This window comes from Saccoglossus kowalevskii, unplaced genomic scaffold, assembly GCF_978046115.1.
Source record: "Saccoglossus kowalevskii unplaced genomic scaffold, keSacKowa6.1 SCAFFOLD_87, whole genome shotgun sequence".
Taxonomy (NCBI): Eukaryota; Metazoa; Hemichordata; class Enteropneusta; family Harrimaniidae; genus Saccoglossus; species Saccoglossus kowalevskii.
The window spans coordinates 82,356-154,444 of NW_028188632.1; the positions used below are offsets into that span (position 1 = coordinate 82,356).

At 34.8% G+C, this 72,089-nt stretch overlaps 1 protein-coding gene across 1 annotated transcript; it reads right to left on the reverse strand.

Annotated features, from left to right (window-relative positions):
* Nucleotides 1–17,611: 17,611 nt before the first annotated feature.
* On the reverse strand, nt 17,612–30,506 carry LOC146726070 (uncharacterized). The gene is made up of 3 exons (XM_085496292.1): nt 30,467–30,506; nt 26,272–26,297; nt 17,612–25,396 (listed from the first exon to the last, which is right to left on the reverse strand). Exons 1-3 carry the CDS (start codon nt 30,504–30,506, stop codon nt 17,612–17,614), a joined length of 7,851 nt encoding a protein of 2,616 aa, XP_085352418.1.
* Between the last annotated feature and the right edge of the window lie 41,583 nt (nt 30,507–72,089).

The window sequence follows — 72,089 nt, forward strand, 5'->3', positions numbered from 1 at the left end:
ATTATTATTATTATTATTATTCCGCCAGATTTTTTGCTAAGCGCCATTCGAACACCGTTGCACATATCTTGAAAATGTTTGCACATGTTTGTAAAGTCTGATGAGATCTAGTGCATATCCTAAGATGACGCATATTGGTCACGTGGTACGGCGGCCATTTTGAATTTTAGGCAAAAAATGGCATGCTCATTTAAACACCTTTCTGGGGGTCTAGGAGTCTCAAACTTTCGCTTAAAAGAACCATTGGCCCTAGAGCTACGTATTTCATGAAAAAAAAGTTGAACGGTCATGTGACTTTTTTTTCTAGAATTTTCTAAAATATTGTTTTGCATCTCATTTGCATAATTTTGATCGTATCAAAATTCCACGCCATGATTTTGAAGAACATCATACATACTACAAATTAATCAAAGAATCATGCAAGTGCGACCAGTAGTTTTGGAGCAGTTGATTTATGAATATTTTTCACATTTTATATAAAATAGTCAGCAATGTTGCATTATGGGAAAGGGGGGAGGGCCCATATACGATACACATTGAATTGACATATATTGAGAACTATTGTATATACAAACATGGAACTAACACTATATTGAAGACATTGGACAAAAGAATTGACCAACATATTCGATGACCATATATGGTCATAGAACTCATTAAATATGCATATCCATAATATCTCGAGCACTTTTAAAGATATAGTCATGTACCCAAACCTATATTGAAGACATTGTACAAGAGAATTGACCAACACATTCGATGACCATATATGGTCATAGAACTCATTAAATATGCATGTCTCTAATATCTCAGGCACTATTGCAATCACAAACATGGAACCAATGTTATATTGAAGACATTGAACAAAAGGATTGACCAACACATTCGATGACCATATATGGTCATAGAACTCATTAAATATGCATATCCATAATATCTCGAGCACTTTTAAAGATAGAGACATGTACCCAAACCTATACTGAAGGCATTGGACAAAAGAATTGACCAACATTTTAAATGACCATATATGGTCATAGAACTCATTAAATATGCAAGTCTCTAATATCTTAGGCACTGTTGCAAGTAGGAACATTGAACCAATGCTATATTGAAGACATTGGACAAGAGAATTGACAAACATACTCGATGACTATATTTGGTCATAGAACTCATTAAATATGGATGGCTATAATTTCTCGGACACTATCACATATTCAAACATGGAACCAACGTTAATTTTCAGGGCTATTGCAAACAGTCATACATGGCCATGCATTGCATGTGACTTGGCCATGTGCCATGGTCTTGAAAACCGGTGATTGCTGCTATGCAGCTATATTTAGGCTTTCAAGTCCCTTCAGGCTTGAAAGCCTATTGTTTTTGTTATGTTTATTATTAGGCTTTCAAGTCCCTTCAGGCTTGAAAGCCTATTGTTTTTGTTATGTTTATTATTATTATTATTATTATTATTCCGCCAACTTCAAACGACATCTTCTCTGAAACGGCTGCACCATTTTGCCTGAAAATTTGTATATGCATTCTACATGTCGTGCCATTAAAAGTGACTGAAACAGATTTTCGATTAGTCACGTGGTTCGGCCGCCATCTTGAAACTCATTAAATATGCATGTCTCTTGTATCTCAAAAACTATTGCATGTACAAACATGGAACTAACGGTATATTGAAGGCAATGGACAAGAGAATTGGCCAAAATATTCGTTGACCATATATGGTCATAGAACTCATTAAATATGCATGTCTCTTATATCTCAAGCACTATTGCATGTACAAACGTGAAACTGACGCTATATTGAAGGAAATGGTCAAGAGAATGAGCCAACATATTCGTTGACCATATAAGGTCATATACCTCATTAAATATGCATACCTATAATATCTCAGGCACTATTGCACATACAGACATGGAACCATTGCTATATTGAAGGCTTTGGACAAGAGAAATTGTCAACGTGTTTCATGACCATATATGGTCATATAACTAATTAAATATGCATGTCTCCAATATCTCAAGCACTATTGCATGTACAAACATGGAACTAACAGTATAACGAAGACAATGGACAAGAAAATTGACCGACATATTCGTTGACCATATATGGTCATAGAACTCATTAAATATGCATGTCTCCAGTGTCTCAAGCACCATTGCAAGTATAAACATGGTACCAATGATATATTGAAGGCAATGGACAAGAAAATTGGCCAACATATCCGTTGACCATATATGGTCATAGAACTCATTAAATATGCATGTCTCGAATATCTCAAGCGCTATTCCATGTTATAAATGGCTACCACGCCGCTGAGGATCACTGATAACTACGAACAGCTCTCTTAGATTTGTTCATTTTGTGATGATATCTTTAATTCTCTAATTTAAGTGAATATTTTTGTCATTTCACGTTTGTACATGCAATAGTGCTTGAGATATAAGAGACATGCATATTTAATGAGTTCTATGACCATATATGGTCAACGAATATTTTGGTCAATTCTCTTGTCCGTTGCCTTCAATATACCGTTAGTTCCATGTTTGTGCATGCAATAGTTTTTGACTCAGGCACTATTGCACATACAGACATGGAACCATTGCTATATTGAAGGCTTTGGACAAGAGAAATTGTCAACATCTTCAATGACCATATATGGTCATATAACTCATTAAATATGCATGTCTCCAATATCTCAAGCACTATTGCATGTACAAAAAACGGAACTAACGGTATACCGAAGGCAATGGACAAGAAAATTGACCAACATATTCGTTGACCATATATGGTCATAGAAGTCATTAAATATGCATGTCTCCAATATCTCATGCACCATTGCAAGTATAAACATAGAACTAACGGTATACCGAAGGCAATGGACAAGAAAATTGACCAAGATATTCGTTGACCATATATGGTCATAGAACTCATTAAATATACATGTCTCCAATATCTCAAGCACCATTGCAAGTATAAACATGGTACCAATGATATATTGAAGGCAATGGACAAAAAAATTGGCCAACATATCCGTTGACTATATATGGTCATAGAACTCATTTAATATGCATGTCTCTAATATCTCAAGTGCTATTCCATGTACAAACATGGAACAAACACTATATTGAAGGCAATAGAAAAGAGAATTGGCCAACACATCCGTTGACCATATATGGTCATATAACTCATTAAATATGCATGTCTCTAATATTTCAAGCAGTATTGCATGTACAGACAGGGTACCAACGCTATATTGAAGGCAATGGAAAAGAGAATTGGCCAAAATATCTGTTGACCATATATGGTCATAGAACTCATTAAATATGCATATATAATATCTCGAGCACTATTGAAGTTAGAGACATGGAAATAGCGTTATAATGAAGACATTGGGCCAGAACGTCGTGTAACCTATACGTATATACATTGCACAAATCAAATCTTCAAACTTTTTTTTTCAAATTTAATGGTGTTATGGCCCTTCAGGCTTGAAAGCCGTTAATAGCTGCTCTGCAGCTATATTTATTATTATTATTCTTCCGCCAACTTCAAACGACTTCTTCTCTGAAACGGCTGGACCGTTTTGCCTGAAAATTCGTATATACCTTCTACATGTCATGCCATTAAAAGTGACTGAAGCAGATTTTCGATTAGTCACGTGGTTCGGCCGCCATGTTGGAACTCATTAAATATGCATGTCTCTTGTAACTCAAAAACTATAGCATGTACAAACATGGAACTAACGGTATATTGAAGGCAACGGACAAGAGAATTGGCCAAAATATTCGTTGACCATATATGGTCATAGAACTCATTAAATATGCATGTCTCTTATATCTCAAGCACTATTGCATGTACAAACGTGAAACTAACGGTATATTAAAGGCAACGGACAAGAGAATTGGCCAAAATATTCGTTGACCATATATGGTTATAGAACTCATTAAATATGCATGTCTCTTATATCTCAAGCACTATTGCATGTACAAACGTGAAACTTACGCTATATTGAAGGTAATGGTCAAGAGAATGAGGCACCATATTCGTTGACCATATAAGGTCATATACCTCATTAAATATGCATATCTATAATATCTCAGGCTCTATTGCACATACAGGCATGGAACCATTGCTATATTGAAGGCTTTGGACAAGAGAAATTGTCAACATGTTCAATGACTATATATGGTCATATAACTCATTAAATATGCATGTCTCCAATATCTCATGTACTATTGCATGTACAAACATGGAACTAACGGTATACTGAAGGCTTTGGACACGAGAAATTGTCAACATATTCGTTGACCATATATGGTTATAGAACTCATTAAATATGCATGTCTCCAATATTTCAAGCACCATTGCAAGTATAAACATGGTACCAATGCTATATTGAAGGCACTGGGAAAGGAAAAATGGCGAACATATCCGTTGAAAATATATGGTCATAGAACTCATTTAATATGCATGTCTCTAATATCTCAAGCGCTATTCCATGTACAAACATGGAACAAACACTATATTGAAGGCAATAGAAAAGGGAATTGGCCAACATATCAGTTGACCATATATGGTCATAGAACTCATTAAATATGCATGTCTCTAATATTTCAAGCAGTATTGCATGTACAGACAGGGTACCAACGCTGTATTGAAGGCAATGGAAAAAAGAATTGGCCAACATATCCATTGACTATATATGGTCATAGAGCTCATTAAATATGCATATAATATCTCGAGCTCTATTGAAGTTAGAGACATGGAAATATCGCTACAATGAAGGCATTGGGCCAGAACGTCGTGTAACCTACAAGTATAAACATTGCACAAATCAAATCTTCAAACTTGTTTTCCCCAAATTTAATGGTGTTATGGCTCCTTTTTCTTGAAAGCCGTTAATAGCTGCTCTGCAGCTATATTTAGGTTTTCAAGACACATGTCTTGGAAACCTTTTGTAATTGTTATGTTTTTTATTATTATTATTATTATTCCGCCAGATTTTTCGCTAAGCGCCATTCGAACACCGTTGCACATATCTTGAAAATGTTTGCACATGTTTGTAAAGTCTGATGAGATCTAGTGCATATCCTAAGATGACGCATATTGGTCACGTGGTACGGCGGCCATTTTGAATTTTAGGCTAAAAATGGCATGCTCATTTAAACACCTTTCTGAGGGTCTAGGAGTCTCAAACTTTCGCTTAAAAGAAGTATTGGCCCTAGAGCTACGTATTTCATGAAAAAAAAGTTGAACGGTCATGTGACTTTTTTTTCTAGAATTTTCTAAAATATTGTTTTGCATCTCATTTGCATAATTTTGATCGTATCAAAATTCCACGCCATAATTTTGAAGAACATCATACATACTACAGATTAATCAAAGATTCATGCAAGTGCGACCAGTAGTTTTGGAGCAGTTGATATATGAATATTTTTCACATTTTATATAAAATAGTCAGCAATGTTGCATTATGGGAAAGGGGGGAGGGCCCATATACGATACACATTGAATTGACATATATTGAGAACTATTGCACATACAAACATGGAACTAACGCTACATTGAAGACATTGGACAAGAGAATTGATCAAAATATAGGATGACCATATATGGTCATGCAACTCATTAAATATGCATGTCTCTAATATCTCAGGCACTATTGCAAGTACAAACATGGAACCAACGCCGTATTGAAGACATTGGACAAGAGAATTGACCAAAACATTGGATGACTATATATGGTCATACAACTCATTAAATATGCATGTCTTTAATATCTCAGGCACTATTGCAAGTACAAACATGGAACCAATGCTATATTGAAGACATTGAACAAAAGAATTGATCAACATAGTGAATGACCATATATGGTCATTGAACTCATTAAATATGCGTGTCTCTAATATCTCAGTCATTATTGCAAGTACAAACATCGAACCAACGCTATATTGAAGACATAGGACGAGAGATTTGACCAACATATTCAATGACCATTAATGGTCATAGAACTAATTAAATATGCATATCCATATATCTCGAGCACTTTTAAAGATAGAGACATGTACCCAAACCTATATTGAAGGTATTGGACAAGAGAATTGACCAACACATTCGATGACCATATAAGGTCATAGTACTCATTAAATATGTATGTCTCTAATATCTCAGGCACTATTGCAAGCACAAACATGAAACCAATGTTATATTGAAGACATTGGACAAAAGAATTGACCAACACAGTCGATGACCTTATATGGTCATACAACTCATTAAATATGCATGTCTCTAATATCTCGAGCACTATTGCAAGCACAAACATGGAACCAATGCTATATTGAAGACATTGAACAAAAGGATTGACCAACATATTCGATTACCATATATGGTCATAGAACTCATTAAATATGCATATCCATAATATTTCGAGCACTTTCAAAGATAGGGACATGTACGCAAACCTATACTGAAGACATTGGACGATAAAATTGTCCAACATATGAGATGACCATATATGGTAATACAACTCATTAAATATGCATGTCTATAATATCTCGAGCACTATTGCAAGCACAAACATGGAACCAATGCTATATTGAAGACATTGAACAAAAGGATTGACCAACATATTCGATTACCATATATGGTCATAGAACTCATTAAATAGGCATATCCATAATATTTCGAGCACTTTTAAAGATAGAGAGAGACATATACCCAAACCTATACTGAAGGCATTGGACAAAAGAATTGACCAACATTTTAAATGACCATATATGGTCATAGAACTCATTAAATGTGCAAGTCTCTAATATCTTAAGCACTGTTGCAAGTAGGAACATTGAACCAATGCTATATTGAAGACATTGGACAAGAGAATTGACAAACATACCCGATGACTATATATGGTCATGCAACTCATTTAATATGCATGGCTATAATATCTCGGACACTGTCACATATACAAACGTGGAACCAACGTTAATTTTCAGGGCTATTGCAAACAGTCATTCATGGCCATGCATTGCATGTGACTTCGCCATGTGCCATGGTCTTGAAAACCGGTGATTGCTGCTATGCAGCTATATTTAGGTTTTCAAGACACATGTCTTGGAAACCTTTTGTAATTGTTATGTTTATTATTATTATTAGGTTTTCAAGACACATGTCTTGGAAACCTTTTGTAATTGTTATGTTTTTTATTATTATTATTAGGTTTTCAAGACACATGTCTTGGAAACCTTTTGTAATTGTTATGTTTTTTATTATTATTATTATTATTAGGTTTTCAAGACACATGTCTTGGAAACCTTTTGTAATTGTTATGTTTATTATTATTATTATTATTATTATTATTATTCCGCCAGATTTTTCGCTAAGCGCCATTTGAACACCGTTGCACATATCTTGAAAATTTTTTCATATATTTGTAAAGTTTGATGAGATCTAATGCATATCCTAAGATGACGCATATTGGTCACGTGGTACGGCGACCATTTTGAATTTAAGGCGAAAAATGGCATGCTCATTTAAACACCTTTCTGAGGGCCTAGGAGTCTCAAACTTTCGCCTAAAAGAAGCATTGGCCCTAGAGCTACGTATATCAGAAAAAAATAGTTGAACGGTCATGTGACTTTTTTTTCTAGAATTTTCTAAAATATTGTTTTGCATCTCATTTGCATAATTTTGATCGTATCAAAATTCCACGCCATAATTTTGAAGAACATCATACGTACTACAGATTAATCAAAGAATCATGCAAGTGCGACCAGTAGTTTTGGAGTAGTTGATTTATGAATATTTTTAACATTTTATATAAAATAGTCAGCAATGTTGCATTATGGGAAAGGGGGGAGGGCCCATATACGATACACATTGAATTGACATATATTGAGAACTATTGCATATACAAACATAGAACTAACGCTATATTGAAGACATTGGACAAGAGAATTGACCAAAATATTGGATGACCATATATGGTCATGTAACTCATTAAATATGCATGTCTTTAATATCTCAGGCACTATTGCAAGTATAAACATCGAACCAATGCTATATTGAAGACATTGAACAAAAGAATTGATCAACATAGAGTATGACCATATATGGTCGTATAACTCATTAAATATGCGTGTCTCTAATATCTCAGGCATTATTGCAAGTTCAAACAAGGAATCAACGCTATATTGAAGACATAGGACGAGAGAATTGACCAACATATTCGATGACCATATATGGTCATAGTACTGATTAAATATGCATATCCATAGATCTCGAACACTTTTAAAGATAGAAACATGTACCCAAACCTATATTGAAGACATTGGACAAGATAATTGACCAACACAGTCGATGACCATATATGGTCATACAACTCATTAAATATGCATGTCTCTAATATCTCGAGTACTATTGTAAGCACAAACATGGAACCAATACTATATTGAAGACATTGGACAAAAGGATTGACCAACATATTCGATTACCATATATGGTCATAGAACTCATTAAGTATGCATATCCATAATATCTCGAGCACTTTTAAAGATAGGGACATGTACCCAAACCTATACTGAAGACATTGGACAAGAGAATTGTCCAACATATGAGATGACCATATATGGTCATAGAACTCATTAAATATGCATGCCTCTAATATCTTAGGCACTGTTGCAGGTAGGAACATGGAACCATTGCTATATTGAAGTCATTGGACAAGAGAATTGACAAACATACCTGATGACTATATACGGTCATATAACTCATTACATATGCATGGCAATAATATCTTGGACACTATCACATATACAAACATGGGACCAACGTTAATTTTGGGGGCTATTGCAAACAGTCATACCTGGCCATGCATTGCATGTGACTTGGCCATGTGCCATGGTCTTGAAAACCGGTCATTGCTGCTATGCAGCTATATTTATTATTATTATTATTCCGCCAGATTTTTCGCTAAGCGCCATTCGAACACCGTTGCACATATCTTGAAAATGTTTGCACATGTGTGTAAAGTCTGATGAGATCTAGTGCATATCCTAAGATGACGCATATTGGTCACGTGGTACGGCGGCCATTTTGAATTTAAGGCAAGAAATGGCATGCTCATTTACACACCTTTCTGAGGGTCTAGGAGTCTCAAACTTTTGCTTAAATGAAGCATTGGTTCTAGAGCTACGTATTTCATGAAAAAAAAGTTGAACGGTCATGTGACTTTTTTTTCTAGAATTTTCTAAAATATTGTTTTGCATCTCATTTGCATAATTTTGATAGTATCAAAATTCCATGCCATGATTTTGAAGAACATCATACATACTACAGATTAATCAAAGAATCGTGCAAGTGCGACCAGTAGTTTTCAAGCAGTTGATTTATGAATATTTTTCACATTTTATATAAAATAGTCAGCAATGTTGCATTATGGGAAAGGGGGGAGGGCCCATATACGATACACATTGAATTGACATATATTGAGAACTATTGCACATACAAACATGGAACTAACGCTATATATTTTGAATTTAAGGCAAGAAACGGCATGCTCATTTACACACCTTTCTGAGGGTCTAGGAGTCTCAAACTTTTGCTTAAATGAAGCATTGGTTCTAGAGCTACGTATTTCATGAAAAAAAAGTTGAACGGTCATGTGACTTTTTTTTCTAGAATTTTCTAAAATATTGTTTTGCATCTCATTTGCATAATTTTGATAGTATCAAAATTCCATGCCATGATTTTGAAGAACATCATACATACTACAGATTAATCAAAGAATCGTGCAAGTGCGACCAGTAGTTTTCAAGCAGTTGATTTATGAATATTTTTCACATTTTATATAAAATAGTCAGCAATGTTGCATTATGGGAAAGGGGGGAGGGCCCATATACGATACACATTGAATTGACATATATTGAGAACTATTGCACATACAAACATGGAACTAACGCTATATTGAAGACATTGGACAAGAGAATTGACCAAAATATTGGATGACCATATATGGTCATGCAACTCATTAAATATGCATGTCTCTAATATCTCAGGCACTATTGCAAGTACAAACATGGAACTAATGCTGTATTGAAGACATTGGACAAGAAAATTGACCAACATATTCGATGACCATATACGGTCATAGAACTCATTAAATATGCATATTCGTAATATCTCGATCACTTTTAAAGATATAGACATGTACCCAAACCTGTATTGAAGGCATTGGACAAAAAATTGACCAACATATAACATGACTATATATGGTCATAGAACTCATTAAATATGCATGTCTCTAATATCTCAGGCATTATTGCAAGTACAAACATGGAACCAATGCTATATTGAAGACATTGGACAAAATAATTGACCAACATAGTTGATGACCATATATGGTCATAGAACTCATTAAATATGCATATCCATAATATCTCGAGCACTTTTAAAGATATAGACATGTACCCAAACGTGTATTGAAGGCATTGGACAAACAAATTGAACAACATATAAAATGACCATATATGGTCGTATAACTCATTAAATATGCATGTCTCTAATATCTCAGGTACTATTGCAAGTACAAACATGGAACCAATGCTATATTGAAGACATTGGACAAAAGAATAGACCAACATAGTTGATGACCATATATGGTCATAGAACTCATTAAATATGCATATCCATAATATCTCGAGCACTTTTAAAGATAGAGACATGTACCCAAACCTATACTGAAGGCATTGGACAAAAGAATTGACCAATATTTTAAATGACCATATATGGTCATAGAACTCATTAAATATGCAAGTCTCTAATATCTTAGGCACTGTTGCAAGTAGGAACATTGAACCAATGCTATATTGAAGACATTGGACAAGAGAACTGACAAACATACCCGGTGACTATATATGGTCATGGAACTCATTAAATATGCATGGCTATAATATCTCGGACACTATCACATATACAAACATGGAACCAACGTTAATTTTCAGGGCTATTGCAAACAGTCATACATGGCCATGCATTGCATGTGACTTGGCAATGTGCCATGGTCTTGAAAACCGGTGATTGCTGCTATGCAGCTATATTTAGGGTTTCGAGCCCATTTGGTCGAAACCCTATTGAAATTGTTCCGTTTATTATTATTATTATTATGATTCCGCCTAAATTTTTGGTCACGCTTTATGTCAACGCCGTTGGATCGATCAGTTCCATACTTGCCACAATGGTAAAGCTGTATGAGATCTGGTGCATATCCTAAGTTCAGACACATAGGTCACATGACCAGGCCGCCATCTTGGATTAAAGGCGAAATTTTCAATGCCGAATTGCGCACCTTTCTGAGGGTCTGAGTGCTCCAATTTTTTTATGATAGTAGCAGTGGGATAAGGGATACAAATTTCATCAAAAAAAACTTTAGCGGTCACGTGACTTTTTTTTTTAGAATTTTTTTAAATTTTGTTTTGCATCTCATTTGCATAATTTTCGACGAAACAACTAACCCTGCATAACTTTGAAAGATCATATGACATAGTATTTAATTCCAAAATATGAAGTCCAGGCGATAAGCCGTTTTTTAGAAGAAGATTTTAGAATGTTTTTTCATATTTTTTTGTTCTTTTATATGGTCACTTGACCTCATTTTATAGACATAATTGCAATATCTCAAGCACTGTTACAGATAAGGACATGTAACCAGTGCAATATTAAAGTGATGGTACAAGAAATGTTACTAACAAACAAGATGACCATATATGGTTATGTGACCTCATTAAATATGCATAAATGTAATATATCAAGCACTGTTACAGAAAGGGACATGCAACCTGTGCAATATCGAAGGTATGAGACACGAGATGTGATAACTGATGTGATGACCATATATGGTCATGTGACTTCATCAAATATGCATAAATGTAATAACTCAAGCACTCTTACAGACGGGAATATGCAACCAGTGCAATATCGAAGCTATGAGACAAGAGATGTGACTAACTAATGTGATGACCATATATGGTCATTTGACCTCATCAAATATGAATAAATTATATATCTCTAGCACTGTTACAGATAGGAACATGCAACTAGTGCAATATTGAAGTTATTGCACAACAGAGGTGACTAACATATCCGATGACCATATATGGTCATGTGACCTCATCAAATATGCATAAATGTAATAACTCAAGCACTGTTACAGACCGGAACATGTAACTAGTGCAGTATTGAAGGTTTTGCACAAAAGAGGTGACTAACATCCGATGACCATATATGATCACGTGACATTAAATATGCATTAATGTAGTAACTCAAGCACTGTTACAGATAGGAACATGCAACTGCTGCAATATTGAAGCTTTTGGAAGGAGATGATTGATTTTTGCAAAATGCACTATGCTAATTCTCGGCCAAGTATTAATTCTTTCGAGGTAAGTCCTTGGTAGAAATAGACCCAAGCATTTTGGACTTTCAGTTTTATCAGTATCTAAACAAGTGCAGGTTTGGGGTTTGTAAGGACGATACAGCTGACTGAAGCATTCCCTTTTCACTAATTTATAATGTTGATGGAAACACCCCCTAATTAATAGGCACATATTAATTTTGGCATTATCAAATAGCAGAATTTATACAAGTGAACAGATGCAAAGTATTTAATTCAAGGTATTTTGATACATTAATTTAAAAAAACTATTGTATTTCCTTTCATAGTCATAGTCATGTAATACATTAGACAGGGTGATGAGCTGATTCAATTTTGCTCATAAATTCTCATGTGCATATTTAATTTAAACTAAAAATAGTGAACACAAATTGAATATTGTGTGTATAGATGAATTTATTTTATACAATTTTAGGTAATTAAAAATTTACAAGACTGTCAAAAAGATACTACATAATAGAATGATATAAATAATAAAAATGTAGTTGATTATATATATGATCATTTTTTACATTGGTATGAGAAGAAATGGTTTACAAAAGTTTGAGGGAAATGAAATAAAGTATATGAAGTTTTATTAATACATTTGTATAAAAAGATCAATCAAATATGACTGTTAATACAAGATAAAGTTAACAGGATAGAATACTTGAATTCCTTGAAATGTGAAATAAAATAAAATAAAATAAAGCTTTTAAATAAAATATTTACATAGTGTATAATGTACGTTTAAGTTAAATCCAATTTAGACTTAGAAGCAAATATTTTTTTTTATAAACTTTGTGTTTGAATACAAGATCTAACACAAAGTTACCGAACACAAACAAAAAGAAAAAAAAAGAAAAACAAGCAGCCTGTTGGCTAAGAGCTTCACAAAGTTGCATTAAATGTGATCAATAATTCTTACAAAAAATTAGTAGAATGTCTAAAAGTAAACTATTATGCATGTATATGAACTCAAAATTAAATGTCTTAGAGTATCTGTGTAATAAGTTTCATGAATGTTATCAATAATTGAGATATGGTTGGAAAAGGTAAAAAATAGACTAATCAGTATGCACATTAGGCGAATATTTATGCCTGGTTTTGTGTATAATCCTTGAGCATCTATGTACTAAGTTTTATGGAAATATGATTGGTACTTGAAATATCAGCAGAAAAGCTGAAAATTTGTGAAATTTGCAATTTGGGAAATTAATATACATAAATTTTTACTGAAAACTAATCATGTCTGCACATTGCCCAAGATCACCTATGCACCCCCGAACACACTAACAGCAAAGACTGTCATTGTGTGCTTCACATACAGGAGTTAAAAATAAACCAATTAAATGAGCTTTTTTCAAGATGAAGTTACAAATATCACTTCATACTATAAATGGCAAAACATTTTTTCAAAATTAAAGAATTACACTTATCACAAAATGAACCAATCTAAGAAAGGTCTACTCAAGGTACATACCCTTATGAAAATGGAAGCTGTACGACATAGTAACAGTATGGATGTCAGTGCACTTTCGTGCGGCTGCACTGGTACAGCACAGATGAATTTTGTGTGTGTGCAGCAAAAACTGTGGCTGCAGTAGCACTATGGCATAGATGCCACAACACTGTGCGGCAAGCCTGAAATTTTTATAAGGGTATACACCAAATATAAAAGCAATGAGACTTGCGTTTTCTTGAAAGTGTACAAAGTTGATCAAAATAGACAAAGAAGCCAAAGAGTCCTTAAATTAGGAACATGTGCCTTTTAAACCCACTGTAATGTGAAAGCTTGATAATGATAAGACCAACATCAGCAGTGTAATTAAGAATAAATAAATAAACAAACAAACAAACAAACAAACAAACAAACAAACAAATAAATAAATGTGAAAATGTAAAAACATTTTCTAAATCTTAGGCAACTAGGAAACTTTGAATGTTTCTGTCCATTTAATATTGTGGCCATAGAGTTGTGGCCATAGAGCAAATAGCACTCAATGTCATATACACAACTAAAAATAACAGCATACATTAAATGACAAAAATAATCATCCTATTGTTTGAAACAACTTTTGTAACCAAAAATACAACATGTCATAAAGTAGAAGAGAGCTGGAGGTAATACATTTAGGTGAAAAATGGAAATTTAATTTGAAGGATATTAAACAAGCAGCCTTTTGGCTGAGATAGCTCTGCTGTCAGTAATGCATGTTTCAATTAAAGAACTGAAGAAATCATTAGAAAATGAACAAATCTGAGAAAGGTCTATCTGAAGTACCTCGATATTTAATGTTGAAGCAATCAGTGTTGTGGCGTTCATGACAAACAATGACAGATGCCAACAGACAATCACTCATATGAGCGAGTCGACAACAGAGCTAAAAATGACCAAAATGTGTAAAAGTTGATTAATGTAATACTAACATAAATCACTGAATGTTCTCTTAAATTAAAACTGACTTAGTGATTTTGTTTGTTTCATTTGATTTCATTTTCAATTTTGGTCCTAACCCTGAATTGTTTTTTTTTCAACACATGATGATCAGTCCCGTCTCTCACCATGTTACAAAATGTGTAACATGAACGCCACTTATTTTCAAGTGGACTTTGACAAGGTCATAATAAATACACATACTAAGTACAATACAATTAGTTATTGTTACAACAGTTTATAAGATAGAACAGTAAAAACAGAAAAAGTATGATACTCTTCTAAATAGCAAGCACTATTGAAGTGAATATATAGTATAACAAGCATACAGACACCAACGTCCAGGTTAAAATTATCTTTCCCTTTGGCTCAACTGCTAACCCAGTACAATCTAAAAGAAAACAACCATTAAAAAAATTAACACATTCTGAAAATTTGTGAACCATATAATTATTTTTAACACCATTGTCATTTATTTCAAAACAATAGCAAAAGTAATGAACATTACCTATATTTCATATGAATGGTGAAGCTCCATTGTTGTTAACAAGTGGTGAACTGAGCCCTTCACAATTGAATCTCTGAAATCAGATACAAACAGAAAAAATAATCAAAATTTATGATTACTTTATTGAAATTATATTCATTTGGTGTGATGGTATTTATTACGAGTCATCATGCACATAAATGGCAAAGAATAAATTGAAGAAGTTATTTTTTACTTTGATGTAGCACTACAAGAGGTACCCAGTTGCAGCAGCACATAAATATGCACCACATTGTTCTGCATTCATTTCCATTATTACTACAGCATCTGACCATATCTAGCTGCACTACCTTCAATGCCATGTAATACAAACATGAATCACTGTATGTTGTCTTAAATTAATACCAACGTAGTGATTTGATTTGATTTCATTTTGAGTTTTGGTACTGCCCTCTATTGTAATTGGTCTCATCTCTCAACATGTGACAAAATGTGTAACATGAACGCCACTTATTTGAAGTGGACTTTGACAAGGTCATAAAAAATACACAAACCAAGTACGTACCAATCAGTTATTTGTTGCAACACTTCATATAATAGAAGAGAAAAAGTATGATAATCTTCTAAATAGCAAACACTATTCAAGTGGATATATAGTATAACAAGCATACAGACACCAACGTCCAGGTTAAAATTATCTTTCCCTTTGGCTCAACTGCTAACCCAGTACAATCTAAAAGAAAACAACCATAAAAAAATGACACATGCTGAAAATTTGTGAACCATATAATTATTTTCAACACCATTGTCATTTATTACATTTCAAAACAATAGCAAAAGTAATGAGCATTACCTATATTTCATATGAATGGTGAAGCTCCATTGTTGTTAATAAGGGGTGAAGTGAGCCTTTCACAGTTGAATCTCTGAAATCAATGTAAAAAGGGCAAATAATCAAAATTTATTGATAAATATGTACCAGGGGTATTACATTTGCAATGTGAATAAGCCTTACACTATATAGGGTATAACTAGAAATAAAAGTAGAAATTGTAAAACTTTTTCATGTAGTTAAATTAAATGTTAGTTGCCATACTTCATTACACATCATTTAACCAATGAGCAAAAAAGTCAATACACAGCCTTACCTTTTTCATGCTATTCCATTACAAAAGCCTCTTGGTACTTGATATCAAGACTTCACAGCACAGTAAAATAGTTAGATATTTACTTAGAGAGCAACATCAATTGCATTGTTGAATCTAATGTGAGCAAGGTGCGACAGACAGACAGACAGAGACAGACAGACAGAGACAGACAGACAGAGACAGAGAGACAGAGACAGAGACAGAGACAGAGACAGAGACAGAGACAGAGACAGACAGACAGACAGACAGACAGACAGACAGACAGACAGACAGACAGACAGACGCTGATTTAAATTGTTTTCACCAATGCCATCTGGTTAGTTGACATTAAGAAAATATGTTCAAACATAATCAAAATATGCTCAACTTTATAACATCTCATGTGGAGTAGAATCTGAAAATAAATCTAGCAAATTTAGTGCAAATGATGACAATTAAATTTAATGTAATGCAGGCTAATCACATAAAAGAACTCTGTTAATAAATGCACCTGTACAAGCATCTAACAATTTCAGAAGGTTGAAAAGTACCAAAATAATCTGTACAATTTGCTACATTTGTATTCACAAGTGTTTGTGAATGAGTACAAAATACTTTCATTGAGTGACAAATTTCATCCTTGATGATAAAAAACTTGTCATCTGATGAACTTGGAACAATTACACAGGTGTTTGAAATAGTTGAGCTATTACATGTGCACCTTATGGTCTGAATTGACAGTGACAAATAATTAACTTTTCTCTGTCACAATTTATATCTGTATGCATACGTTGGATGAGCAGTCACACTTCTTCCTGTTATTCTTCCAGAAATAGTGGCCTTAACTTTTTGACATGCTTGTACAGGTGAATTACAGAGTAGATGTCATATACAAAATGCAGCAAATATGTTAAAATGACACAAAAATATACAAATGACAAAAATTGTTCGCATAACCAAACATTTTCCAACTTAAATCAATTTTAACAATTTTTATTTGAACGCCATTCCAAATAGTCAATCATGTGACATGTCAACAGATATGATACGCATATTTCAACTCAATGTTAAAAATCCCAATTGCCCCCACACCACCTATAACCTTCATTCAGCAATTTGGTTGCTCATAACTTAACACAAACTGCCTCATGAAAACCATAATATGTCTGCATAACTTCAACACTAATAATTTCTTTCCACTTTGCATAAACATGGTCCAATAGTGTCCCACTTTCTGTAGTTGTCTGTGTTACATATTGTGTGTATCCTCTTCCTTCCATGATCTTCCTCACACCAGAACACAGAAAGAGATTTTCATTAAAATCACCAAGAATGATGTTACCACCAGGGATTTTTTCCAGTTCTGTTACCAAACACAATAGACTTTTCCTAAATGTATCAGCTTTGTATGATGAAGGTCTGTACACAACAGCAATAGCAAGTCTAGCATCAGTCACATAAAAGGCCAGATATTCTAAATTGGTGACCGGCAGATGCAGGAATTCAACAGTGTTTTCTGTTCTGGAATAAACACATACTCCACCATGAGCTTGTTGTGCCAAGTCAGCTGTATTCTCATTGAAATTATTATAAGATAGTGATCTGGGCTTGTGCTGAAAGTTGTAATCATGTAGTTGCAACATATCAAGTGTATCAGTATTTGACAACCATGTTTCTGTCAAACAAATGAAGTCTGCATTCAAGAATTTGTTATCATGTTTCAAATCTTCAATGTGTGCATATATGCCCTCTATGTTGTGAAGCATGATGGTATAGGACGAATCTATATTTGATTTTTTTTCTGACAAGGTAATAAACTTGGGCATGGTTGAAACAGCATCTTTGATCTTGTCATTGCAATATATCACAGATTCCTTGAATCCTCTGATAATTAGTCCATCTATTGTCTTCACGCGGCTCAATGCCACATAAGCTTGTCCTCCTGCAAACATTTTGTCCAATGTAACTACAGCTTTCTCCACAGTTATTCCTTGCACCTTGTGTACTGTGCATGCATAGGCAAGTTTTAAAGGAAATTGACGTCGAATACCGCCTCCATTGTTCACTCTATCTTCCTGGGGTTTTATCAATGTACTGTTCTTTGGTAATAAAGAGAATTCTTCTGAATGTTTTCGTACATTGTTTCCAATTTTCTCGTTGTCGAACACAACATATATACCAGAAGGAAAGCTTTCACCAGGAGTTAAGCATATATGGGCTACTGTGCCAAATACACCATTTACCAGACCATCTGATACATCAACGTTTTTAATTAACATCACACGAGCACCTATAGCCAAAGTGATTGACTTCGGTAAATTTGTATTATAGACTTTAGCAAACTGCACATCCTGTTTCTCCAGTTTTTGGGTTTTAGGATTTCTACCAAAGTCTTCTGCCTGAATACATACAGGGTCACTACATGTAAAGTGCAGCTTTGTGACATTGCATTCATCAACCTCTTTATTAGTGGCAAAAATATGAATTCCATCACTATCTTCACCAGTTTCACATTCCTGAAGCATTTTAACAGATTCTGGTTCTAATTCCTCTACTCTTCTTCTTGTTCTAATGTTATTTAATGTTGCTACAAATTCCAAATTCTGTTGCCTTACCACATCAGTTAATTCAGCAATGGAGAAATAATCATTCCAAAGATCAACACCTTCACTGTTAACATACAAAGCTTTACCTTTCACAGGTGCTAACTGGTAAAAGTCACCAACAGCAATCACAGAAACACCACCAAATGGTGAATAGTCGCGAGTTTGTTTTATCTGCCTCAATCTTCCATGCACATATCCAAAAAGCTTCTTATCAACCATTGAAATTTCATCAATAATGAGAATCTTAAGACTAGCCATTTTTGAACGCAGTGTGTTCATTTTCTCTTCTCCAAGTGGTTGATATGGTAATTTTGCATCAATCGCTATCGAAAAGGTACTATGTATTGTGCTTGCATTTATATTGAATGCGGCAACACCTGTTGGTGCTGTCAATAGAACAGATGTGTCATCTGGATTTGGTAGAACACGAGCAAGAATTCGTGAAGCTTCATAGTATATAGCCTTGACTAAATGAGATTTACCAGTACCTGCTCCACCAGTTAGAAACATGTAAAAAGGGTCTATGTTTTCACCATTAACAGTATTCAGGCACCATTCTCGAACCGTGTAAAATATGTCTAACTGCTGGTAATTTAAGGACCTCATCAATATGTTTGCATCATCTCTAGATATTCCACAATGCAGATATACATCAGTGGAACTACCATTTTCAGATTTTGGAAGCAAATCAGGAATTGAATCATCAATATCGCCATTCTCAGATAAAGAATCTGGTGGTGCATTTTCTTTACATTCTAATCTTTGCAACTCAGATTCTGAGTGAATTTGAGCCCATGCATCTTCCAAGGAAGGATGTTTTTCCATTACTTTTTCTGCTTCCTCAATTGCATCAGCTTCTTTCTCAAACAATTCCCTGTTTCTGTTCACAATAGCTTTCACAGTTTCAACTTTATTGACCCCGATTTTCACAGCACCATTTTCATAGAACTCTTCAAATGACTCAAAAGTTCTTGGTTTCAACTGAAAGTCAGCTCGATAAGGCAGGAAAAGTTGAAGAATACTTTGATAATGTTTTTCTGGATGTTTTGAGACAGAAAATCGAGGATACCTCACTACTGCCGGTTCTGTTCGAGATCTTTTCATCACGTAGCCAAGACCATTTTCTAAAGGAACAGCATTTTTTCCTTTTTTTGAAGCCTCTGATGTAGACAAAACACGATATTCAGAAACAAAACTTGCAAGACACAGGATATCAAAATAAAGATCTTTTGGTCTGTTTTTGTAACGATCAACCATACTTGTCATCCAAATATCATCTTTACTCAAGTTCCCACCTTTACATTTCTTTTGAAGAACTTCTAAAGGTAAACTCATTTTGATTGGATTTTCTCCAGTGGGAATAAAATGAACTTTTCTTGATCCTTCTTTTAACTTCAAATTGCACACCCTATATACAGCTTCCTGAGCACCAAGCTCTCTGTTGTGAAGATATACACCTCCCAACTTTTTCATTGCTAGTTGTGCATCCACATTTCCTTCATTTGAAGCTTCTCTCTGTGCATGATCCAATAATAATCCCATTTCTCTTTCAGCTTTTGAGATGTAACTGATAATGTACACAATACAACTGTAAGCATCTACTATGAATTGTATGTCAATGTTTGCATTCCAGCATCGCAGAAGATCTTTATTATACTGGTTCACCCAAACAGCATTGGGTTGTCTTTGCAAAACTACACTGGTTTTCTTTGTCAATTTACTATAAGCCCTTTCAAAAACATCTTGAGATATTCCAATGTTGTTGAACAAGTCGTCTACTGTATAAAACTCAATTTCAGAATGTAAAAGTGCATTCCAAATCTTGGTCAAAATTGACTTTGCTTCAGCATTAGTCATTTCCTTTGGCAAAGGTGCTGCATCATGTTCATCACTTTCTATATCAATATCATCTACGTCCTCAGATTCAATATTAACCCTGTCATTATCCTCGCTACCATTAAGACCATTAGCTCGAGAGATGAATGTTTCTTTGGAAGGTGGACGTGGAAAATTGAACCGACATTCAGTACCTTGTTTTCTACAACTTTTAGAATGCCTTGTACTGTGTTTCTGAACACTATTCACAATTTCATATAGCTCTTCATCATGTTCCTCAGAGGGTATTTCACAGGTTACATATTTATCTACAAACTCCGTCACCTGTTCATCAGGGTCTTTATCAATAGTAGGTGCATCTTCAACCCAAAATAGACAGTGAGTATGAGGTGAGCCACGCTGTTGAAACTCAACTCTATGAAAATAATCTTTAATCTTTCCAATAGGCTCTGCAGGTGATAAAATAACCTTTTTCAAAAAACAATGAAATCTGCGGTCAAACATTCGGGCAGCTGTTACAGGATTCTTCTTCAATAGCGCACACTTTTCAGACCAATCAAGATCTTCAGCAAAACGACTATCACCTTCCTCTCGGAGAATACTTTCAATCATTTCAGGCCATCTCATGTCAGCTGATGAAAATGAACAGAACCACGTAGGTATACCTAGTTGTCTTATCATTGCAAATAGATCCTTCTGTGCACTCTGCCAAAAAGGTGGAGTACCTCGGATGGGTTTCATAAATTTATAACCTTCATCATATTCCAGAAGTTTTTTCAGTGACTGTGTATCTATCAAAGTCGATGCAGTGACACTTTTGTCACAAGCTTTACTCAAACCTTTTCGTAGTGCAATCGACACATTAGAAATAACCTGCTGTACCTCTGATAAATACTGCGCATAAAATATAAAATCACTGTTTCTAGCAAATCTACAATCTGCATTCATTAAACGACTATGTAGATATCGTGCAAGTGTAATCCTTTCCTCACGCTTATCATGAAACGTTGGTGACCCTGAAGGATACAATACAGGAAATGATTTAGCTTCATTGGCTTCATCCTCCAACATTTTTACTGGACTATTTCCCTCAGCAGGAGCAACACAAGCAATGTTATCAAAATGCTGATCAAGAACTTCCTGTGCTATGTCAACAGGTTGCAAACACGTATCATGAAACATTCCATGTCGCTCTTTCTCATTATCTTCATTGTCGTGTGATTCAGAATTTGAATTGGCAAGTGGTGATAAGCTATCATCTGCATCACATACTTCTTCCTGCTCTTCATCAATTCTTGCTAGCGGATTTGTCCAAGTTTCATTGAAACGCACATTATTATACCACTTATTGTTGACATGCAGATATTCTAAAGCAGTTTTAATATGAGAATCATTGACAAACTGATATTGATAATGGCCTTTATATGACAATTTTCTCTTTAATTTTACTCTAATCATTTGATCATCCACCTCGCTTCTTGGTAAAACAGATATCGCTTTATCGATGCTAGATGGAACGCAAACCACGGGCCCATGGACACCATTTTGACCACCCTTAGGTAAAGCCAACATCTTCATAAATGGTATATGCAAACAAATGAGGTGCTGTTCAAGTGAGTTCAGACAGCTTAATTCTTCAGGAATAGGATTCAGATGGAGGTTATTGGCAACTGCTTCAGCAGGCATATTCCCATTAAGAATTTTACGATGACAGGTATAACATATCCATAATTTTGTTTCAGAACTTCTAGAAGAGACGCAATCATTATTGCATGTCATAGTACACTTATGAAGATAGTCTTCAGTAATACATTTCTCAGCAACACTTGACACATTATTCATTCTTCTTGAATACATTTCTTTTTTACATTCAAGAACTTGATTTTTGAAAAGACGACGATGGCAAACAGAACAGACATACTCTGGACCATATTTAGTTTCACTACGGAATTCATTTATAACTGTGTCTATGATTTTCTTCTTATTTATTTGTGATAACCTAAAAGCAGTCACTTTAGATTTAACTATTTCTTTGTGTGATTCATTATCTTTATATTTTTGAATACTGCGTGTCTTTACAGCTTGCCTATGTTCAACATTGTCTCCATATTTGTTTACACTTCGGCGTTTTACAGCTTCCCTGTGGCACTCATTCTCTCCATATTTGTTAACACTTTGTCGCTTTACAGCTTCTCTGTGGGACTCATTCTCTGCATATTTGTTAACACTTCGGCGTTTTACAGCTTCCCTGTGGGACTCATTCTCTCCATATTTGTTAACACTTTGTCGCTTTACAGCTTCCCTGTGGGTCTCATTCTCTGCATATTTGTTAATGCTATGTTCCTTCCTTGCTCTTCTTAAGGTAGCATAATCTTTGTATAGAGATATACTTTGTAGTTTCTTTTTTTCACGGAATTCTTTTTCAGTATGGTATCGAACAATATCCTGCAATTTACATTTCTTTGTTTGACAACTATCATCGGTATATTTCAACTTTTGATCCATAGCTTTTTTTTTCTGGTAATTATCTCTACGCGTTTTATTATTTGCACGTCTGCCTTTTCTTTTTAATCTTTTACCTAATGTTGAGTAACAAGTAGATGATAAACAATCAAATGAATTGGTCACAGGTTTACATTGTTTATCTGCAACTTTCAAGTCACAACTTGAAGAACAATTAATTGTACTGTATATGGTCCTCTTACTTGCACGACATTGTTTTACTTGTGGTTGAACATTATGAGAACATTCATATATCACAGTTCCTGGTGGCTTTACACATTGTACAACTTCATAATGCATCTCATTGCAGTGTTTCAGGTAAATTGCTTTCCCGCTATTAGCTGCATTTTTATTAATTTGACGGTTTGAATATTCTAGCCATTTATTCCGGGTGAATGTACAAATATCTGTCTTCAAAAAATCAGCAGCTGCAAATATTTCAACTTCTGTTGCCCAGGTTCTTGAATAACGCATACGTGATGAACTCACATAGTCAGCAACTGACTCATAACCAGGTCTCAAGTAGGAATAAAATGCTGAATCATTGTCCACCAGGTGCCGTACAATGCTCATTCTCATCTTCCTGTGATTATTTTCATTACCGGAAATAGCATATGACAAGGCTCTAAAAAAACAGTTACCATCACCTTGGATAGGCTGAGTAACACATGGATCACCTATTTCAGTACAGACACTAATATTTCCATGTTCAGCAAGGTCTTCATTCGAAATTCTAAGTTCATCACACAAACTGTTTCTAAGTAGCAAAGTCAAAGGACGATAAACCAGTGGACTACTCTCACTTTCACAAATTAGCACTTCATCTGCAGACTGATGCTGGTTATCAGATTCAAAGCAAACACTACGGCATTCATCTTCATTGATATTTATACCTGTAACTTCAAACTGTTCAAGCTGACTTAAATGCATAGAGTCTGCAAGTTTACAACACTGTTTATACACTACCTCAATACTTGGGAACCGCAGTAATACACTAGTGCCATCTGGTGTGACCATACCATTAGCATCTCTTGAATGAGAGTCAAATACCCAGTAGTATCCATCTTTTTTGATAACAGCAAATACAGCACCTCCAAAATTAATAAAACAAGCATTATATTCAGTCAATGATAAAACTAGCGCATTATCAAAAGACATTACAAAAGAAATCTCACTATCAGTTTGCCCAATGATTCCAGTTAATGATTCACCAATACTCAAAGTAAACTGTGTGTCAAATAAATCTATTATCTGAGGTAATTCAGTCACAAGTAAAAAAGCAGACTGCATTGTTGTAGAACGCTGTAAAAACCCATATAATTCGTTACCTGTTTGCAGTATCACATCAAGATCATCTGTATGCCAATATTCTACATGTCTTATTTGACTAAATATAATAGAAACTAGGCTGTTAGCAACACACTGTTTGCCACTGTTATCCAGAAATTGAGAATCACCTTGATGAAAGCTGCCTTGTACTGAAAATATTGGATTTATCTCATTACCTGTCCTCTGATAATTTGTGCCTTCTGCATCAGATATCAATTCACACACCATGCCTTCTTTAATTACAGAACCATTTCCATCTTTTGAGAAGCTATCTTTATCATCATTCTTGGCAATATTTCCATACGTGTCCCAAAGGACAGTATTATCTGAAGTATTTGCGTCCCGAGGGACAATATTTACAGTAGTATATGCGTCCCGAGGGACAATATTAACAGTATTATATGCGTCCCGAAGGACAATATTTGCAATAGTATTTGCGTCCCGAGGGACAGTATTTGCAGTAGTATTTGCGTCCCGAGGGACAATATTTGAAGTAGCATTTACATCCCATTTCACCTCTTCAGCTGGGATAACACCCAGCACAGATGGGACATTGCTTGAATGTGGAGCAGATTTGTCCACAGTTGATCTTCTCTTCATTGCTTCACTTCTCTTCCAATTCTTCTTTCGTGGCATCTGAAAGATATAATTTAAATATATTTATACATCACCAAGCTCTTAGCTAACTTACTTGAGACTATTCAAAAAATAACAAGTTATATTAAATGGTTTCTATAAGAAACCCCCAAGGTTTACATCAGACAAGGGACGTTGAAGCCACATCATAGTATATACACATGTGCATCATAATGTTGACATCATTTTTCAAATTTTTCAATCTCATGAAAGTAAATTAGAATCAAGTCTAGATTCTTCGTAGTTAGTGGCACAATACAGAAGTACAAAGTTTATTGTAACTGACCTGAATGTGTAAACTTTATTTAAATGCAGCAAAATCTATTTAAAAATAATCATACTTCAACATTCTGTGTTTGGGCTAAAATATCTGACTGTCTACTAACTTTGCAGGTTTAATCAATACTGAAGAGATGTTACTGTGCAGTGGCAAAATAATGGACATTTAAAGTGACATATTCCTCAATGATAATTTTTCATGAGTGATGTTTTATGAGCTAAGGACCATACATCCAATAAAAGAGACTGATTACTACAGAAGAAAGCAATGATCGAAATATTGGAAATTGTAAATTGAAGTTGGTGGGGTTAGAATAATGTTAAATTATCACTAGTGTTAGATTAATATGCATTCTGAAATGCATCTTATTTTTTTCTCAAATAAGATTCAAAATCATGAAAATTATAGAATTTCTCAATCACAAGAAAAATAAATTCAAACCAACTTGTATGAATATATGCATAACATAAAAAAATCATACACGTGCATCCACAAAGAAGTGAGTAATGCACAACACATGCATCTCTATAGAGTTCTATCAAAATAGACTTGTCAGACATTGTATACCAAGAGTCTGCAGCAAATATGCACTTACCTTAGCATGTATACGATTATCATCAACTACAGAATAAAAATGAAAAAGTTATTAATGCAAATTTATAACAAGCAGCCTGACAAGTCTGCCTGGAGCCCCAATTTGTATAGTACCAAAGCAATCTCACTTGTATTATACAAGACGAAAATATCACTTTTTACCAAAAATGACAAAAATATTCCCCAAAATTTAAGATGTCATCATGAAATGAACAAATCTGAGAGAGGTCCACATGTAGTACCTATAAATGTAATATTAAAGCAATCAGACTTGCGGTTTTTAACAAGAAGTCAAAAATATCCTTTTTTACTGAAAATAACAAAAATATTCACCAAAATTAAAAAATTGAAGATATCATCATGAAATGAACAAATCTAACAGTACACCAAGTATCAAAGCATTCAGTTTTGGGCCACCAATGGATAAATGTCAATGAAAACAAAAAAAAACTGAAAACAACATTTAATCCATTATCTTGCATTAATACAAAATTTTATCTCTGTATAATGAGAATAGGGTACTCAAAAACAACAAAATGGCCACCAGTCCACCATTTTCAATCAAATCAAGAAAAACAAGTCATTGTTAATGACACAGTCCCTGTCCAAAGTTTTGTGATCTGACATGTCAATTTGATGCTGATAAAGTCATTGAGATTAGATTGAAACCATTAATAGGTGATTATTTATGATTTAGTGCTTTTACACGAGAATTGGCCATTGGGCAGTCATAATGAATCAAATTACAAAAATAATGTTCATGGTGATGTTTCTATTGGTATACTGTCTTTGTACACAATTTAAAGAGAAATGTTCATTGCATTCATGGGAAAGTAGTATGGGTACCATGAAAAACAAAATGGCCACAAGTCAGCCATATTTGTTCAAATCACGAAAAAAATATGACGTGTACCTATAACCCAATATGTGTGATCAACATATCAATTTTAATCTAAATTGGCCTATTCATCTCTGAGAAACAGCTCCGGACATGTACAAAATGACGATTTAACACTTTTACAGAAAATTTGGGCTTCGGTCACCCATATTGAATCAAATCACAAAAATAATGTTCGTACAAATGTATTCCTTGGTATACTATCTTTGTACAAAATTTTAAAAATTTTAGAAAGTAGCATGCGTACCATAAAAAACAAAATGGCTGCCAGTCAGCCATATTTGTTTCAATCACAGAAAAAATATGAAGTGCACCTATAACCAAATATGTATGATTAATCCAAATCAGCCAAGTCATCTCTGAGAAACAGCTTCCGACACATTTAGGTATCAGAAACAGCAAATTTTACATCCAAAATGTCTGCCAGTCGGCAATTTAAGCTCCGATCATATAGTAACTTGACGCATATATGTAAGACATTATGTATTGTCGACGTGTAATGTTTCAATTCAATCCGTCAAGGGGTGTCCGAGACATAGCTCCAGACGTACGTACAGGTGGACGGGCGAACGGACAGACGGAGCAAACCCAAATTAACAGTTCCCGTACACAATGTGTACTGAGAGATACCATGAAAAACATTGGCCCAGATAGTTCAGAACCCAACACCATGTGTACTGAGAAATACCATGAAAAACATTGGCCCAGGTAGTTCAGAACCCAACACAATGTGTACTGAGAAATACCATGGAAAACATTGGCCCTGATAGTTCAGAACCCAACACCATGTGTACTGAGAAATACCATGGAAAACATTGGCCCAGGTAGTTCAGAACCCAACACAATGTGTACTGAGAAATACCATGAAAAACATTGGCCCAGGTAGTTCAGAACCCAACACAATGTTTACTGAGAAATACCATGGAAATCATTGGCCCTGATAGTTCAGACCCAACACAATGTGTACTGAGAAATACCATGAAAAACATTGGCCCAGGTAGTTCAGAACCCAACACAATGTGTACTGAAAAATACCATGAAAAACATTGGCCCAGGTAGTTCAGAACCAAACACAATGTGTACTGAAAAATACCATGAAAAACATTGCTTCTGATTGTTAAGAACCCAACACAATGTGCACTGAAAAATAATATGGAAAACATTGGCCCAGGTAGTTCAGAACCCAACACAATGTGTACTGAAAAATACCATGAAAAACATTGGCCCAGGTAGTTCAGAACCAAACACCATGTGTACTGAGAAATACCATGAAAAACATTGGCCCAGGTAGTTCAGAACCAAACACAATGTGCACTTAAAAATAATATGGAAAACATTGGCCCTCATAGTTCAGAACCAGCACAATGTGTACTGAAAAATAATATGGAAAACATTGGTCCTGATTTTTAAGAACCCAACACAATGTGTACTGAAAAATAATATGGAAAACATTGGCCGAGATAGTTCAGAACCCAACACCATGTGTACTGAGAAATACCATGAAAAACATTGGCCCAGATAGTTCATAATGCAACACCATGTGTACTGAGAAATACCATGAAAAACATTGGCCCAGGTAGTTCAGAACCCAAGACAATGTGTACTGAGAAATACCATGGAAAACATTGGCCCAGGTAGTTCATAATGCAACACAATGTGTACTGAAAAATACCATGGAAAACATTGGCCCAGGTACAGTCAAACGTGTGTTAACGGCCACCTGGATACAGCGGCCACCTGCCTATAGCGGTCATACCCGAACAGTCTCTACGAATTTTACATGTAAAGTACCCTGTTTATAGCGGCCACCTGTCTAACGCGGCCAACTGCCACGCTTCAGCGGCCGCAGTGATCAGTTAAACTGCATCTAACGGACATAGTTCCCGGATGTCTTGCAGACTACTGCCTTCCACCTCAGACAACTAATAAGCTCACAAAGGACAAAGTTAGCATGTTTTCACACCTTTCATTCAACCGATGGCTTCGGCAATTATGTTTTATTTTTATTTATAATTCAGTTTACCACGGCAAGCACATCGTACCGATGGCTATGGAACGCCCAAAACATTTGAAAGTGTCTTGACACAAGAACTTGTATGGTTTCATAGTGTAGTTTTAATCTGAATATATTTCTCTGATTTCAGTGCTCAGATTCCTGCCAAATCCTGACAATACTGTATAAATTAGGAAAATTTGTTACGAAAAAAACATTACAAAAAACCCCAATACATGCAATTGTCCTCAATTGAATATGTAATTTTATGCAAATTATGATCGCCACAACGTTGACAGTATGCTAATTGCCTTTCTTTCAAATGTTTACTAACACTTCCTGTTGTTGTTTAGACTTGTTGGTAATCAATGCAAAACTGTTAAACATATTAAGTATTATCACTGTACTAAATAGTTGGTCCAAGTCATGGTAACAATGACATCAAAGGGAGTTCACTTGTCCTTTTTGTTAGCTCTAAGGAATAAACAATCAATATATTGGTTTTGGAAATTCATATAAAACCAACAACATAGCAACATATCAAAACAAATAATATATATACCTTTAGATTTATACACAGAACTACAAAACAAAATAATGTCAACAATAAAAAAACAGAAGACAGAACACTTAGTATTTCAGGCAACAGAAATGATACCCAATAAAAAAAAATATATCAAAAGATATCTAACGAAATAATCATCAGAAAAGTCTAAAAATACATTGTAAGGTAGAATTTGAAGACATGAACCTTAGGTCATTATGACTAATACAATAAATTCAACAATCATGTTTTTGTTATCTGCACATGCGCAACGCAAAGCAACGGAACTGACTAAACTCAACGCTTTTAGTAATTTTAAAAACATAACGACATTCAAACAGCAGTCAATTGATTTAAAATTTTGTAAACTCATTAAAATACATAATAAAATGTCATACAAGTTATACACAGCCAAATACTGATAACTGATAACTGAAGTACTGAACAACGCTTCACGAACAAAGTATCAAACATGGCGGCCGCCAAAAATAACAGTTAGTCGCTAGAAATGAACAATTTGTGACCGCGGAAAACGGCTACTTACATATTAAACATGGCTCACAGTTTCAGGAAAGTACTACACCCAGTTATACCCATTCGAAATGAAGAAAAGCTGTTTAAACAATGAACGTTACGAACTACTTATCTAAATTTACAGTCAACTCACCGGACACGTCTTGGAATTAATGAACTATAACCCCAAATATGGTCACTTGGAGGCGCTATTTCGCTTTCGCAACGTGGAACGTCTTGTGACGTACCTCCGCCTCGAGGATTCGTTGAAAACAGTTTTCCACACATTTGCTAACTCAAACAAATAAGGCTTTATTTTTAATAATATTATTTATTTAACTAACATAAAAGAAGTAACACAAACTATTGTAATATGCCTAGTGACGAAGACCGCCGCAAAACTTATACGCCCGTCCAACACAAAATCATCGTTTGACTTCACATCGTTTTTAAATAGCAAATAATATATACACAAGAAATTAAGAAAAACAGCAACCACAACATCTTTTTTTACAAATCACAAAATTAATATATTCATACTTCAAATGCCGTACTCTGTCGCGTCCCGTCCTGAATTTACAATACATTGTTTACGTGAAATTCCAACACACGAAAACCACCGTCCTTGAATCAAATAACATTAAATATTTTTCAATATGAATTAATCACATGGGCTGCTCACTTACATTGCCATGTTGTTAGATCACCCAGGAATCACGATGTCCATGCATTCAAATCTTTAGAAATATTAACACAAATTAAAACAGTTTTCGATAGTAAACCAATATGCCTGGAAAAATGCATCTTTCACCAATCGATACTATCTATGACTCCAAAGTACATCAATAAAATATCTTTCTTGTCACTTAAAGCGCGGTGGTCGTCGCACTGCGCATGTGCTACATTTGTGTTGATAAACATAGATTTCCCCACAATCCACTGCGCTCTTCAAATGAAATCACAAGTTTGAGGTTCAACCTGTGCGCAACCTGCAATGAATACCGCTGGTGACTCCTTCTATACCTTCCAAGCACCTAAAATTACCTAATTAAAGCTTGGAAACGTCTCAGTTAGTACTCGTCAATCTGCGCAACAGTCAAAGTCGCCATCTATGTTTATATGAGACCCATATATCTCGCCCATGCGTGGCGCGACTACTACCACCCTTTAAAGCTAAAATCTCTCACGCATCGACCACCTGCAACAAATCAGTTAAATCTTTTCATCCCGAACCCACCAACCAGTGCATCACACACGTTATGTCATAGAACACAACCCGCCCTCAACGTCCATCTGACTTTTACATTATCGCCACCTTTTCCAGACTGAAAACATATTTCACTGTTTCAAGCGCGACTTTTCTCCAAAAAAGTGTATCCTTACTGAACCTCCGTGAATTTCTAACCCCACTGCTCATTTGTACAATATTTATAATATCTAGCTTGCGTGTGACTTTCACTGCGTTCTAATAATTGTTTCAAAACAAATAAAACGAATAGTCCAAACAGTGGCTAGCTACGGCAGTAAAACAGTGTACCTACTTCGAGACCATTCTTCGATATGTGTTATGCATTTGATTTCATAATAATTCACATTTAGTGAACACTTGCTCACATATGCTGTAAACACCCATTGTTAACTTTTGCTTCCAATTGACACACTAATAAACGAATTTCCCGGTAGTAACGTTGCTGGTGTGCAAAAATACTTCTGCTTTGTCATACCTGAAAATACAAACATGTCAATTTACTGATAATCGATACATACTAATTTTATTTATGTACCATCGATTTGTGCACCAAGGAGCACAATATCACGCATGCAAATTTACGTTACACCCAACAACGACATGCACGCGCATGTGAAACACGTATATGATGGACATACAGGGGCAATCTTGTTACACTCACTGTTCAGGGGTGTCTTAACAACCATCCCGTTTTCTGAAAGTTTTCGACCTCTGTTTTTACGGTAATGGTTCGCAAGCGGTGAAAAATGCCCGGATGTCCGCCTCCAGAATAGACAAAAAAATTAGGGGGCGTCGCGCCTCCAATATGAAGCTCAAACCCTTCTCTGTTAGAAAAATTTGCCCCTCAATATATAGGAAATGGCGTTTCATAGCGTCTAGAAAATAGCATTTCAATTTCCAACATTTATTTCAAAATCTTATCCTTCAAAACGGAATCTCGCCAACACAGAAACAACTTCAACAATCAATTCATCAATTGATATTACGTCAACAACCAAAATGTTAAATTCCAAAAAAATATTAGACATTCACTTCGCCGTCATTAGCCACGAACCCCTCAGTCCCTGTGAAGGCATCATTCCCCTTTTAACAATAATGTTTCAAAATAAACTACGAAAACCAAAATCTTATTTTCAATTTTAGACTCATACTATTGAAGCAGTAACGAATACATTTTGTACATCAAATCGGCCGCCACGAGCCCAACTAAAATAATGATGGACCAAAGGCAAGCGCAATAAACAATGTTTCTACTCAGTTAAGTTCCCACGCTTTGTTTACACGATGACCTCCGGTTTGACCTGCAACGTATACTATAGAACAATGACGGCATTTTCCATTGCGTATCACAAAATTTAGTTTACTATCTACAAAAATGAGTCACAATAACATTGTGGTGACGTTCGAGCTGTTTTCTGTAACGTGATGTTTTAAAGAAACATGTGGAGAATTTTAACATAAGTACACATCAAAAGCAACGACTACAAAACAATGTCACGGTTCCCACGCCGCGAGTCAACTGCTCATTAATCAACTATCATTTTGTCATCACGTGGCTATATTACAGTCAAACCATTTATTTAAACTTTGTTCCCTGTCATGATTATTCAAAAGTGTTATCACTTTATTACAAAATCATACTGATGAAATTGCGATTACTTACCCCCAATTGAGATTAAGTCAAAAAACAAAATATTAGACTTTAGAAAATATTATAAACTCGCTTAGCCGTCATTACCCACGGACCCACTCACCATTACTGATATACATCTCAAAAGTGTTCTGTGTGATGGCACTTTTATGTTCGTAACTTTTTTCATTTATCCGCTCAAAATATATTTATTTATTGCATTTTTGTGGCAGAAAATTACATTCTGCGCTTTAATTCGTCCGCTGAGAAAATCAATTCTCCCCGCGGTAGCAGCATGCACCTATACACAAAATACAAGGAGAAAACCTTGTTTCAAATGCTACTAATGAGAAAAACGAATTACATATCATACGGGCCGCTCTTAGCGAAACTTCAGGGGCGCCGCTGTTGCTGTTCGTCCAAACATTTCGTCACCGTTTTGGCAACGCCAACTTGCCACCGTACATAGTAACGGTATTGGTTCAAGGGCTTAGCGACTCAAATGTAATACGTACCGGTCTTTTCCATTAACTAACTTAATTCAGTAACTTATTTTAATAAAAAAGTCGACACCTCAAACGTACTTTTGCACAAATTATTGTTTACCCTAACGGATTCAGGTCTATGTCCCACAAGTTACAATGCACACAGTACCACCCCCCCCCCAACAAATGATTTCCCACAGGCATTTTCCGTATCAAAATCGCAAAACTGCAAATTCAAAATTACTAAACAAAGTACAAGACAACAAAGCTGAAATATCTAAGAACAAACACATACCAACTATTTTATCTGAAAAGCAAATATTCGTGATATATTTTACAGCTAACTGGACCCGAAGTGATAATTGTTACTAATCTAAATGTCTAAACATATTTTACGGTAGTAACAAAATATAAAACTGCAGTGGCGCACACAAAATCACATTGGATAACAACATTTTTATTTATTCCACCCAGCTTGTACATTGTATTTAAATTCTATCGTGTTTTCTGCAAATCACGCAGTGTTGTTATCGCCATTACTTGTCTTGTTTTACTCCCTCCACAAATAAACACATTTCTTTACAAAAGTCTTAAATGCACCAAAAAACAAACTATCAAAACCGTATTAACATTTCTATCTCACAATCCAACACCCATTTAATTTTATTCTCACTAACTACACGGTTTATTACCACTCTTGCGTTTCACGAAGTGTCTAAAAACTATCGGTCAAGAACAGCCATATTCTCACGCCTCGATCTGAAAACCACCACAGCGTCCACCAGTGTTCCACCGCCCGTCAGATTGCCAGCATCGTATGTCTCACTGTCAGCTGTAAAGTTACACTCATTAGATTTACCAATATGGCAAGTAGAGAGTTCTTCAACGGAAAAGGTTACATTCATCGCGTAACCAAAGTCAAATTGGCCGCTACAAGTGATACGAGGTATTTCAACGCGGTATTTCAAGATGAAGATGGTTTTAAAGAAATGGTCATATTTTCCCCGCAATCACATCACAGCTTCACAAATGCTGAAAAACAGAAGTAAGTTAACATTCACTCATTTCATTATGGACGAAATACTCGAACATTGACTAAAACTCGTATTCACCCATAATAATTGCATTCAATATTTTACTAAAATGTGACCCAAAGAACTATATTCTTCATTTCAATAATTTTGATGTCCCATTCACACAACAGTTAAAGTAACTAAATATCCCTCTAGTCAAACCTACTCTATCGCAACGTATCGTACACCTGATTGTAGTACTTCGTAACCTTTATTTATTTCATCTTCTATAAATTTCTGTATACGACAAACTACGCCCCGATCATCTCGAGTATTTCCAAAATTAATAAGCATGCAGCTACTAAGTGTGTCGTTTCATCGAACCTCACTCAACGTCATCCTAATTTTTTTTAAAACCACACTAACTTGATGACTGAAAAATCACTATTGGTTAACTCTGCTGTCGACTTTGTCGAGCTGAGCTTATCATATAAGCGATTGCCCGTCGCCATCCGTGTTAACTTTTCAGCTTCGCTATCGACTTTCTCGAGCGGAGCTTATCAATAAGAGTCTATCGGCGTCCTTTAACGTCCGCTGCCCGTGTCAACTTCTTGCATATTCAACTTCTTCTTGAAAAATGAAATTCTTATTCCTTTGATACTTGGTCTATATGTACCTTGCGCATACCTCTCTCACATTTCATCTCGTAATGATAGCTTAAATTTTCTAATTTTCATGATTATTTCTGTCATTTTCGGTAAAAGCGAAATTTTCGACTTCCTGTTCACACTGCAAGTCCCATTACTTTGAAATTATATATACAAATGTACTTACTACATGTGAACCTCTCTGATATTTGCTCATTTCATGATCTCCAATTGTCTAATTTTGATGAATATTTTTGTCATTTTTGGTAAAAAGTAATATTTTCAACTTCTTGTTGTAAACCGCAAGTCTCATTACTTTAATATTATACATAGAGGTACTACATGTGAACCTCTCTGAGATTTGTTCATTTCGTGATCTTCAATTGTTTAATTTTCATGAATATTTTTGTCATTTTTGGTTAAAAGTGATATTTTCAACTTCTTGTTGTAAACCGCAAGTCTCATTACTTTAGTATTATATATAGAGGTACTACATGTGAACCTCTCTGAGATTTCTCCATTTCGTGATCTTCAATTGTCTAATTTTGATGAATATTTTTGTCATTTTTCGTAAAAAGTGATATTTTCAACTTCTCGTTGAAAACCGCAAGTCTGATTACTTTAATATTATATACACATGTAGTTACTACATATGGATCTCTCTGAGATTTGTTCATTTCCTGATCTTCAATTATCTAATTTTGAAGAATATTTTTGGTAAAAAGTGAGATTTTTAACTTCTTGTTGAAAACAGCAAGTCTGATTACTTTAGTATTATATATAGAGGTACTACATGTGAAACTCTCTGAGATTTGTTCATTTCGTGATCTTCAATTGTATAATTTTGATGAATATTTTTGTAATTTTTGGTACAAATTGATATTTTCAAATTCTTAATGACAACCACAAGTCTCATTACTTTAATATTATATATAGAGGTACTACATGTGACCCTCTCTGATGTTTCTTCATTTTGTGCTCTTCAATTGCCTAATTTCGATGAATATTTTTGTCATTTTTGAGAAAAAGTGATATTTTCAACTTGTTGAAAACAGCAAGTCTGATTACTTTAGTATTATATATAGAGGTACTACATGTGAACCTCTCTGAGATTTGTTCATTTCGTGATCTTCAATTGTATAATTTTCATGAATATTTTTGTCATTTTTGGTAAAAAGTAATATTTTCAACTTCTTGTTGTAAACCGCAAGTCTGATTACTTTAATATTATACATAGAGGTACTACATGTGAACCTCTCTGAGATTTGTTCATTTCGTGATCTTCAATTGTATAATTTTCATGAATATTTTTGTCATTTTTGGTAAAAAGTAATATTTTCAACTTCTTGTTGTAAACCGCAAGTCTGATTACTTTAATATTATACATAGAGGTACTACATGTGAACCTCTCTGAGATTTGTTCATTTCGTGATCTTCAATTGTATAATTTTCATGAATATTTTTGTCATTTTTGGTAAAAAGTGATATTTTCAACTTCTCAATGAAAACCGCAAGTCTCATTAATTTCATATTATATATATATATATATATATATATATATATATTTATAGGTACTACATATGGACCTCTCTCAGATTTGTTCATTTTGTAATCTTCAATTGTCTAATTTTCATGAATATTTTGGTCATTTTTGGAAAAAAGTAATATTTTCAACTTCTTGTTGACAACCGCAATTCTGATTACTTTAATATTATATATATAGAGGCACTACATATGAATCTCTTCGAGATTTGTTCATTTCGTGATCTTTAATTGTCTAATTTTAATGAATGTTTTTGTCATTTTGGGTAAAAAGTGATATTTTCGACATCTTCTTGAAAACCGCAAGTCTGATAGCTTTCATATTATATATATAGGTACCTCAGGTAGACCTACTCTCAAATTTTCTCATTATGTCGTCATAGTATAGGCACTACAGGTAGACCTCTCTCAAATTTTCTTATTTTGTGATATCTTCCATACGGTAATTTTATTAATTATTTCATTACAAGTAATATTATATTTCTTGTTAATGAGTCCAATTGCTTCCATGTCATACATATAAGTATCTCAAATGGACCTCTCTCAGATTTCTTCATGACATCCAACAGTAATATACTAATGACAATAATAACCACTAATACGGTCAATTAAATTGTCTCATTTCTACATATTTAGCGTTCGTTTTTTAACCATTGCTATAATATTCAATATGTTACACATATTACTCAAAAAGTAACACTACAATCCTATAACACTCCTTTTCAATTCATGTCTAGTAATGCCACTCTCAAGAATCAAAAAACTTCTGCTAATATATATTATTAACTTTCAGGAGTCCAGTCAAGTTGGACAAGTTGCAGATGTCAACATCAAGAGATGCAACCAGGAATGATCTGAAATTTAACTCTGAGTCACGTTTGTCAGTTTTAAAAAAATTGACTTTCAACTACGACAGCGCATTCTCAAAACAACAACTCGACAACTCTACAGCTATCACTTCTTTAAAAGACATTATTGACAACATTGCACCATCTCAGAAGGTATGTATATATTACTTGTTAACTGATATTGATCTCCCATTCTTCCATAAGCTTTTCTGTGTATATATATTGAGTTTATTTTGGTGAACATGCTATTTTTCACTATTTATCGAAAATTGCTTTGATTTAAATACCTTCATCTCTATCAGGTCACTTCTATGTAAATCTTATAGTTAAAACATTTTTATCACTTCAGGTCAATGTCAGTGTAAAACTTATTAGTGAAGGGGATGCTGGATTGACCAGAACAGCATCTGGTATGATGTTGCAGAAGCAAGAATTTGTAGTTGCAGATACTACTGCTTGTGTAATCATGGCTGTGTGGGGCCAAGTTATCTCCAACCTTAACATTGGTGGAAGTTACAAATTTACTTCAGTTGGTGTAAGGAAATATCTTGGAGCAGTACAACTCACTACTACCCCTGAAAGTACAGTTGCAGAAACAACCGAAATCACAAATTGCAAAACTGAAGATCTACCTGGGGTCACAAAAGAAGTTGTTACGGGATCTATTGTCACTGCTGAGTGTACAGTCAAGTATTACTGTTTTTGCCGCAAATTGCTAGAAAATTTCTGCAAAGAATTATCCACACTAAAATGCCCAAACTGCAAACACCGTATAAAAATATCCACGCTAGTACCTACCATAAAGGCACTCGTCACAGTGAAATCAAATTCAGCAAAATTACACAAACTAACTGTATCAGAAACAATATTGAAGTCTTTGTTTCCAGAACAAAATTTAAGGAACTCTGATGAAACTGAAGAAATGTTATTAGATGTGGAACAACGGGAATTTGTTATCGCTGGGTATAGCATCATCTCAATTCAACCCCCAACTGAACAACAAAATGAAGTTGAACCTTCAACCTAAACAAAATGCACAAATTCAGTGCTCATGTCTACGACTTGACAAGTTGCATGTTTTTTAAGTTTTGTTTTATGTTTGTTCTATCACATTATGTACTTTACAATTATTTATAGTACTTTTTTTCAAAAATGTTTTTTGAGAGTTTCATGCTCATAACATATACATTTATTATACAAGACATTTCATTTTTCTAGTTTGTCATATTGCATCTGCATATATTTCGAACAAGACTACACCATATTCTAAATTAAATGCACAAATTCAGTGCTCCCGTCTCCAACTTCACAAGTTGCATGTTTTTAAGTTTTGTTTCATACTTTGTAGATTACATTATATACTTTATCATTATTTATATTACTTTTTTCAAAAATGTTTTTTGAGTCTCATGCTCATAACATATACATTTATTATACAAGACATTTAATCCAACTTAACAAGTTGCATGTTTTTAAGTTTTGTTTCATACTTTGTAGATTACATTATATACTTTATAATTATTTATATTACTTTTTTCAAAAATGTTTTTTGAGTCTCATGCTCATAACATATACATTTATTATACAAGACATTTAATTTTTTCTAGTTTGTCATATTGCATTTGCATATATTTCGAACAAGACTAGACCATATTCTAAATTAAATGCACAAATTCAGTGCTCCCCTCTCCAACTTCACAAGTTGCATGTTTTCAAGTTTTGTTTCATGCTTTGTATATTACATTATATAATTATTTATATTACTTTTTTCAAAAATGTTTTTTGAGAATTTCATGCTTATAACATATACATTTATTATACAAGACATTTAATTTGTCTACTTTGTCATATTGCATCTACATATACTTCAAACAAGACATAGATGCACTATTAGAATCAGTCAATATAATAAACTTGTGTAAAATGCAATAGTTCACTATATTTCAATACCATGTTTATTGACTTTTTATGATGTTTAAAGTGCCAGTAATTTCTCTCTTTTTCTTCTTCGCCTCCACAAAATAACATAAAACCAAATTATCTCATTATTTTAGAAAAAAAGACACATGTCTTTAAATATTATACTACTTTTGATTTACTTTCTTCAACTGAAAACTTTAAATTTGGATTTGTATTTCGACTTCTGTGTGAAAAGAACACAATGGGAGGCTTTGTGGCGTGTGTGTCTGTTTGTGTCTATCTGCATGTGTGCCACATCAAATATCCATAAATGTAATAACTCGATCACTGTTGCAGACAGGAACATGTAACCAGTGCAATATTGAAGCTATTGCACAAGAGAGGTGCCTAACATATCCAATGACCATATAGGGTCATGTGACATCATTAAATATGCATAAATGTAATAACTCAAGCACTGTTACAGACGGGAACATGCAACCTATGCAATATCGAATCTATGGAACAAGAGATGTGACTAACTAATGTGATGACCACATATGGTCATGTGACCTCATCAAATATGCATAAATGTTATATCTCAAGCACTGTTACAGATAGGAACATGCAACCAATGCAATATTGAAGTTATTGCACAACAGAGCTGACAAAAACATCCGATGACCATATATGGTCATGGGACATCATTCAATATGCAAGATTGTAATACCTTAAGCACTGTTACAGACAGGAACATGCAACATGTTTAGTATGAAGGCCATGCAATTTCCTTTAATATATTATTGTCAATGATGCTGATTTTGGAACGCTGCTAATAAGTCAGTGGGCTCGAAACCCGACATTGCTGCAACGCAGCTATATTTAGGGTTTCGAGCCCATTTGGTCGAAACCCTTTTGTAATTGTTCCGTTTATTATTATTATTATTATTAGGTTTTCAAGACACATGTCTTGGAAACCTATTGTAATCGTTATGTTTTTTATTATTCCGCCAGATTTTTTCGCTAAGCGCCATTTCGACACCGTTGCACATATCTGGAAAAAATTTTCATATGTTTGTAAAGATTGATGAGATCTAGTGCATATCCTAAGATGACGCATGTTGGTCACGTGGTACGGCGGCCATTTTGAATTTAAGACGAAATATGGCATGCTCATTTAAACACCTTTCTGAGGGTCTAGGAGTCTCAAACTTTCGCTTAAAAGAAGCATTGGCCCTAGAGCTACGTATTTCATGAAAAAAAAGTTGAACGGTCATGTGACTTTTTTTTCTAGAATTTTCTGAAATATTGTTTTGCATCTCATTTGCATAATTTTGATCGTATCAAAATTCCACGCCATAATTTTGAAGAACATCATACATACTACCGATTAATCAAAGAATCATGAAAGTGCGACCAACAGTTTTGGAGGAGATGATTTATGAATATTTTTCACATTTTATATAAAATAGTGAGCAATGATGCATTATGGGAAAGGGGGGAGGGCCCTTAATACGATACACATTGTATTGCCATATATTGAGAACTATTGCATATACAAACATGGAACCAACGCTTTATTGAAGACATTGGACAAGAGAATTGACCAAAATATTGGATGACCATATATGGACATAAAACTCATTAAATATGCATGTCTCTAATATCTCATGCACTTTTAAAGATAGAAACATGTACCCAAACCTATTGTGAAGGCATTGGACAAGAGAATTGACCAACATATTCGATCACCATATATGGTCATAGAACTTGTTAAATATACATGTCTCTAATATCTCAGGCACTATTGCAAGTACAAACATGCAACCAGTGCTATATTGAAGACATTGGACGAGACAATTGAGCAACATATTCGATGACCATATATGGTCATAGAACTCATTAAATATGCATATCCATATTATCTCGAGCACGTTTAAAGATAGAGACATGTACCCAAACCTATATTGAAGACATTGGACAAGAAAATTGACCAACATATTCGATGACCATGTATGGTCATAGAACTCATTAAATATGCATGTCTCTAATATCTCAGTCACTATTGCAAACACAAACATGTAACCAATGTTATATTGAAGACATTGAACAAAAGGATTGACCAACACATTCGATGACCATATATGGTCATAGAACTCATTAAATATGCATATCCATAATATCTCGAGCACTTTTAAAGATAGAGACATGTACCCAAACCTATACTGAAGGCATTGTACAAAATAATTGACCAACATTTTAAATGACTATATATGGTCATAGAACTCATTAAATATGCAAGTCTCTAATATCTTAGGCACTGTTGCAAGTAGGAACATTGAACCAATGCTATATTGAAGACATTGGACAAGAGAATTCACAAACATACCCGATGACTATATATGGTCATGGAACTCATTAAATATGCATGGCTATAATATCTCGGACACTATCACATATACAAACATGGGACCAACGTTAATTTTGAGGGCTATTGCAAACAGTCATACATGGCCATGCATTGCATGTGACTTGGCCATGTGCCATGGTCTTGAAAACCGGTGATTGCTGCTATGCAGCTATATTTATTATTATTATTATTCTTCCGCCTAAATTTTTGGTCACGCTTTATGTCAACACCGTTGGACCGATCAGTTCCATACTTGCCACAATGGTAAAGCTGTATGAGATCTGGTGCATATCCTAAGTTGAGACACATAGGTCACATGACCAGGCCGCCATCTTGGATTAAAGGCGAAATTTTCAATGCCGAATTGCACACCTTTCTGAGGGTCTGAGTGCTCCAATTTTTTTATGATAGTAGCAGTGCGACAAGGGCTACAAATCTTATTAAAAAAAACTTTAGCGGTCACGTGACTTTTTTTTTTAGAATTTTTTAAAATTTTGTTTTGCATCTCATTTGCATAATTTTCGACAAATCAACTAACCCTGAATAACTTTGAAAGATCATATGACATAGTATTTAATTCCAAAATATGGAAGTCCATGCGAAAAGCCGTTTTTTATAAGAAGATTTTAGAATGTTTTTTCATATTTTTTTGTTCTTTTATATGGTCACGTGACCTCATTTTATAGACATAATTGCAATATCTCAAGCACTGTTACAGATAGGAACATGCAACCAGTGCAATATTGAAGTGATGGTACATGAAATTCTACTAACAAACAAGATGACCATATATGGTCATGTGATCTCATTAAATATGCATAAATGTAATATATCAAGCACTGTTACAGATAGGGACATGCAACCTGTGCAATATCGAAGCTATAAGACACGAGATGTGACTAACTAATGTGATGACCATATATGGTCATGTGACTTCATCAAATATGCATAAATGTAATAACTCAATCACAGTTACAGACGGGAACATGCAACCAGTGCAATATTGAAGTGATGGTACATGAAATTTTACTAACAAACAAGATGACCATATATGGTCATGTGACCTCATTGAATATGCATAAATGTAATATATCAAGCACTGCAAGAGTTAGGGACATGCAACCTGTGCAATATCGAAGGTATGGGTCAAGAGATGTGGCTAACTAATGTGATGACCATATATGGTCATGTGACTTCATTAAATATGCATAATTAAATTATCTCAAGCACTGTTACAGACATGAACATGCAACCTGTGCAAAATCGAAGCTGTGGGACATGAGATGTGAGTAACTAATGTGATGACCGTATATGGTCATGTGACGTCATTAAATATGCATAATTGTAATATCTCAAGCAGAATCACAGATAGAGACATGCAACCTATGCAATATCGAAGCTATGAGACAAGAGACGTGGCTAACTAATGTGATGACCATATATGGTCATGTAATATCATCAAATATGCATGAATGTAATAACTCAAGCACTGTTACAGATAGGAACATGCAACCAGTGCAATATTGAAGCTATTGCACAACAGAAGTCACTAACATATCCGATGACCATATATGGTCATGTGACCTCATCAAATAAGCATAAATGTAATAACTCAAGCACTATTACAGACGGGAACATGCAACCTGTGCAATATCGAATCTATGGAACAAGAGATGTGACTAACACATCTGATGCCCATACACAGTCATGTGACATCATTAAATATGCATAAATGTAATAACTCAAGCACTGCTACAGACGGGAACATGCAACCTGTGCAATATCGAATCTATGGAACAAGAGATGTGACTAACTAATGTGATGACCACATATGGTCATGTGACCTCATCAAATATGCATAAAAATTGCAATATCTCAAGCACTGTTACAGATAGGAAAATGCAACCAATGCAATATTGAAGTTATTGCACAACAGAGCTGACAAAAACATCCGATGACCATATATGGTCATGGGACGTGACTAACTAATGTGATGACCACATATGGTCATGTGACCTCATCAAATATGCATAAATGTTATATCTCAAGCACTGTTACAGATAGGAAAATGCAACCAATGCAATATTGAAGTTATTGCACAACAGAGCTGACAAAAACATCCGATGACCATATATGGTCATGGGACATCATTAAATATGCAAGATTGTAATACCTTAAGCACTGTTACAGACAGGAACATGCAACATGTTTAGTATGAAGGCCATGCAATTTCCTATAATATATTATTGTCAATGATGCTGATTTTGGAACGCTGCTAATAAGTCAGTGGGCTCGAAACCCGACATTGCTGCAACGCAGCTATATTTAGGGTTTCGAGCCCATTTGGTCGAAACCCTTTTGTAATTGTTCCGTTTATTATTATTATTATTATTATTAGGGTTTCGAGCCCATTTGGTCGAAACCCTATTGTAATTGTTCCGTTTATTATTATTATTATTATTATTATTATTATTATTCTTCCGCCTAAATTTTTGGTCACGCTTTATGTCAACACCGTTGGACCGATCAGTTTCATACTTGCCACAATGGTAAAGCTGTATGAGATCTGGTGCATATCCTAAGTTCAGACACATAGGTCACATGACCAGGCCGCCATCTTGGATTAAAGGCGAAATTTTCAATGCCGAATTGCGCACCTTTCTGAGGGTCTGAGTGCTCCAATTTTTTTATGATAGTAGCAGTGCGACAAGGGCTACAAATTTCATCAAAAAAAACTTTAGCGGTCACGTGACTTTTTTTTTTAGAATTTTTTTAAATTTTGTTTTGCATCTCATTTGCATAATTTTCGACAAATCAACTAACCCTGAATAACTTTGAAAGATCATATGACATAGTATTTAATTCCAAAATATGGAAGTCCAGGCGAAAAGCCGTTTTTTATAAGAAGATTTTAGAATGTTTTTTTCATATTTTTTTGTTCTTTTATATGGTCACGTGACCTCATTTTATAGACATAATTGCAATATCTCAAGCACTGTTACAGATAGGAACATGCAACCAGTGCAATATTGAAGTGATGGTACATGAAATTCTACTAACAAACAAGATGGCCATATATGGTCATGTGATCTCATTAAATATGCATAAATGTAATATATCAAGCACTGTTACAGATAGGGACATGCAACCTGTGCAATATCGAAGCTATAAGACACGAGATGTGACTAACTAATGTGATGACCATATATGGTCATGTGACTTCATCAAATATGCATAAATGTAATAACTCAAGCACAGTTACAGACGGGAACATGCAACCAGTGCAATATTGAAGTGATGGTACATGAAATTCTACTAACAAACAAGATGACCATATATGGTCATGTGACCTCATTGAATATGCATAAATGTAATATATCAAGCACTGCAAGAGTTAGGGACATGCAACCTGTGCAATATCGAAGGTATGGGTCAAGAGATGTGGCTAACTAATGTGATGACCATATATGGTCATGTGACTTCATTAAATATGCATAATTGAATTATCTCAAGCACTGTTACAGACATGAACATGCAACCTGTGCAAAATCGAAGCTGTGGGACATGAGATGTGAGTAACTAATGTGATGACCGTATATGGTCATGTGACGTCATTAAATATGCATAATTGTAATATATCAAGCAGAATCACAGATAGAGACATGCAACCTATGCAATATCGAAGCTATGAGACAAGAGATGTGGCTAACTAATGTGGTGACCATATATGGTCATGTAATTTCATCAAATATGCATAAATGTAATAACTCAAGCACTGTTACAGATAGGAACATGCAACCAGCGCAATATTGAAGCTATTGCACAACAGAAGTGACTAACACATCCGATGACCATATATGGTCATGTGACCTCATCAAATATGCATAAATGTTATATCTCAAGCACTGTTACAGATAGGAACATGCAACCAGTGCAATATTGAAGCTATTGTACAACAGAAGTCACTAACATATCCGATGACCATATATGGTCATGTGACCTCATCAAATAAGCATAAATGTAATAACTCAAGCACTATTACAGATGGGAACATGCAACCTGTGCAATATCGAATCTATGGAACAAGAGATGTGACCAACTAATGTGATGACCATATATGGTCATGTGACCTCATCAAATATGCATAAATGTTATATTTGAAACACAGTAACAGAAAGAAACACACAACTTGTGCAATATCGAAGCTATGAGACAAGATATGTGACTAACACATCTGATGCCCATACACGGTCATGTGACATCATTAAATATGCATAAATGTAATAACTCAAGCACTGTTACAGACGGGAACATGCAACCTGTGCAATATCGAATCTATGGAACAAGAGATGTGACTAACTAATGTGATGACCACATATGGTCATGTGACCTCATCAAATATGCATAAATGTTACATCTCAAGCACTGTTACAGATAGGAAAATGCAACCAATGCAATATTGAAGTTATTGCACAACAGAGCTGACAAAAACATCTGATGACCATATATGGTCATGGGACATCATTAAATATGCAAGATTGTAATACCTTAAGCATTGTTACAAACAGGAACATGCAACATGTTTAGTATGAAGGCCATGCAATTTCCTTTAATATATTATTGTCAATGATGCTGATTTTGGAATGCTGCTAATAAGTCAGTGGGCTCGAAACCCGACATTGCTGCAACGCAGCTATATTTATTATTATTATTCTTCCGCCTAAATTTTTGGTCACGCTTTATGTCATCACCGTTGGACCGATCAGTTCCATACTTGCCACAATGGTAAAGCTGTATGAGATCTGGTGCATATCCTAAGTTCAGACACACAGGTCACATGACCAGGCCGCCATCTTGGATTAAAGGCGAAATTTTCAATGCCGAATTGCGCACCTTTCTGAGGGTCTGAGTGCTCCAATTTTTTTATGATAGTAGCAGTACGACAAGGGCTACAAATTTCATCAAAAAAAACTTTAGCGGTCACGTGACTTTTTTTTTTAGAATTTTTTTAAATTTTGTTTTGCATCTCATTTGCATAATTTTCGACAAATCAACTAACCCTGAATAACTTTGAAAGATCATATGACATAGTATTTAATTCGAAAATATGGAAGTCCAGGCGAAAAGCCGTTTTTTATAAGAAGATTTTAGAATGTTTTTTCATATTTTTTTGTTCTTTTATATGGTCACGTGACCTCATTTTATAGACATAATTGCAATATCTTAAGCACTGTTACAGTTAGGAACATGCAACCAGTGCAATATTGAAGTGATGGTACATGAAATTCTACTAACAAACAAGATGACCATATATGGTCATGTGATCTCATTAAATATGCATAAATGTAATATATCAAGCACTGCAAGAGTTAGGGACATGCAACCTGTGTAATATCGAAGGTATGGGTCAAGAGATGTGACTAACTAATGTGATGATCATATATGGTCATGTGACTTCATTAAATATGCATAATTGAATTATCTCAAGCACTGTTACAGACATGAACATGCAACCTGTGCAAAATCGAAGCTGTGGGACATGAGATGTGAGTAACTAATGTGATAACCGTATATGGTCATGTAACGTCATTAAATATGCATAATTGTAATATCTCAAGCAGAATCACAGATAGAGACATGCGACCTATGCAATATCGAAGCTATGAGACAAGAGATGTGGCTAACTAATGTGATGACCATATATGGTCACGTAATTTCATCAAATATGCATAAATATAACAACTCAAGCACTGTTACAGATAGGAACATGCAACCAGCGCAATATTGAAGCTATTGCACAACAGAAGTGACTAACATATCCGATGACCATATATGGTCACGTAATTTCATCAAATATGCATAAATGTAATAACTCAAGCACTGTTACAGATAGAAACATGCAATCTGTGCAATATCGAATCTATGGAACAAGAGATGTGACTAACTAATGTGATGACCATATATGGTCATGTGACCTCATCAAATATGCATAAATGTTATATCTCAAGCACTGTTGCAGATAGGAACATGCAACCAATGCAATATTGAAGTTATTGCACAACAGAGCTGACAAAAACATCAGATGACCATATATGGTCTTGGGACATCATTAAATATGCGAGATTGTAATACCTTAAGCACTGTTACAGACAGGAACATGTAACATGTTTAGTATGAAGGCCATGCAATTTCCTTTAATATATTATTGTCAATGATGCTGATTTTGGAATGCTGCTAATAAGTCAGTGGGCTCGAAACCCGGCATTGCTGCAACGCAGCTATATTTATTAGGTTTTCAAGACACATGTCTTGGAAACCTTTTGTAATTGTTATGTTTTTTATTAGGTTTTCAAGACACATGTCTTGGAAACCTATTGTAATCGTTATGTTTTTTATTATTCCGCCAGATTTTTTCGCTAAGCGCCATTTCGACACCGTTGCACATATCTGTAAAAAATTTTCATATGTTTGTAAAGGTTGATGAGATCTAGTGCATATCCTAAGATGACGCATATTGATCACGTGGTACGGCGGCCATTTTGAATTTAAGGCGAAAAATGGCATGCTCATTTGAACACCTTTCTGAGGGCCTAGGAGTCTCAAACTTTCGCCTAAAAGAAGCATTGGCCCTAGAGCTACGTATATCAGAAAAAAAAAGTTGAACGGTCATGTGACTTTTTTTTCTAGAATTTTCTGAAATATTGTTTTGCATCTCATTTGCATAATTTTGATCGTATCGAAATTCCACGCCATAATTTTGAAGAACATCATACATACTACAGATTAATCAAAGAATCATGGAAGTGCGACCAGTAGTTTTGGAGCAGTTGATTTATGAATATTTTTCACATTTTATATAAAATAGTCAGCAATGTTGCATTATGGGAAAGGGGGGAGGGCCCATATACGATACACATTGAATTGACATATATTGAGAACTATTGCATATACAAACATGGAACTAACGCTATATTGAAGACATTGGACAAGAGAATTGACCAAAATATTGGATGACCATAAATGGTCATGCAACTCATTAAATATGCATGTCTCTAATATCTCAGGCACTATTGCAAGTACAAACATGGAACTAACGCTATATTGAAGACATTGGACAAGATAATTGACCAAGATATTGGATGACCATATATGGTCATGTAACTCATTAAATATGCATGTCTTTAATATCTCAGGCACTATTGCAAGTATAAACATGGAACCAATGCTATATTGAAGACATTGAACAAAAGAATTGATCAACATAGTGTATGACCGTATATGGTCATATAACTCATTAAATATGCGTGTCTCTAATATCTCGGGCATTATTGCAAGTTCGAACATGGAATCAACGCTATATTGAAGACATAGGACGAGAGAATTGACCAACATATTCGATGACCATATATGGTCATAGAACTGATTAAATATGCATATCCATATATCTCGAACACCTTTAAAGATAGAAACATGTACCCAAACCTATACTCAAGACATTGGACAAGAGAATTGTCCAACATATGAGATGACCATATATGGTCATAGAACTCATTAAATATGCATGCCTCTAATATCTTAGGCACTGATGCAGGTAGGAACATGGAACCAATGCTATATTGAAGTCATTGGACAAGAGAATTGACAAACATACCTGATGACTATATATGGTCATATAACTCATTACATATGCATGGCAATAATATCTTGGACACTATCACATATACAAACATGGGACCAACGTTAATTTTGGGGGCTATTGCAAACAGTCATACCTGGCCATGCATTGCATGTGACTTGGCCATGTGCCATGGTCTTGAAAACCGGTCATTGCTGCTATGCAGCTATATTTATTATTATTATTATTCCGCCAGATTTTTCGCTAAGCGCCATTCGAACACCGTTGCACATATCTTGAAAATGTTTTCACATGTGTGTAAAGTCTGATGAGATCTAGTGCATATCCTAAGATGACGCATATTGGTCACGTGGTACGGCGGCCATTTTGAATTTAATGCAAAAAATGGCATGCTCATTTAAACACCTTTCTGAGGGTCTAGGAGTCTCAAACTTTCGCTTAAAAGAAGCATTGGCCCTAGAGCTACGTATTTCATGAAAAAAAAGTTGAACGGTCATGTGACTTTTTTTTCTAGAATTTTCTAAAATATTGTTTTGCATCTCATTTGCATAATTTTGATCGTATCAAAATTCCACGCCATAATTTTGAAGAACATCATACATACTACAGATTAATCAAAGAATCATGCAAGTGCGACCAGTAGTTTTGGAGCAGTTGATTTATGAATATTTTTCACATTTTATATAAAATAGTTAGCAATGTTGCATTATGGGAAAGGGGGGAGGGCCCATATACGATATACATTGAATTGACATATATTGAGAACTATTGCACATACAAACATGGAACTAACGCTATATTGAAGACATTGGACAAGAGAATTGACCAAAATATTGAATGACCATATATGGTCATGCAACTCATTAAATATGCATATCCATAATATCTCGATCACTTTGAAAGATATAGACATGTACCCAAACATATATTGAAGACATTGGACAAGAGAATTGACCAACACATTCGATGACCATATATGGTCATAGAACTCATTAAATATGCGTGTCTCTAATATCTCAGTCATTATTGCAAGTACAAACATCGAACCAACGCTATATTGAAAACATAGGACGAGAGATTTGACCAACATATTCGATGACCATATATGGTCATAGAACTAATTAAATATGCATATCCATATATCTCGAGCACTTTTAAAGATAGAGACATGTACCCAAACCTATATTGAAGGTATTGGACAAGAGAATTGACCAACACATTCGATGACCATATAAGGTCATAGTACTCATTAAATATGCATGTCTCTAATAGCTCAGGCACTATTGCAAGCACAAACATGAAACCAATGTTATATTGAAGACATTGGACAAAAGAATTGACCAACACAGTCGATGACCTTATATGGTCATACAACTCATTAAATATGCATGTCTCTAATATCTCGAGCACTATTGCAAGCACAAACATGGAACCAATGCTATATTGAAGACATTGAACAAAAGGATTGACCAACATATTCGATTACCATACGTGGTCATAGAACTCATTAAATATGCATATCCATAATATTTCGAGCACTTTTAAAGATAGAGACATGTACCCAAACCTATACTGAAGGCATTGGACAAAAGAATTGACCAACATTTTAAATGACCATATATGGTCATAGAACTCATTAAATGTGCAAGTCTCTAATATCGTAGGCACTGTTGCAAGTAGGAACATTGAACCAATGCTATATTGAAGACATTGGACAAGAGAATTGACAAACATACCCGATGACTATATATGGTCATGCAACTCATTTAATATGCATGGCTATAATATCTGTCACATATACAAACATGGAACCAACGTTAATTTTCGGGGCTATTGCAAACAGTCATACCTGGCCATGCATTGCATGTGACTTGGCCATGTGCCATGGTCTTGAAAACCGGTGATTGCTGCTATGCAGCTATATTTATTATTATTATTATTCCGCCAGATTTTTCGCTAAGCGCCATTCGAACACTGTTGCACATATCTGGAAAATGTTTTCACATGTTTGTAAAGTTTGATGAGATCTAGTGCATATCCCAAGATGACGCATATTGGTCACGTGGTACGGCGGCCATTTTGAATTTTAGACAAAAAATGGCATGCTCATTTAAACACCTTTCTGAGGGTCTAGGAGTCTCAAACTTTCGCTTAAAAGAAGCATTGGCCCTAGAGCTACGTATTTCATGAAAAAAAAGTTGAACGATCATGTGACATTTTTTTTTAGAATTTTCTGAAATATTGTTTTGCATCTCATTTGCATAATTTTGATCGTATCAAAATTCCACGCCATAGTTTTGAAGAACATCATACATACTACAGATTAATCAAAGAATCATGCAAGTGCAACCAGTAGTTTTTGAGCAGTTGATTTATGAATATTTTTCACATTTTATATAAAATAGTCAGCAATGTTGCATTGTGGGAAAGGGGGGAGGGCCCATATACGATACACATTGAATTGACATATATTGAGAACTATTGCACATACAAACATGGAACTAACGCTATATTGAAGACATTGGAGAAGAGAATTGACCAAAATATTGGATGACCATATATGGTCATGCAACTCATTAAATATGCATGTCTCTAATATCTCAGGCACTATTGCAAGTACAAACATGGAACCACTGCTGTATTGAAGACATTGACCGAGAGAATTGACTAACATATTCGATGACCATATATGGTCATAGAACTAATTAAATATGCATATCAATATATCTCGAGCACTTTTAAAGATAGAGACATGTACCCAATCCTATATTGAAGGTATTGGACAAGAGAATTGGCCAACACATTCGATGACCATATAAGGTCATAGTACTCATTAAATATGCATGTCTCTAATATCTCAGGCACCATTGCAAGCACAAACATGAAACCAATGTTATATTGAAGACATTGGACAAAAGAATTGACCAACACAGTCGATGACCTTATATGGTCATACAACTTATTAAATATGCATGTCTCTAATATCTCGAGCACTATTGCAAGCACAAACATGAAACCAATGCTATATTGAAGACATTGAACAAAAGGATTGACCAACATATTCGATTACCATATATGGTCATAGAACTCATTAAATATGCATATCCATAATATTTTGAGCACTTTCAAAGATAAGGACATGTACGCAAACCTATACTGAAGACATTGGACGAGAAAATTGTCCAACATATGAGATGACCATATATGGTCATACAACTCATTAAATATGCATGTGTCTAATATCTCGAGCACTATTGCAAGCACAAACATGGAACCAATGCTATATTGAAGACAATGAACAAAAGGATTGACCAACATATTCGATTACCATATATGGTCATAGAACTCATTAAATATGCATATCCATAATATTTCGAGCACTTTTAAAGATAGAGACATGTACCCAAACCTATACTGAAGGCATTGGACAAAAGAATTGACCAACATTTTAAATGACCATATATGGTCATAGAACTCATTAAATGTGCAAGTCTCTAATATCTTAGGCACTGTTGCAAGTAGGAACATTGAACCAATGCTATATTGAAGACATTGGACAAGAGAATTGACAAACATATCCGATGACCATATATGGTCATGCAACTCATTTAATATGCATGGCTATAATATCTCGGACACTGTCACATATACAAACATGGAACCAACGTTAATTTTCAGGGCTATTGCAAACAGTCATTCATGGCCATGCATTGCATGTGACTTCGCCATGTGCCATGGTCTTGAAAACCGGTGATTGCTGCTATGCAGCTATATTTAGGTTTTCAAGACACATGTCTTGGAAACCTATTGTAATCGTTATTAGGGTTTCGAGCCCATTTGGTCGAAACCCTATTGTAATTGTTCCGTTTATTAGGGTTTCGAGCCCATTTGGTCGAAACCCTATTGTAATTGTTCCGTTTATTATTATTATTATTATTATTATTCTTCCGCCTAAATTTTTGGTCACGCTTTATGTCAACACCGTTGGACCGATCAGTTCCATACTTGCCACAATGGTAAAGCTGTATGAGATCTGGTGCATATCCTAAGTTCAGACACATAGGTCACATGACCAGGCCGCCATCTTGGATTAAAGGCGAAATTTTCAATGCCGAATTGCGCACCTTTCTGAGGGTCTGAGTGCTCCAATTTTTTTATGATAGTAGCAGTGCGACAAGGGCTACAAATTTCATCAAAAAAAACTTTAGCGGTCACGTGACTAATTTTTTTCTAGAATTTTTTTAATTTTCTTTTGCATCTCATTTGCATAATTTTCGACTAATCAACTATCCCTGAATAACTTTGAAAGATCATATGACATAGTATTTAATTCCAAAATATGAAGTCCAGGCGATAAGCCGTTTTTTAGAAGAAGATTTTAGAATGTTTTTTCATATTTTTTTTGTTCTTTTATATGGTCACGTGACCTCATTTTATAGACATAATTGCAATATCTCAAGCACTGTTACAGATAGGAACATGCAACCAGTGCAATATTGAAGTGATGGTACATGAAATTCTACTAACAAACAAGATGACCATATATGGTCATGTGATCTCATTAAATATGCATAAATGTAATATATCAAGCACTGTTACAGATAGCGACATGCAACCTGTGCAATATCGAAGCTATAAGACACGAGCTGTGACTAACTAATGTGATGACCATATATGGTCATGTGACTTCATCAAATATGCATAAATGTAATAACTCAAGCACAGTTACAGACGGGAACATGCAACCAGTGCAATATTGAAGTGATGGTACATGAAATTTTACTAACAAACAAGATGACCATATATGGTCATGTGACCTCATTGAATATGATTAAATGAAATATATCAAGCACTGTAAGAGTTAGGGACATGCATCCTGTGCAATATCGAAGGTATGGGTCAAGAGATGTGACTAACTAATGTGATGACCATATATGGTCATGTGACTTCATTAAATATGCATAATTGAATTATCTCAAGCACTGTTACAGTTAGAAACATGCAACCTGTGCAATATCGAAGCTGTGAGACAAGAGATGTGACTATCTAATGTGATGACCATATATGGTCATGTAACTTCATCAAATATGCATACATGAAATAACTCAAGCACTGTTACAGACATGAACATGCAACCTATGCAAAATCGAAGCTATGGGACATGAGATGTGAGTAACTAATGAGTTGACCGTATATGGTCATGTGACGTCATTAAATATGCATAATTGTAATATCTCAAGCAGAATCACAAATAGAGACATGCAACATATGCAATATCGAAGCTATGAGACAAGAGATGTGACTAACTAATGTGATGACCATATATGGTCATGTAACTTCATCAAATATGCATAAATGTAGTAACTTAAGCACTGTTACAGATAGGAACATGCAACCAGTGCAATATTGAAGCTATTGCACAACAGAAGTGACTAACACATCTGATGACCATATATGGTCATGTGACCTCATCAAATATGCATAAATGTTATATCTCAATCACTGTTACAGATAGGAACATGCAACCAGTGCAATATTGAAGCTATTGCACAACAGAAGTGACTAACATATCCGATGACTATATATGGTCATGTGACCTCATCAAATAAGCATAAATGTAATAACTCAAGCACTATTACAGACGGGAACATGCAACCTGTGCAATATCGAATATATGGAACAATAGATGTGACTAACTAATGTGATGACCATATATGGTCATGTGACCTCATCAAATATGCATAAATGTTATATGTCAAGCACTGATACAGATAGGAACATGCAACCAGTGCAATATTGAAGTTATTGCACAACAGAAGTGACCGACACATCCGATGTCCATATATGGTCATGTGACATCATTAAATATGTATGATTGTAAAACATTAAGCACTGTTACAGACAGGAACATGTAACATGTTTAGTATGAAGGCCATGCAAATCCATTAATATATTCTTGTCGATGATGCTGGTTTTGGAACGCTGCTAATAAGTCAGTGGGCTCGAAACCCGACATTGCTGCAACGCAGCTATATTTATTAGGGTTTCGAGCCCATTTGGTCGAAACCCTTTTGTAATTGTTCCGTTTATTATTATTAGGTTTTCAAGACACATGTCTTGGAAACCTTTTGTAATTGTTATGTTTTTTATTATTATTATTATTATTATTATTCCGCCAGATTTTTCGCTAAGCGCCATTCGAACACCGTTGCACATATCTTGAAAATGTTTGCACATGTTTGTAAAGTCTGATGAGATCTAGTGCATGTCCTAAGATGACGCATATTGGTCACGTGGTACGGCGGCCATTTTGAATTTAAGGCGAAAAATGGCATGCTCATTTAAACACCTTTCTGAGGGTCTAGGAGTCTCAAACTTTCGCTTAAAAGAAGCATTGACCCTAGAGCTACGTATTTCATGAAAAAAAAGTTGAACGGTCATGTGACTTTTTTTTCTAGAATTTTCTGAAATATTGTTTTGCATCTCATTTGCATAATTTTGATCGTATCAAAATTCCACGCCATAATTTTGAAGAACATCATACATACTACAGATTAATCAAAGAATCATGAAAGTGCGACCAGTAGTTTTGGAGCAGTTGATTTATGAATATTTTTCACATTTTATATAAAATAGTCAGCAATGATGCATTATGGGAAAGGGGGGAGGGCCCATATACGATACACATTGAATTGACATATATTGAGAACTATTGTATATACAAACATGGAACGAGCGCTATATTGAAGACATTGGACAAGAGAATTGTCCAAAATATTGGATGACCATATATGGTCATGCAACTCACTAAATATGCATTTCTCTAATATCTCAGGCACTATTGCAAGTACAAACATGGAACCAATGCTATATTGAAGACATTGGACAAAAGAATTGACCAACATAGTTGATGACCATATATGGTCATAGAACTCATTAAATATGTGTGCCTTTAATATCTCAGGCATTATTGCAAGTACAAACATGTAACCAACGCTATATTGAAGACATAGGACGAGAGAATTGACCAACATATTCGATGACCATATATGGTCATATAACTCATTAAATATGCATATCCATAATATCTCGAGCACTTTTAAAGACAGAGACATGTACCCAAATCTATATTGAAGGCATTGGAAAAAAAAATTGACCAACATATAAAATGACCATATTTGGTCATAGAACTCATTAAATATGCATGTCTCTAATATCTCAGGCACTATTGCAAACACAAACATGGAACCAATGCTATATTGAAGACATTGGACAAAAGAATTGACCAACATAGTTGATGACCATATATGGTCATAGAACTCATTAAATATGTGTGCCTTTAATATCTCAGGCATTATTGCAAGTACAAACATGTAACCAACGCTATATTGAAGACATAGGACGAGAGAATTGACCAACATATTCGATGACCATATATGGTCATAGAACTCATTAAATATGCATATCCATAATATCTCGATCACTTTTAAAGAAATAGGCATGTACCCAAACCTATATTAAAGACATTGAACAAGAGAATTGACCAACACATTCGATGACCATATATGGTCATAGAACTCATTAAATACGCATGTCTCTAATATCTCAGGCACTATTGCAAGTACAAACATGGATCCAACGCTATATTGAAGACATTGGCCGAGAGAATTGACTAACATATTCGATGACCATATATGGTCATAGAACTCATTAAATATGCATATCCATAATATCTCGAGCACTTTTAAAGATAGAGACATGTACCCAAACCTATACTGAAGTCATTGGACAAAAGAATTGACCAACATTTTAAATGACCATATATGGTCATAGAACTCATTAAATATGCAAGTCTCTAATATCTTAGGCACAGTTGCAAGTAGGAACATTGAACCAATGCTATATTAAAGACATTGGACAAGAGAATTGACAAACATACCCGATGACTATATATGCTCATGGAACTCATTAATTATGCATGGCTATAATATCTCGGACACTATCACGTATACAAACATGGAACCAACGTTAATTTTCAGGGCTATTGCAAACAGTCATACCTGGCCATGCATTGCATGTGACTTGGCCATGTGCCATGGTCTTGAAAACCGGTCATTGCTGCTATGCAGCTATATTTATTATTATTATTCTTCCGCCTAAATTTTTGGTCACGCTTTATGTCAACGCCGTTGGACCGATCAATTCAATACTTGCCACAATGGTAAAGCAATATGAGATCTGGTGCATATCCTAAGTTCAGACACATAGGTCACATGACCAGGCCGCCATCTTGGATTAAAGGCGAAATTTTCAATGCCGAATTGCGCACCTTTCTGAGGGTCTGAGTGCTCCAATTTTTTTATGATAGTAGCAGTGCGACAAGGGCTACAAATTTCATCAAAAAAAACTTTAGCGGTCACGTGACTTTTTTTTTTAGAATTTTTTTAAATTTTGTTTTGCATCTCATTTGCATAATTTTCGACAAATCAACTAACCCTGAATAACTTTGAAAGATCATATGACATAGTATTTAATTCCAAAATATGGAAGTCCATGCGAAAAGCCGTTTTTTATAAGAAGATTTTAGAATGTTTTTTCATATTTTTTTGTTCTTTTATATGGTCACGTGACCTCATTTTATAGACATAATTGCAATATCTCAAGCACTGTTACAGATAGGAACATGCAACCAGTGCAATATTGAAGTGATGGTACATGAAATTCTACTAACAAACAAGATGACCATATATGGTCATGTGATCTCATTAAATATGCATAAATGTAATATATCAAGCACTGTTACAGATAGGGACATGCAACCTGTGCAATATCGAAGCTATAAGACACGAGATGTGACTAACTAATGTGATGACCATATATGGTCATGTGACTTCATCAAATATGCATAAATGTAATAACTCAAGCACAGTTACAGACGGGAACATGCAACCAGTGCAATATTGAAGTGATGGTACATGAAATTTTACTAACAAACAAGATGACCATATATGGTCATGTGACCTCATTGAATATGCATAAATGTAATATATCAAGCACTGCAAGATTTAGGGACTTGCAACCTGTGCAATATCGAAGGTATGGTCAAGAGATGTGGCTAACTAATGTGATGACCATATATGGTCATGTGACTTCATTAAATATGCATAATTGAATTATCTCAAGCACTGTTACAGACATGAACATGCAACCTGTGCAAAATCGAAGCTGTGGGACATGAGATGTGCGTAACTAATGTGATGACCGTATATGGTCATGTGACGTCATTAAATATGCATAATTGTAATATCTCAAGCAGAATCACAGATAGAGACATGCAACCTATGCAATATCGAAGCTATGAGACAAGAGATGTGGCTAACTAATGTGATGACCATATATGGTCATGTAATTTCATCAAATATGCATAAATGTAATAACTCAAGCACTGTTACACATAGGAACATGCAACCAGTGCAATATTGAAGCTATTGCACAACAGAAGTCACTAACACATCCGATGACCATATATGGTCATGTGACCTCATCAAATATGCATAAATGTTATATCTCAAGCACTGTTACAGATAGAAACATGCAACCAGTGCAATATTGAAGCTATTGCACAACAGAAGTCACTAACATATCCGATGACCATATATGGTCATGTGACCTCATCAAATAAGCATAAATGTAATAACTCAATCACTATTACAGACGGGAACATGCAACCTGTGCAATATCGAATCTATGGAACAAGAGATGTGACTAACTAATGTGATGACCATATATGGTCATGTGACCTCATCAAATATGCATAAATGTTATATCTCAAGCACTGTTACAGATAGGAACATGCAACCAATGCAATATTGAAGTTATTGCACAACAGAGCTGACAAAAACATCAGATGACCATATATGGTCATGGGACATAATTAAATATGCGAGATTATAATACCTTAAGCACTGTTACAGACAGGAACATGTAACATGTTTAGTATGAAGGCCATGCAATTTCCTTTAATATATTATTGTCAATGATGCTGATTTTGGAACGCTGCTAATAAGTCAGTGGGCTCGAAACCCGACATTGCTGCAACGCAGCTATATTTATTATTATTATTATTATTATTCTTCCGCCTAAATTTTTGGTCACGCTTTATGTTAACACCGTTGGACCGATCAGTTCCATACTTGCCACAATGGTAAAGCTGTATGAGATCTGGTGCATATCCTAAGTTCAGACACATAGGTCACATGACCAGGCCGCCATCTTGGATTAAAGGCGAAATTTTCAATGCCGAATTGCGCACCTTTCTGAGGGTCTGAGTGCTCCAATTTTTTTATGATAGTAGCAGTGCGACAAGGGCTACAAATTTCATCAAAAAAAACTTTAGCGGTCACGTGACTAATTTTTTTCTAGAATTTTTTTAATTTTCTTTTGCATCTCATTTGCATAATTTTCGACTAATCAACTATCCCTGAATAACTTTGAAAGATCATATGACATAGTATTTATTTCAAAAATATGAAGTCCAGGCGATAAGCCGTTTTTTAGAAGAAGATTTTAGAATGTTTTTTCATATTTTTTTTGTTCTTTTATATGGTCACGTGACCTCATTTTATAGACATAATTGCAATATCTCAAGCACTGTTACAGATAGGAACATGCAACCAGTGCAATATTGAAGTGATGGTACATGAAATTCTACTAACAAACAAGATGACCATATATGGTCATGTGATCTCATTAAATATGCATAAATGTAATATATCAAGCACTGTTACAGATAGCGACATGCAACCTGTGCAATATCGAAGCTATAAGACACGAGATGTGACTAACTAATGTGATGACCATATATGGTCATGTGACTTCATCAAATATGCATAAATGTAATAACTCAAGCACAGTTACAGACGGGAACATGCAACCAGTGCAATATTGAAGTGATGGTACATGAAATTTTACTAACAAACAAGATGACCATATATGGTCATGTGACCTCATTGAATATGATTAAATGTAATATATCAAGCACTGTAAGAGTTAGGGACATGCATCCTGTGCAATATCGAAGGTATGGGTCAAGAGATGTGACTAACTAATGTGATGACCATATATGGTCATGTGACTTCATTAAATATGCATAATTGAATTATCTCAAGCACTGTTACAGTTAGAAACATGCAACCTGTGCAATATCGAAGCTGTGAGACAAGAGATGTGACTAACTAATGTGATGACCATATATGGTCATGTAACTTCATCAAATATGCATACATGAAATAACTCAAGCACTGTTACAGACATGAACATGCAACCTGTGCAAAATCGAAGCTATGGGACATGAGATGTGAGTAACTAATGAGATGACCGTATATGGTCATGTGACGTCATTAAATATGCATAATTGTAATATCTCAAGCAGAATCACAAATAGAGACATGCAACATATGCAATATCGAAGCTATGAGACAAGAGATGTGACTAACTAATGTGATGACCATATATGGTCATGTAACTTCATCAAATATGCATACATGTAGTAACTCAAGCACTGTTACAGATAGGAACATGCAACCAGTGCAATATTGAAGCTATTGCACAACAGAAGTGACTAACACATCTGATGACCATATATGGTCATGTGACCTCATCAAATATGCATAAATGTTATATCTCAATCACTGTTACAGATAGGAACATGCAACCAGTGCAATATTGAAGCTATTGCACAACAGAAGTGACTAACACATCCGATGACCATATATGGTCATGTGACCTCATCAAATAAGCATAAATGTAATAACTCAAGCACTATTACAGACGGGAACATGCAACCTGTGCAATATCGAATCTATGGAACAATAGATGTGACTAACTAATGTGATGACCATATATGGTCATGTGACCTCATCAAATATGCATAAATGTTATATGTCAAGCACTGATACAGATAGGAACATGCAACCAGTGCAATATTGAAGTTATTGCACAACAGAAGTGACCGACACATCTGATGTCCATATATGGTCATGTGACATCATTAAATATGTATGATTGTAAAACATTAAGCACTGTTACAGACAGGAACATGTAACATGTTTAGTATGAAGGCCATATATTCTTGTCGATGATGCTGGTTTTGGAACGCTGCTAATAAGTCAGTGGGCTCGAAACCCGACATTGCTGCAACGCAGCTATATTTAGGTTTTCAAGACACATGTCTTGGAAACCTTTTGTAATTGTTATGTTTTTTATTATTATTATTATTATTATTATTATTATTATTATTCCGCCAGATTTTTCGCTAAGCGCCATTCGAACACCGTTGCACATATCTGGAAAATGTTTTCATATGTTTGTTAAGTTTGATGAGATCTAGTGCATATCCTAAGATGACGCATATTGGTCACGTGGTACGGCGGCCATTTTGAATTTTAGGCAAAAAATGGCATGCTCATTTAAACACCTTTCTGAGGGACTAGGATTCTCAAACTTTCGCTTAAAAGAAGTATTGACCCTAGAGCTACGTATTTCATGAAAAAAAAGTTGAACGGTCATGTGACTTTTTTTTCTAGAATTTTCTGAAATATTGTTTTGCATCTAATTTGCATAATTTTGATCGTATCAAAATTCCACGCCATAATTTTGAAGAACATCATACATACTACAGATTAATCAAAGAATCATGAAAGTGCGACCAGTAGTTTTGGAGCAGTTGATTTATGAATATTTTTCACATTTTATATAAAATAGTCAGCAATGTTGCATTATGGGAAAGGGGGGAGGGCCCATATACGATACACATTGAATTGACATATATTGAGAACTATTGTATATACAAACATGGAACTAACGCTATATTGAAGACATTGGGCAAGAGAATTGACCAAAATATTGGATGACCATATATGGTCATGCAACTCATTAAATATGCATGTCTCTAATATCTATGGCACTATTGCAAGTACAAACATGCAACCAATGCTATATTGAAGACATTGGATAAAAGAATTGACCAACATAGTTGATGACCATATATGGTCATATAACTCATTAAATATGCATATCCATAATATCTCGAGCACTTTTTAAGATAGAGACATGTACCCAAACCTATACTGAATGCATTGGACAAAAGAATTGACCAACATTTTAAATGTCCATATATGGTCATAGAAGTGATTAAATATGCATGTCTCTAATATCTTAGGCACTATTGCAAGTACAAACATGGAACCAACGCTATACTGAAGACATTGGACAAAAGAATTGACCAACATATTCGATGACCATATATGGTCATATAACTCATTAAATATGCATATCCATAATATCTCGAGCACTTTTAAAGATAGAGACATGTACCCAAACCTATATTGAAGGCATTGGACAAAAAAATTGACCAACATATAAAATGACCATATATGGTCATAGAACTCATTAAATATGCATATCTCTAATATCTCAGGCACTATTGCAAGTACAAACATAGAACCAATGCTATATTGAAGACATTGGACAAAAGAATTGACCAACATAGTTGATGACCATATATGGTCATAGAACCCATTAAATAGGCATATCCATAATATCTCGAGCACTTTTAAAGATAGAGACATGTATCCAAACCTATACTGAAGGCATTGGACAAAAGAATTGACCAACATTTTAAATGACCATATATGGTCATAGAACTCATTAAATATGCATATCCATAATATCCATAGCACTTTAAAAGATAGAGACATGTACCCAAACCTATATTGAAAGCATTGGACAAGATAATTGACCAACACCATATATGGTCATGCAACTCATTAAATATGCATGTCTCTAATGCTTCAGGCACTATTGCAAGCACAAACATGGAACCAATGCTATATTGAAGACATTGGACAAAAGAATTGACCAACATATTTGATGACCATATATGGTCATAGAACTCATTATATATGCATGTCTCTAATATATTATGCACTATTGCAATTACAAACATGGTACCAACCCTATATTGAAGACATTGGCCAACAAAATTGACCAACATAGTTCATGACCATATATGGTCATAGAAATCATTAAATATGCATGTCTATAATATCTTATGCACTATTGCAAGTACAAACTTGGAACCAACGCTATATTGAAGACATTGGCAGAGAGAATTTACTAACATATTCTATGACCATATATGGTCATAAAACTCATTAAATATGCATCTCCAAAATATCTCGAGCACTTTTAAACATAGAGACATGTACCCAAACTTATACTGAAGACATTGGACAAGAGAATTGACCAACACATTCGATGACCATATATGGTCATAGAACTCATTAAATATGCATGTCTCTAATATCTCAGGCACTATTGCAAACACAAACATGGAACCAATGTTATATTGAAGACATTGGACAAGAGGATTGACCAACACATTTGATGACTATATATGGTCATGGAACTCATTAAATATGCATGGCTATACTATCTCGGACACGATCACATATACAAACGTGGAACCAACGTTAATTTTCAGGGCTATTGCAAACAGTCATACATGGCCATGCATTGCATGTGACTTGGCCATGTGCCATGGTCTTGAAAACCGGTGATTGCTGCTATGCAGCTATATTTATTATTATTATTATTATTATTATTCCGCCTAAATTTTTGGTCACGCTTTATGTCAACACCGTTGGACCGATCAGTTCCATACTTGCCACAATGGTAAAGCTGTATGAGATCTGGTGCATATCCTAAGTTCAGACACATAGGTCACATGACCAGGCCGCCATCTTGGATTAAAGGCGAAATTTTCAATGCCGAATTGCGCACCTTTCTGAGGGTCTGAGTGCTCCAATTTTTTTATGATAGTAGCAGTGCGACAAGGGCTACAAATTTCATCAAAAAAAACTTTAGCGGTCACGTGACTAATTTTTTTCTAGAATTTTTTTAATTTTCTTTTGCATCTCATTTGCATAATTTTCGACTAATCAACTACCCCTGAATAACTTTGAAAGATCATATGACATAGTATTTAATTCCAAAATATGAAGTCCAGGCGATAAGCCGTTTTTTAGAAGAAGATTTTAGAATGTTTTTTCATATTTTTTTTGTTCTTTTATATGGTCACGTGACCTCATTTTATAGCCATAATTGCAATATCTCAAGCACTGTTACAGATAGGAACATGCAACCAGTGCAATATTGAAGTGATGGTACATGAAATTCTACTAACAAACAAGATGACCATATATGGTCATGTGATCTCATTAAATATGCATAAATGTAATATATCAAGCACTGTTACAGATAGCGACATGCAACCTGTGCAATATCGAAGCTATAAGACACGAGATGTGACTAACTAATGTGATGACCATATATGGTCATGTGACTTCATCAAATATGCATAAATGTAATAACTCAAGAACAGTTACAGACGGGAACATGCAACCAGTGCAATATTGAAGTGATGGTACATGAAATTTTACTAACAAACACGATGACCATATATGGTCATGTGACCTCATTGAATATGATTAAATGTAATATATCAAGCACTGTAAGAGTTAGGGACATGCATCCTGTGCAATATCGAAGGTATGGGTCAAGAAATGTGACTAACTAATGTGATGACCGTATATGGTCATGTGACGTCATTAAATATGCATAATTGTAATATCTCAAGCAGAATCACAGATAGAGACATGCAACCTATGCAATATCGAAGCTATGAGACAAGAAATGTGGCTAACTAATGTGATGACCATAAATGGTCATGTAATTTCATCAAATATGCATAAATGTTATATCTCAAGCACTGTTACAGATAGGAACATGCAACCAGTGCAATATTGAAGCTATTGCACAACAGAAGTCACTAACATATCCGATGACCATATATGGTCATGTGACCTCATTAAATAAGCATAAATGTAATAACTCAATCACTATTACAGGCAGGAACATGCAACCTGTGCAATATCGAATCTATGGAACAAGAGATGTGACTAACTAATGTGATGACCATATATGGTCATGTGACCTCATCAAATATGTATAAATGTTATATCTCAAGCACTGTTACAGATAGAAACATGCAACCAATGCAATATTGAAGTTATTGCACAACAGAGCTGACAAAAACATCAGATGACCATATATGGTCATGGGACATAATTAAATATGCGAGATTATAATACCTTAAGCACTGTTACAGTCAGGAACATGTAACATGTTTAGTATGAAGGCCATGCGATTTCCTTTAATATATTATTGTCAATGATGCTGATTTTGGAACGTTGCTAATAAGTCAGTGGGCTTGAAACCCGACATTGCTGCAACGCAGCTATATTTAGGTTTTCAAGACACATGTCTTGGAAACCTTTTGTAATTGTTATGTTTATTATTATTATTATTATTATTATTATTATTATTATTATTATTATTCCGCCAGATTTTTTGCTAAGCGCCATTCGAACACCGTTGCACATATCTTGAAAATGTTTGCACATGTTTGTAAAGTCTGATGAGATCTAGTGCATATCCTAAGATGACGCATATTGGTCACGTGGTACGGCGGCCATTTTGAATTTTAGGCAAAAAATGGCATGCTCATTTAAACACCTTTCTGGGGGTCTAGGAGTCTCAAACTTTCGCTTAAAAGAACCATTGGCCCTAGAGCTACGTATTTCATGAAAAAAAAGTTGAACGGTCATGTGACTTTTTTTTCTAGAATTTTCTAAAATATTGTTTTGCATCTCATTTGCATAATTTTGATCGTATCAAAATTCCACGCCATGATTTTGAAGAACATCATACATACTACAAATTAATCAAAGAATCATGCAAGTGCGACCAGTAGTTTTGGAGCAGTTGATTTATGAATATTTTTCACATTTTATATAAAATAGTCAGCAATGTTGCATTATGGGAAAGGGGGGAGGGCCCATATACGATACACATTGAATTGACATATATTGAGAACTATTGTATATACAAACATGGAACTAACACTATATTGAAGACATTGGACAAAAGAATTGACCAACATATTCGATGACCATATATGGTCATAGAACTCATTAAATATGCATATCCATAATATCTCGAGCACTTTTAAAGATATAGTCATGTACCCAAACCTATATTGAAGACATTGTACAAGAGAATTGACCAACACATTCGATGACCATATATGGTCATAGAACTCATTAAATATGCATGTCTCTAATATCTCAGGCACTATTGCAATCACAAACATGGAACCAATGTTATATTGAAGACATTGAACAAAAGGATTGACCAACACATTCGATGACCATATATGGTCATAGAACTCATTAAATATGCATATCCATAATATCTCGAGCACTTTTAAAGATAGAGACATGTACCCAAACCTATACTGAAGGCATTGGACAAAAGAATTGACCAACATTTTAAATGACCATATATGGTCATAGAACTCATTAAATATGCAAGTCTCTAATATCTTAGGCACTGTTGCAAGTAGGAACATTGAACCAATGCTATATTGAAGACATTGGACAAGAGAATTGACAAACATACTCGATGACTATATTTGGTCATAGAACTCATTAAATATGGATGGCTATAATTTCTCGGACACTATCACATATTCAAACATGGAACCAACGTTAATTTTCAGGGCTATTGCAAACAGTCATACATGGCCATGCATTGCATGTGACTTGGCCATGTGCCATGGTCTTGAAAACCGGTGATTGCTGCTATGCAGCTATATTTAGGCTTTCAAGTCCCTTCAGGCTTGAAAGCCTATTGTTTTTGTTATGTTTATTATTAGGCTTTCAAGTCCCTTCAGGCTTGAAAGCCTATTGTTTTTGTTATGTTTATTATTATTATTATTATTATTATTCCGCCAACTTCAAACGACATCTTCTCTGAAACGGCTGCACCATTTTGCCTGAAAATTTGTATATGCATTCTACATGTCGTGCCATTAAAAGTGACTGAAACAGATTTTCGATTAGTCACGTGGTTCGGCCGCCATCTTGAAACTCATTAAATATGCATGTCTCTTGTATCTCAAAAACTATTGCATGTACAAACATGGAACTAACGGTATATTGAAGGCAATGGACAAGAGAATTGGCCAAAATATTCGTTGACCATATATGGTCATAGAACTCATTAAATATGCATGTCTCTTATATCTCAAGCACTATTGCATGTACAAACGTGAAACTGACGCTATATTGAAGGAAATGGTCAAGAGAATGAGCCAACATATTCGTTGACCATATAAGGTCATATACCTCATTAAATATGCATACCTATAATATCTCAGGCACTATTGCACATACAGACATGGAACCATTGCTATATTGAAGGCTTTGGACAAGAGAAATTGTCAACGTGTTTCATGACCATATATGGTCATATAACTAATTAAATATGCATGTCTCCAATATCTCAAGCACTATTGCATGTACAAACATGGAACTAACAGTATAACGAAGACAATGGACAAGAAAATTGACCGACATATTCGTTGACCATATATGGTCATAGAACTCATTAAATATGCATGTCTCCAGTGTCTCAAGCACCATTGCAAGTATAAACATGGTACCAATGATATATTGAAGGCAATGGACAAGAAAATTGGCCAACATATCCGTTGACCATATATGGTCATAGAACTCATTAAATATGCATGTCTCGAATATCTCAAGCGCTATTCCATGTTATAAATGGCTACCACGCCGCTGAGGATCACTGATAACTACGAACAGCTCTCTTAGATTTGTTCATTTTGTGATGATATCTTTAATTCTCTAATTTAAGTGAATATTTTTGTCATTTCACGTTTGTACATGCAATAGTGCTTGAGATATAAGAGACATGCATATTTAATGAGTTCTATGACCATATATGGTCAACGAATATTTTGGTCAATTCTCTTGTCCGTTGCCTTCAATATACCGTTAGTTCCATGTTTGTGCATGCAATAGTTTTTGACTCAGGCACTATTGCACATACAGACATGGAACCATTGCTATATTGAAGGCTTTGGACAAGAGAAATTGTCAACATCTTCAATGACCATATATGGTCATATAACTCATTAAATATGCATGTCTCCAATATCTCAAGCACTATTGCATGTACAAAAAACGGAACTAACGGTATACCGAAGGCAATGGACAAGAAAATTGACCAACATATTCGTTGACCATATATGGTCATAGAAGTCATTAAATATGCATGTCTCCAATATCTCATGCACCATTGCAAGTATAAACATAGAACTAACGGTATACCGAAGGCAATGGACAAGAAAATTGACCAAGATATTCGTTGACCATATATGGTCATAGAACTCATTAAATATACATGTCTCCAATATCTCAAGCACCATTGCAAGTATAAACATGGTACCAATGATATATTGAAGGCAATGGACAAAAAAATTGGCCAACATATCCGTTGACTATATATGGTCATAGAACTCATTTAATATGCATGTCTCTAATATCTCAAGTGCTATTCCATGTACAAACATGGAACAAACACTATATTGAAGGCAATAGAAAAGAGAATTGGCCAACACATCCGTTGACCATATATGGTCATATAACTCATTAAATATGCATGTCTCTAATATTTCAAGCAGTATTGCATGTACAGACAGGGTACCAACGCTATATTGAAGGCAATGGAAAAGAGAATTGGCCAAAATATCTGTTGACCATATATGGTCATAGAACTCATTAAATATGCATATATAATATCTCGAGCACTATTGAAGTTAGAGACATGGAAATAGCGTTATAATGAAGACATTGGGCCAGAACGTCGTGTAACCTATACGTATATACATTGCACAAATCAAATCTTCAAACTTTTTTTTTCAAATTTAATGGTGTTATGGCCCTTCAGGCTTGAAAGCCGTTAATAGCTGCTCTGCAGCTATATTTATTATTATTATTCTTCCGCCAACTTCAAACGACTTCTTCTCTGAAACGGCTGGACCGTTTTGCCTGAAAATTCGTATATACCTTCTACATGTCATGCCATTAAAAGTGACTGAAGCAGATTTTCGATTAGTCACGTGGTTCGGCCGCCATGTTGGAACTCATTAAATATGCATGTCTCTTGTAACTCAAAAACTATAGCATGTACAAACATGGAACTAACGGTATATTGAAGGCAACGGACAAGAGAATTGGCCAAAATATTCGTTGACCATATATGGTCATAGAACTCATTAAATATGCATGTCTCTTATATCTCAAGCACTATTGCATGTACAAACGTGAAACTAACGGTATATTAAAGGCAACGGACAAGAGAATTGGCCAAAATATTCGTTGACCATATATGGTTATAGAACTCATTAAATATGCATGTCTCTTATATCTCAAGCACTATTGCATGTACAAACGTGAAACTTACGCTATATTGAAGGTAATGGTCAAGAGAATGAGGCACCATATTCGTTGACCATATAAGGTCATATACCTCATTAAATATGCATATCTATAATATCTCAGGCTCTATTGCACATACAGGCATGGAACCATTGCTATATTGAAGGCTTTGGACAAGAGAAATTGTCAACATGTTCAATGACTATATATGGTCATATAACTCATTAAATATGCATGTCTCCAATATCTCATGTACTATTGCATGTACAAACATGGAACTAACGGTATACTGAAGGCTTTGGACACGAGAAATTGTCAACATATTCGTTGACCATATATGGTTATAGAACTCATTAAATATGCATGTCTCCAATATTTCAAGCACCATTGCAAGTATAAACATGGTACCAATGCTATATTGAAGGCACTGGGAAAGGAAAAATGGCGAACATATCCGTTGAAAATATATGGTCATAGAACTCATTTAATATGCATGTCTCTAATATCTCAAGCGCTATTCCATGTACAAACATGGAACAAACACTATATTGAAGGCAATAGAAAAGGGAATTGGCCAACATATCAGTTGACCATATATGGTCATAGAACTCATTAAATATGCATGTCTCTAATATTTCAAGCAGTATTGCATGTACAGACAGGGTACCAACGCTGTATTGAAGGCAATGGAAAAAAGAATTGGCCAACATATCCATTGACTATATATGGTCATAGAGCTCATTAAATATGCATATAATATCTCGAGCTCTATTGAAGTTAGAGACATGGAAATATCGCTACAATGAAGGCATTGGGCCAGAACGTCGTGTAACCTACAAGTATAAACATTGCACAAATCAAATCTTCAAACTTGTTTTCCCCAAATTTAATGGTGTTATGGCTCCTTTTTCTTGAAAGCCGTTAATAGCTGCTCTGCAGCTATATTTAGGTTTTCAAGACACATGTCTTGGAAACCTTTTGTAATTGTTATGTTTTTTATTATTATTATTATTATTCCGCCAGATTTTTCGCTAAGCGCCATTCGAACACCGTTGCACATATCTTGAAAATGTTTGCACATGTTTGTAAAGTCTGATGAGATCTAGTGCATATCCTAAGATGACGCATATTGGTCACGTGGTACGGCGGCCATTTTGAATTTTAGGCTAAAAATGGCATGCTCATTTAAACACCTTTCTGAGGGTCTAGGAGTCTCAAACTTTCGCTTAAAAGAAGTATTGGCCCTAGAGCTACGTATTTCATGAAAAAAAAGTTGAACGGTCATGTGACTTTTTTTTCTAGAATTTTCTAAAATATTGTTTTGCATCTCATTTGCATAATTTTGATCGTATCAAAATTCCACGCCATAATTTTGAAGAACATCATACATACTACAGATTAATCAAAGATTCATGCAAGTGCGACCAGTAGTTTTGGAGCAGTTGATATATGAATATTTTTCACATTTTATATAAAATAGTCAGCAATGTTGCATTATGGGAAAGGGGGGAGGGCCCATATACGATACACATTGAATTGACATATATTGAGAACTATTGCACATACAAACATGGAACTAACGCTACATTGAAGACATTGGACAAGAGAATTGATCAAAATATAGGATGACCATATATGGTCATGCAACTCATTAAATATGCATGTCTCTAATATCTCAGGCACTATTGCAAGTACAAACATGGAACCAACGCCGTATTGAAGACATTGGACAAGAGAATTGACCAAAACATTGGATGACTATATATGGTCATACAACTCATTAAATATGCATGTCTTTAATATCTCAGGCACTATTGCAAGTACAAACATGGAACCAATGCTATATTGAAGACATTGAACAAAAGAATTGATCAACATAGTGAATGACCATATATGGTCATTGAACTCATTAAATATGCGTGTCTCTAATATCTCAGTCATTATTGCAAGTACAAACATCGAACCAACGCTATATTGAAGACATAGGACGAGAGATTTGACCAACATATTCAATGACCATTAATGGTCATAGAACTAATTAAATATGCATATCCATATATCTCGAGCACTTTTAAAGATAGAGACA

Excerpts from the sequence above, each read along its gene's own strand:
- LOC146726070 (XM_085496292.1), bottom strand. The coding sequence starts at position 30,506 with ATGTGTGGAAAACTGTTTTCAACGAATCCTCGAGGCGGAG. Across the intron at positions 26,298-30,466 it reads AACGAATCCTCGAGGCGGAG|TTGATGATAATCGTATACAT; the intron begins GTACGTCACAAG and ends TTTATTCTGTAG. Across the intron at positions 25,397-26,271 it reads ATAATCGTATACATGCTAAG|ATGCCACGAAAGAAGAATTG; the intron begins GTAAGTGCATAT and ends TATATCTTTCAG.